This window comes from Ananas comosus, linkage group 12 (genome assembly GCF_001540865.1).
Source record: "Ananas comosus cultivar F153 linkage group 12, ASM154086v1, whole genome shotgun sequence".
Taxonomy (NCBI): domain Eukaryota; kingdom Viridiplantae; phylum Streptophyta; class Magnoliopsida; order Poales; family Bromeliaceae; genus Ananas; species Ananas comosus.
The window spans coordinates 10637838-10709926 of record NC_033632.1 but is presented as its reverse complement, the minus strand read 5'-3'; the positions used below and the strand labels follow the sequence as shown (position 1 = coordinate 10709926).

At 35.2% G+C, this 72089-nt stretch overlaps 4 protein-coding genes across 18 annotated transcripts in view; 3 read left to right on the top strand and 1 right to left on the bottom strand.

Annotated features, from left to right (window-relative positions):
* LOC109718253 (putative disease resistance RPP13-like protein 1) overlaps positions 1-5462 on the top strand; it is a 15707-nt gene extending 10245 nt beyond the window's left edge. For 4 of the 15 annotated variants that reach the window (XM_020244389.1, XM_020244388.1, XM_020244373.1 and 1 more), the window contains 4 exons: positions 3982-4048; positions 4146-4213; positions 4330-4413; positions 5406-5454. The gene's annotated coding sequence lies outside the window, so the exon portion shown is untranslated. Of the gene's footprint in view, positions 1-5; positions 252-3477; positions 3606-3978; positions 4049-4145; positions 4214-4329; positions 4609-5405 lie in introns of those variants that run through there. The other 11 variants (XM_020244387.1, XM_020244382.1, XM_020244376.1 and 8 more) reach the window with 10 other exon arrangements.
* On the top strand, positions 7844-12968 carry LOC109718252 (putative disease resistance protein RGA1). The gene is made up of 2 exons (XM_020244372.1): positions 7844-11230; positions 12483-12968. The coding sequence occupies exon 1, from the start codon at positions 7961-7963 to the stop codon at positions 11213-11215; it is 3255 nt and encodes a 1084-aa protein (XP_020099961.1). The 5' UTR covers positions 7844-7960; the 3' UTR covers positions 11216-11230; positions 12483-12968.
* LOC109718087 (serine/threonine-protein kinase HT1) lies at positions 14210-19102 on the bottom strand. The gene is made up of 3 exons (XM_020244105.1): positions 18011-19102; positions 17311-17766; positions 14210-14634 (listed from the first exon to the last, which is right to left on the bottom strand). The coding sequence occupies exons 1-3, from the start codon at positions 18476-18478 to the stop codon at positions 14386-14388; spliced, it is 1173 nt and encodes a 390-aa protein (XP_020099694.1). The 5' UTR covers positions 18479-19102; the 3' UTR covers positions 14210-14385.
* LOC109718696 (ubiquinol oxidase 4, chloroplastic/chromoplastic) lies at positions 42172-55166 on the top strand. Its single transcript, XM_020245063.1, is given in 10 exon segments — positions 42172-42530; positions 43533-43728; positions 44299-44392; positions 44922-45037; positions 51954-52062; positions 52486-52554; positions 54369-54440; positions 54546-54593; positions 54726-54855; positions 54857-55166. Coding segments are annotated over 10 exon segments (1113 nt in total). The 5' UTR covers positions 42172-42336; the 3' UTR covers positions 54942-55166.

Genomic DNA, 72089 nt, shown 5'->3' with positions numbered 1-72089 from the left:
TACAGAGCCTTCCACTCCGGGTGAGGCTAGGGACCGCGGCAAGGGTGTCGCTTTGACCTAGATAGCGAGGAGTCTTGCTTTAGGTGGATCACCTCTCTTTTTGTTTTACTTGGAGAGGTTGACAGTTTTGTACCTTATGTAGAGACCACCACTTTTGTATATCTAGCACTTGTATTTCGTTCTTGATGTATCTACCTTTACTTTTATGTTAGTTGTTTAGTTCCTATTTATCCACTTGCTATTAGAATCTAGTTGTACTCTTGCTCTGATATCTCTAGATACTCGTTTATTTTTGTTTTAATTATCGCTTTGTTGTAGACGCCTTATATGTTGTAGACATACGGCGGGTTTGGACATGCACCGGGTGGGCTTCCGCTGGGTCCCGGGGCGTGATACTCTGTGAATGGGTAGAGCCAAGAGGTTGCGTGTGAAGGTTGCAAAAAAATTGCGATAAACGAAAAAAAAAAAAAGCGGCAGATCTACACTATTAACGACGGGATGAACATCATCTAAAACGACGAAAATAATATTGGTCATTAAAGGTTCAGTTAATTTGCCACATTGCGCGGGAATACTGATTTGTGCATTTTTAACGACCAAAATTGACCTCTGTCATTAATATATGGTCGTTAATAATATTAATTCTTGTAGTGCAAGATAATATGTCTTTAAGTTGATTCCATTCGGCTTCTAAGTGCGCTTGTGCGGAATCGGCTGCTCGTTTTCTACGTTTCATCAAAGGATGAAGCTTATAAAGCTGGGATACTTGATCATGAAGCCTCACCCCTTCGTCCTTCTTGATTTTTAGTTGAGCTTGTACAAGCGTGCGTTGCTCAGATTTTTGGGCCAGGGCCGATTCGGCTGCAGCAAGTTCTTCTTTGAGATTAGAGATACACTGTCGAAGAGCCGATTCTTGGTTTTCTTAGAGAATTATCTTGTTGACTCAAATCAGCAATTGGAATTGCCACTTCGGGAATTTTCATCTTGAAATGATTAACTCGGTTGAAGTGGTGATCCAAAGATAAGAACTTGCCAGAAAGGGTTTGTTGCCGAGTCAAAAAGGAAGAGAGTTGAGAGGACAATGTTTCTGCAAAATATTTACCTGCAGAAGAAAGATCCGACTGGTCTACTAGGTCAAGCAGGACGGCCCCAAGCCGATCGAATTGTTCCGTATTCCGAGCCAAAAAAGGAAGACCACTACTATATAATTTTAGACACTCATTTAATCTTTGTTGAGTGTCAGCCGACATAACGGCAGAGAAATCTTCCTCTTCATTTGAATACGGGCTTGAAGCCAATAAGTCTTGAAGAGAAATAGTCAACGGGTCTGCTGGTTAAGACACTAGTAAAGGAGCTGATGTTGAAGCTTCAGCTGAAGGTTCGGAAGTAGGAACTGTATTCATTTCTTTTTCTTTACCATCCTCTTTTATCTGTTTCTCTTCACTCTCTTTCTCTTTTCCTTGTTCCTCTTTTTCTATTCTTCTTATTTCTTCTTATTTTCTACTTCTTTCTCCCTCACCTCTGTCTTCTTCTATTTCCTTCGGAATTGACATCTTTGCCATTTCATTCGTTTTTCTTGCCTTCTCCACATCTTTCTCAATTTTTGCCTGCTTTCGTTCCGCTTCTCGCTTCTTGTCAAGACGAGCTTCTTGGGGAGCTTGTCTTTCAGAATCAGACATTTTCTTCCCCAAGGACGAAGTGAAACAGATGTGAGAACTTCTTCCCTAAGGCGTCTGTTTTACCGAAGGAGAAAGTGGAGGTGATCCGTTTGAAACATTAGAAGAAGAGGAGTCAATCAAAATAGGCTGAGGATTTACCTCGACTGAGATTGGTTCATTTAGAGATGATTAAGGAAGATTTTTCTTCGACGTTGGTGGAACACAAGCTAAAGATTCATCTTCGACGACTGTAGGAGGTGAGGAATAGATCTTCTTCACAACTGATTTGCGCCGCTTTGGGGGCGGCGGAGGAGTAGATCGTTCGGCTTCAATCGGTCGTTTCTCCGAACAAGGGACCAATGAAGTAGCCAGAATGGATTGTATATAAGAATATATACATATGTGAGTCAAATGAATTACGTAAAGAAAAGATGGCAAAAATGAAAAAGCAAGGCTCACTACAAAGGGACGAGATAAATTATCAGAATCTCAATCAGAGTTTTTCCTTGATTCTTCTTGTGCAGGGGGATCGAGTGAGATGTCCTTGTTCGAAAAAGGGATTGCGCGCTACAAATAAATAAAATGAGCCGAAGAAGAAAATTAAACATGGGAATAGCTCAATTAATAAGCAACATACCTTCCGGATGAAGAGCCTTACGAAGTGCGTGTGACGGTATCGGAACAAAAATTCGCTCACAAATAGCGTCCCAAGACGCCGTAAAATGAAAACCCATTACTCCCGTGTGATTCGGCCTTAAGCGTACTAATTTGAAAGAGCGTCGAAGATGATTCCCCATGGCCGAAAGCCGATCAACTTTAGTTGTGCTCTTAGTGGGAGGATGGTTAACGGCAGTATTGGCCATAAAAAATTTGGCCAGTGCTGGGATTGCTTGGACAAATCCAAACTGGCGCGCAACATATTGAGGAGAATAAACTTAGTATTGGGCATCAATTTAGAACATGTTTTCAGCCCAACGTGCAGATCTCGCACAGCTAGTAAAACATCTGAATATTCACTGGCTCGAGAAGAAACCAATTCACCCTGGATGGCTTTATATTAAGTGAGAAGCCAAGATGGACTAGTGACGCGTTTTGCAAATAGGGACCACGAGATAAGGTGATGAGGATGCGATTCATAATAAACTTTGAAATAATTGCCGAATTCATATAGGTGGCCTGAGGATATAGACTTTGGACAGCCGGGAGTCGACCCATAAGTATCAAAATGAGGAGCCGAATCTATATCTAAAAGAGTTTGGCACCGAGAAGGAAAATAAATTCGCAAACACATTTGCAAAACCCAGAGAATACCGCAACCAGAACCAATTGCTAAACCCTCTCCGGATGACAATTGTTTGATTGAATAAAAAATTTCTCTATATACGAAGGCAAGAAAATATACACCTAAGGCTAATTTTTCGCCGTTAGCTAAACCTACGGTGATTGGAACAAATTTCGATTTATCTTCTGTGAACGAGTATAGAAGAGGTTATGACATAACCAGTAGAGAAGGAAAGCTGTGTGCTCCTTCTTAGTGACCAGAGCAGAGGATTGGCCTGCGAACTTGTAATACACTGGACTTTCGCAAATTGCAGAGTTCGAGTGTGTGGAATGGTGTGTGGATCACTCTTACATGTTCTAAAAGGTTAGAACAAGTTTTTGGATAAGTTAGAGATTGATTGGAATGCTAAAAGTGAGAAAACGCATTGAACTGGCGAAATCAGCCTTTTCTGCTTGCTGTACCGGTACACAGTGGCAATTCGTGGCAGCAAGGCTATTTTGGTAATTTCACCTTCTAATCCCTATCTATAACCCCCAGCACGACTCCAGGAGCTCTGTGGAAGGGTCTTGAGACCAGAGGAGGGTTCTCCACCATTTCTCTCTTTCTCTCTCTAGGGTTTTTCTCTCTTACATCGAATTCGCCGATTTCGCTCGTTTTCGTCGCCGCGCGCGTTCTTCGCTGGTTGCGAGCGTCGCAGCACCTTTGTGCACGTGCAAGAGAGCATTTTGGAGGGATTTTTGCAGCCCTGGACCAGTAAGGAGCTGGTTGCAAGCTTGAGAAGGTATACGACTTGATTTTTCCGTTATCGGCGCTTTATTAGTCGATTTGAGTATCGATTTCAGGATTTTGCTTCCAACTGTTTTAACCTGAGTTTTCAGCATGTAGGAATGAGATAATTAGCTGTGAATTAACCTTCTTAGACCAGGGATAAGCTACTTTGAAGCTTAATTGGAATATTTAGCCATTAATAAAGCTAAATTGGAACTAATTGCACTTATTTGCGCGAATTGATGCAATTTCGGGATTATTTCTTCGCAGCAGGTCTTCGAGCCTCGTTGAGCTGAACTTGTACTCTTTGAAGCTGGTTTGGAAGGTATTCTAACCTGAGGTAAGCAGGGATTTCAGTTAGAAAACTGAATTCGCAAGATTTCGATTATATTTGCTATTATACGATGATTTTGATGTCGTGTTGGTGTTGATCGCAGCGGGACTTCAACCGACCTTTGGGTCATCCTTGGTTGGCTTTGGGAAGCCTTTAGAGACTTAATTGGAGGTACTAAAGTGAACCAAAACAGCGATTTATGTTGCTATGTGATACGAGATGTGATTTGAGCCGAAATCGGACATTTCGGCCGTAGATCTAATCCGATCTTGACGTTTGTTTTTCAGCAGCTTTGGGGCTTCGTTGAGCCGTTTGTGGGACTTCTTGTGGATAGTTGGAGCCTAGTACTAGGTGGGTCGGACCTAACCAGAGTAAGTGAAACTCCTCTATGTTCTATATGTATTATAGAAATGGTCTTATTGTGTGCTTATGTGTTTGATAAAGGGCTTGACATTCGTCATCATAATGTCGAACATATTCGGAATGAAGTCTCTATAAAGTAGAGAACACTTATACATGAAAGTATTTATATTTGTATTCAATTTAGTTGAATGACTTATGAACAAGTGTAGAATGCACTTATAAGGTAGAGAACAATGACATTCTCTTGACTCTGACGTAGAAAACTATGACATGTTCATGACTATGTTGATAGTGCCATACTAGTGGAAAGACTATAATGCCATGTGATTTAGCATTACCCTTACATGTTTACAATCTAGTGGATACTAGCTCTTGTTACTATTTATGTATTGAAATTCCGACCTGAGGATCGAGGGTAAGAACTTTGCAATGTAAATATGAAAATTGTGACATGTGGATAATGGATTTTGCTTGCTTGCCATCGTGCTCATTCGCACACGCTTGTGAGGGTAGCTCCCTACAAGCCGGCACTCCGGAGTTGGCCTACGCGACAGTTGCTCGCCCGTGCGGGATTGGGTGCCGAAGTGGATTGCCGTGGGGAGTGTATACTACCACGGGGCCATTAGGCGCGGCGCAAGCTGGACTACCTTGAGTAGATCCCTGTGAATGAAAGGAAAGTGCTAAAGGAAATTGGACAGTAATGAATGATTACCAGTTACAGTGTACAGTAGTTACTTACACATTTATGCTTATGTTCATGCTTATCATAGTTGCTATGCTTCTATTATTCAGTTGATTCATTACTGTTGAAGTCATGATTACATGTTGCTTACATGCTCATTACCTGTTAGCATTGCGTAATTCTATATCATGCAATTACTGCTTTCGCTTTCATTTAGTACATCATGAGCCTAGTGGTGTAATTCGCCGAGGCTGGCGGCTTACCCACTGGGAACTATTGTTAATAGTTCTCACGCCCTTTTGGTGGTTGTTTTTACAGAGCCTGTTACAGGAGAGGCTAGGGATCGTGGCAAGGGAGTCGCGCCTAGCTAGGGACTACTAGGAGCGTGCTAGTCGATCACCTTGCTACTCGGGCTACGGCCGAGGGTGATGTCCATTGTATAGAGTGACTACCTGTGTACAGATGTTTTTGTGTACCCTGTGTTGTATATGAGTTGATGATCCAGTTGTTATAGTTCTTCTTCTTCTCCTTTTGCTGGGATTTTGGATTGTATACTCCTTGTTTTTACTGATTGTATATATCGACTTGTACATTGCTCTGATATCAGGATAGGATTTTCTTTGTTTTACTTCCTATCGATTTGCTTTCTTCGTAGACGCCTTATATACTGCAGGTGTATGGCGGGTCTGTGCACGTGCCGGATATGCTTCCGCTGGTACCCGGGCGTGACAGAACTGGTGGATAAACTTGATATAAGCTAGATTAGCTAGATCAAGATGGGCCTCAAAATTGGTCACGCCATCAGGATTATAGACCATCGAAAGGGCAATGCCATAAGGGCGCAAACCAACCATCGCTACTACATCAAGGAGAGTAGGAGTAAAGGGTCCCGCTCTAAAAAAGAAGGTGATGGAAACAGGGGACCAGAAACAAAGAAGCGTAGACAAAAGAAGGTTATCGGCTATGGGAGGTGTTCGAGATAATTGAATGGTTTCATAAATCCCAATCTCTCGCCAGAGATCGACATACGATGCTTCTACCCGATCCAACCAAGTGAGATATGCTTTCGAAACACTCTGTCAAGTTCGAAGGCCTTTTCCCGTCGAAGTTGAAGCATACCAATAATGGAGATGAATGGCATCAGCCATTAAAAGAAGACCCTCACTTGAGAAAGAAAAATCCTCAGGGATAGGGTCATCTGTAAACGAGGGACCGAAAATAAATCGGGAAGGGTTCGACCCAACATATTGTCTAAGTAAAGTGTAATCGAGAGATGAAGAAGAAGGAAGAGAAGGAAGAGGAGCCATTAGAGAAGGCGAAAGAAGAAGTAGAAGACGAAGACAGGGCTTCTTAGGCGAAGAGGAAGAAGAAAGAAAAGCGAAGGAAGAAGAAAGAAAGGGGGAAGCGTAATGAAGAAGAAAACAAAAAAGACAAAAGAATAGGGCAGTCGGATGGAATTCCGAAAACGGCTTTAATGATGATGAGACGGCGGCAATAAATGACCTAATAAATACCGCGTAAGAGACAAAAGGAATGTGTGGGAGATCATGGCCGGCAAAGGAGAAAGGACGGCTGAGAGAAAGACGGTACAAGGCAATTCCAAATAATGGTTTCGAAATTCACGCCTTTGAAAGAGATTACGTAAGCTACCGAATCGTCTATTCGGGAGCTACCGAGGGGGCAATCGTGGAAAATTGACGCTCAGCTTGCCAAGGATTCTAAAACCTGACACGTGGTGTGCAGGGACCACTAAGTAAATCACAGCATAACCGCAATCAGTTTGAGCGGTTAGGATCTGCTTGTACTAGCCCGCGAAATTAGGGAAGTGGCCGATCGTGTACATAACCAAATCACAATATGCGGAGTATAAATAGGAGAATAACGCCTGGAAGAGGGGTCTTTTTCCAGGGAACAGAAGACCACTTTCTATTTCCACGCATTTTCCTTGTTTTCCTAGGAGTAGTCTATCTGTAATCTTTCTTTTTCTGCATTTAGTGCCTTTTCTAGGAGTAGTATTTAAATTAGATTTCTAGAGTCTGTATGCTTTACAAGCACACTCTCTTTTGTACAAGTTTCCGACTTTAAGTTTCAATATATAAAAGCCATTCGGCTCATCAGCCAACCTAAAACACTGTATAATATCCTATTCTGCTCACTCAACCGAATCGATTCTGTAGTATAAAGTTTTGAACTCGGCTGATCCGATCTCTCATCAGCTGAATCGTTTGATCAGTCGAAGAGCGCAGACTTTGAGAGTCATTACGTGAAGCCGTATCAATTCCTTGCACGCACCCCAAAGGAGAACTTTGACCGGGTCAACAGTTGGAGAATTCGGCTCATAACAGTAAAAAATTAATTTTAGGTTTCAATATGTTAATTAACAATCTTGATATATATTTAGTTTTATTGACTGATTAGAATTTTTATTCTAAATCGAAAAAAAAAAAAAAAAACAGGGGCTTTATAGTATGTTTACTTTTTCTTTTCTTTTTTCTTTTTTTTTGTTGAGGGCTTAGCCGTAAATTGAAAATAAAGTGGAATCCGAATATCCGACTCCGTATTCGAATCCTTATTAACCAAAAAAAAGAAAAAAAGAAAAAAAAAAAAAACCAAATTTGCATTCAGAATTCCAAAAATTCTTTATAATTATTACTAAACTTAAATCTGAATTCGAATAGCCAATTTTAGCATCGGAATTCTGCTCTGCCGGAATTCGTTTCTGAATTCAATCCGATATATAATATTCTAATAAACAGTTTTCAGCCCTACATCAGCACTTTCCCTTCCAAGGTAGAGCGATCGTCCTTTAGCTGCTTCTCTCTCTCTCTCTCTCTGACAAAGCGTCGGGGCGAACGAACATCGAGAGGGCCCTTATGGAGGCGGCCATTCTGCGGCGTGCGCTCGAGAAGCTTTCGTCTCATGAGGTCACGAGAGTCATCACACGCGCTGAATCAACTGAACGCGATGGGCTGATTGGTCAGCTGACCAATATTTATTTGGCGGTTTGGACTGTAGGATGGCCGTATTGGGCATCGCCGAAAAGGCGCGAACTTGAAGATGCGTGTTCCTTAACTGATCGTTTAGTTGATTTGATCCATAACTTTCCGCACAGATCACACGCAGTAACACAGGTACGTGCACTTATTCCTGGCCCCAACTTTAGCCACAAGCTTCGGCGGATGAAAGAGATTATTTTTTATTTTTGGAGAGATCAGATGATAGAGATTTTATACTGCAAATCCGCCGACTTGCTCGATGCCAAGTACCAAGGCGACATTGATTCCAACTTAAAGAAGTTGAATTATATGTTCGATCAAATTTTCGGTGCACTTTTCAGTAGACCAGTTGCGTTGGATTGTCCTAGAGAATGGAATGCTCCGGTAATTCCCCGGCGGAGTGGCACATTGAGATCGGCATCTGTGGAATCGGAAATTTTAGGAAGAGATGAAGACAAAGAAAAGATCTTGCAGATCATCTTTTCTGGACCGTCCGACGGCCTCCGTTTTGTTCACATTTCCGGTCGTGACGGATCGGGAAAGACAGCCCTTGCTCGGCTGGTTTACAATGACCCGCGTGTGAAGAAATACTTCGACTGCCGAATGTGGGTCACTACGCCTGAAGATTCTGATATCGAGCTGATTGTGATGAAAATTATAAACTGTGTAACCCAGTTAGCAAATCATACGCTAGATTTAGGATCACTCGATAAGCTGTGCGATTATCTTTGCCAAGTCCTGCGTGGGAGGAGATTTTTCCTTGTTCTGGACGACATCTGGGTGGAAAATGAAAGTGAGTGGGAAACATTTAAGCCGTTTTTGAGTGTTGGCGAGGGAGGGAGTACTGTCATCATGACCACACGAGGTAGAGATTCGGTGATAATTGAGTCTGCTGTCCCATATGAACTTGAACCATTACCAGAAGATGTATGCTTTGATCTGTTAGTGAAGAAAGCTTTCGGAACTGAAAACGAGTTGGACTCTGGGATAGTTAAGAAGATAGTAGAATTGTGTCGTAGCTTGCCCATAGCAAATAACATGATAGGTGGGATTTTGCAGTGTCACCCAAAAAATGCAAGCCACGTACTGGAGTATCTGAATTCACATAGTAATGGAGATCTAAATATACATACTTTGATCAAATTCAGCTATTATACTTTGCCATGGCATCTCAAGCTTTGCATTTTGTACCTGACGATGTTCCCTAAAGATCATACTTTTGATAAGCAGGAAATAATTGATTTATGGAATGTTAATGGCTTCATTCCGTGCACACAACAAGATGGTATAATCAAAGATTATGGTCGTCATTGCTTCAATATATTGGTCTCTTATCACTTCCTTCAGGAGGTGCAATACCCAGAAGGCCAAGGAAATTTAAAATACTGTATTAATTCTCAAGTATATACTTTTTTGAACTATGCTGTTGGAAGTAAACACATGGCAACAAATGCCATTGACGGGATGATGTGTGTAAAAATGAGTGATGACCTACGTGCTTCCCCAGAACAGATTAGACATTTATCATTGTTATGTGATGAGAACACTAGGACATTTCTCAGTGCTTTATCACGTTGCCCAAATCTACAGACATTGCTTTTAGTTAAAAACAGCAAAATGGATGAGCTTAAGCAGAAAATCGGGATTACACAGATTAATGATGACTTTTTCTCCCGTTTAAAATATCTCCGTGTGTTGGATCTACATTCCTGTGCCATTTCAGAGCTACCTAAATCAATTAAGAGCTTATCATTCCTAAGGTACCTCAATCTTTCAGAAACTGATATAGAAACTATTCCGGAGTCTATAGGGAACCTCCAGGAACTACAGATTCTTAACCTCTCTTATTGCAAGAATTTTCATACAATTCCAGAGTTGATTGGGGGCCTCCAGAATATGCTGATTCTTAATCTCTCTCATTGCAAGGAACTTTGTACTCTTCATCCTTCCATCACCAAGCTTCGAAATTTAGAAACTTTAAACCTTGAAGGTTGTTGTAAGCTTGACAGTTTGCCTGAAAGCATGTATTCTTTAAGAGAGCTGAGACATCTTAATATCCTAGGGTGTTCCTCGTTAACTACCATTCCACATCAAATGGGGCGGTTATCCAACCTCCAGACACTATCAAGATTCATTGTGACTGCTGAGAGAGGGCGCAAAATCGAGGAGCTAGGGAGCTTAGATAATCTTAAAGGTGCATTACAGATCGAGAACCTTGAGAAGGCGTTGGACCCGGAAGATGCCAAAAGAGCACAGTTGAATTCTAAGAGAAATATTACGTCGTTGGCATTGTATTGGAGTTGGTTGAACTTCTATAATGATGATAGTGAAGCTTCTGATAGAACTGCGCAGCAAGTTCTTGAAGCCCTGCAACCGCCTCCAAGTTTAGAGATTCTAGACATATTTTCATACCCTGGAACAGGGGCACCTCAATGGATGACAAATGGGAAGTCAACTCTTGAATATATGGTAGAGATTAGACTAGTTAACCTTAAGAGATTGAAAAGTTTACCACCACTTGGACAATTTCCTTGTCTTAAGGTCATCGAGATAAGAGGAATGAATGCAGTGACCTGTGTTGATGATACATTTTCTGGAAATGATGGTACATTCCCAAAACTAGAAAAACTTACTTTCTTTCGATTGCCTAATCTGCAGAAATGGGTGATGGAAGATAATCAGAACAAATTCCCTCATCTTAGAGATTTGACAGTAGCTCATTGCCCTAAGCTGAAGGTGCTGCACTTTAGTTGCTCTTCTCTTGTAAACTTGAATCTGCTGTTTAATCAAGAAATGCTGTGTAGCACACCTGGAGCTCTGAAATCTTTCAGTAGATCTCTTCGAAAGCTCACAATTGGATTATGCTGTGAGCTGGTTGCAACTTCAACATGTGAGGCACTGCATGACCTTACTGCTTTGGAGAAGTTGGAAGTATCTGAGTGCGATGAGCTGATTAGTTTGCCACAGGGCATGCGCCATCTTACGTCCCTCCGTTACCTGACCGTAACGAACTGTAGAAATTTGGAGACTTTGCCAGATTGGCTATGGAACTCTGCATCCCGGCCTGAATTGTTCATATCTGGTTGCCCAAAGCTTCGTCAGCTAGAAGTACCGGTGCACTACTATGCTTGAATCATGGAGACTATGGTATGATAGCATTTTTTTTTTTTTTTGTTGAATATCAAACACAAATAAATGATTGAACTTTTTCTTTGTCCTTCTGTTTCATACTCTTCATTTATTCAAATATTTTCATGATTCTTGCCTTTTGATTACTCACCACTTCATTCCGTGTGCTTAGACATTATTTTTGCACTTTAAATTCCTGATGTTTGGGTCTCAACTTTATTGCAAAAGATGTATATGATAGCGACAAAAAACAGAAAATTTTTTCACAAAAACAGAAAGGTAATTGAAGAGATAGTAAGTGTGATTTCTGAGTTCTATGTTTTTTTGTTCTTATTTGTTTTTCCTTGAGCTATGTTTGTTTGCTTTTAGAAGCACGGTGGTCTCCGTGTTATCAAGTTGTTTTCGATGTTAGAATTTCCGAATCAATGATCGGCTCCGTTATACTTGATCTAGAATATTTAAAGTACCTAAAAAATAAATTTCACAATTTTTCGATACCATTTATCTAGTAATTGAAGGGGTCCTTGCTTTAAAATGAAAGTAACTTAAAGGAGAAACAAAAACATGAAAAAGTGATTGCTTTTGCAAAATGAAAATAATATGTGAAGGAGAGATAGGGCTCTCAGATATTGTAGAATTTCTTTTCATAACTAGAGGTCTCTAAGGGATTTTAGCTGGCTCTAATTCTATAGAAATACTCAAGATGCCTCATCTATAGATCATAAATTACACCGACTTTGCATAAAATACAAGCGAGGATCCTGAGTAGGATTCTGCTTTTCATTTTGATACCTGATTTGGACTAGGATTCTAGGGGCTATTGTAATTAGTTTCTTTCATATTTAATATGATCGGAACAAGGTTTTCCTGGCCAGTACAATTCTCTTGCTCCCTTCTTCCTCCTCTACTCTTTCTCCAAGCTTCCTCTACGGTAGGTGCTAAGCTCAATGTGCTAGCATGCATTTAGAACTACTTTTGTTCCTAGATTGTATCTATTTTGAGCAAATGAATTTTACAATATTTTAGAAGACAATAGAATGACAATATGCTTTGATGAAGGAACAAGTCCTTGCTGATTCTTTGACCAGGTATAGGAACAAAACTGAGGATACCTGATGGATTGCTTCGTACAAAATTAATGGATCCACTCACCTTCCGTCATTCACTAGTTTCGGGATTAAAACATATGTTGTTTTGCACAAATTGTTTGATAGGCTGATCGTGTCCTCCTCACTTATTTTATTTACTATTTTGTTTTCTTCCCTAACAGCTTTTCTTATACTGAAGAAACCAAAAATTTGTGAATTGCCGCAGTCAGAAAAATGAGGTTATTGAAGCCATGAAGTAGAAGTGTTGCGCATTTGACTGAACTTTACATTCACAGATTGTGTAGACTGGCGACTGCAGCAGCACGGTTATTGGGGAAAATTTTTATTTAGCTATGAGTATTTAGGGCAAAGAATTACAGTATTGCATTGGTTGTGGCTTACTACCTACTGTGGCAGAATGATTTCAATAACTTTGCATACTTTCTTTACATGTAATTGTTTGGGATCTCTTGTGGCCTATGTTGTGTAAGATAACATGTAATGGATTGTTACTATGATGTTGTATGTGTTGGTGTGGAGGAATGCTTGAAAATTGCTGTGCAATGATAGTTTGTACATATTCTTCAGGATTCTATTAAGAAAGATTGTGTGGACCTTACCTAAACTATTATGCCTTATGTTGTAACAAAGTACAGTGTCTTTAGAAACTTGTGATTTTACTACCAATCTTATAATATGTTTTATTTAAATATTTAGTAAGTATGTCTCAATCAGATCTCAATGGTATGCTTGACTTTTTTGGCAGGAGGTTTTGTAATTGCCATTTGATGAAATATTCAATCAGTATTTTTTTTTAATTACAAAGATTAAATTCTAGTAAAAATGGCATAATTTATGCTAAATTTTATAAATCAAACAATGTGAGGTTAGGTAGTAGAATCAAAACTTTAAAACTTCAAGTACCCATTCCAAAATTGTTGTGTTTTAAAGCTTCATAAAACTGTATGCAATACATAGGACCAAGATGATTGTGCAGTTAATAACTTTAATTGAGGAGAATGGCTTATTGAACTATTCGATAAAGCTTAAGGTTTATAATTGGCAAAATTGAAAATTCAGGTGCCTATTTGCTAAAGAGCTAAAGTTTAAGGGGTCTCTGTATATTTCGCCCTTGAAAATTCCTACAAAGAATCAGTAAATGATGCAGGTTGATATAACTTTAAAAATCTAATTCAATCATTTGAAATGATTTTAAAATTTTCACTAGTAGAAAACAAATAATATGCAACTCCTATAAAAGATAAATTATCAATTCATTATGTTACAGTGGAAAATTAGATACAGGCCCCATTGACTATCCACTCATCTGTCTCATGCTAAAAGACAAGATACTGCTCGGGCAAATGACTTCAGACCTATCAGTCTTATTTACGGACGGGGTTATGAGTACCATTATCTAACCAAAACAATCAACTTTTCTGAAGAGTTGAGTCATTTCAAATGCGTTTATGGCAGTGAGTGAGCTTGTGTCCTAGTGCAAGAAGACGTCTGTCGATGGAGTAGGAATAAAGATTGACTTTGAGAAAGCGTACGAGAAAGCAAGCTAGATGTTTCTCAAATGGAAAGTGGCAGGAATGGATAGCACAGTGCGCCTCCAATGCCAAAGTTGCGGTATTGGTAATCAGTATGCCTTCAAAATGGATCAAGCAGAGAAGGGGTCTAAAGCCTTCGCGAATTTGCAAGAATAAAAGAGTATTAAGGAATTTTTATGATTGTCGATTCAAATGTCCTGTCATAAAAAAATGACGTAGCAGCACAAAGGGCTCCGTGCTTCTAGAGATGAGTCAACTTTAACATTGCTGACCATCCAATGGTCCTGCTATTCCGATAATAAATCAAGTAAACAAGATGAATCAACTTTAACCTCCTCCTAAGCGTTCCATCATCATGAAGTACAAAAATATGCAATCATTCTTAAATTGGTATGACCGAATTTTTAACATCTTACACCATTTGGCACAATGCCTCTGTTCATTAAGACCGGAAAACTTCATCATAAACATACATAAAACTAGAACATTCAATTTCATGTACTTGCAAGAAACATTGTTCAACTGTTTTTTCTCAAGCGCGAACAGGTATCGATGAATGTTGCATGATGCATCCCTTAAAGAGGTCGACAAGCGAACTCCCGATTCCGAATTCTTGATGTACAAGGATAGGCAAGCCTTCTTTGAGGCAGTGATCAAACTTTTCCAACACAGAGACAATGTAGGTGAAATCAGGTCTTTTTGCAGGATTCGCAGACCAGCAACTCTTGATGAGATGATTGAGGACGGGAGAACAAGTAGTCGATAAGGGCGGTCGCAGATTCTGATCAATAACACAAGAGTAAGATCAAAGAAATGTTACAGTTAGGTTATAAATGAGTAAACAAAGGAAAAAAAAAAAAAAAAAAAAAATCTGTCTCCAAATGATGGACTTAATTTTTTTGTTTTATTGAAGAAATTGGCACCTGCATCTAAAAAAAATACATATGTATTACAAAGAGACATGAAGTTGTAGAATGTTTGGTTAAAATTCGAATTCTGCTTTTACATGCATGCTTTTGTTTTTGTTGTTATTTTTGTGTACTTTAGATCCACTTAAACATGATTATGTTCAATTTTCAGATTATGTTGGATTCCCCCCAGTAACACAGGTTGAAGTTCCAGTTATCTGAGGGATCAAATCAAATATATCATACTGCTGCAACTTACATAGGAAATGAAAGGAGTATATTTGCCATATGTAAAAGGCCAAATTACACTTTTGATTGTCAAACTATGAGGGGATCACTTGGTACAATTTATAGCTCCAACTTTCTATATTGTCGAAAACTTGTAATTATGTCTGGCAGTTCAATTTAGTTAACTAGATGCTAATGTGTTGTAAATGTGGTAGTGGCATGACATCTTAGTTGTTGTCATATCATCGATCAAAATATTGTTACATCACTGCCACATTAGTGACACATCACCATTCAATCAAATTAATTGGACTATGGAATTTTATTGCTATACTCTAAAAAGTTTGAATTAGAAATTGCAACAATTTAAAATTGAGGGCTAAAGTGTCACACGCTCAAACATGGGGACAAAAAGTGTAATTTAGCCTATGTAAAATAACAAACTTAAAATTAAGTGTGAATCGCCTTAATAAGTTTCTGATGAATAATTGACGTGTGAATTGTCTTAACTATCGGATCGTTGGCGCATATCATTAATTCCAATAACTCGAAACATTAATTTCAAAAGCTCGAGCTATTAGAAAAACACAGTCAATTTGCTTAAAGTGTGCAGTCATAGCATCCATGGGTCTTGATTAAACTAGTCTCCCGCCATTTCGAACATGATCTGGTCCAGCCAACCTCTCACCATTTCGAACGTGACCTGACCCAACTTGACCTCCCACCACAGGGCTAGGATGCTGACCCCTTGAACACAACAGCTCTGCCCAAGCCACATGGCCAGGATGATGGCCCCTACAACCTAACAATTGCTCTCAGCACCAGCATCTGCACCCTTTGAACCCAACAATTCTGCTGGTCCCTTGAACCCAATAATTCCCCCCAGCCACAGGACCTGGCCACTTGAATCCAACAATCCCCCCCAAACCCCTTGAACCTCACAATTGCCCCCAGCACCAGCACATGCACAAATCCACAGCATACGGTAATCGAATCCAAGATCTCTAGCTTTGATACCATTTGTCGGATTGTTGGTGCTAACTATTAATTCTAAAAACTTGAGCGCGCTAACCATTAATTCTAAAAACTTGAGCTAATAGAAGATGCAATCAATTGAACCCAACAATTTCTCCCAGCCGTAGAGCCAGGATGCTTGCCCCTTGAACCCAACAATTCCCTCCAACGCCAACACCTGCACAAATTCGCAGCATACGAGACTAGAATCTATAATCTCTGGCTCTGATACCACTTATGGATTGTTGGTGCCAAAAATTTGAACGCGTTAACCATTAATTCTAAAAACGTGAGCTATTAGAAAGATGGAAACAATTGAATTCAGCAATTCCCCGAGCCACAGAGCCAGGATGTTGGCCCCTTGAACCCAACAATTTCCCCCAACACCAACACAAATTCGCAGCTGATACCACTTGTTGAATCATTGGCGTTAATCATTAATTCTAAAAACTTGAGTTATTAAAAATACGTAATCAATTCACTTAAAGCGTATAGACACAGTGCCCACAGGTCTCGATTGTGACTCGGACCAACTAGCCTCCTAACTAACTTCGAATATGATTCAGCCCAATTCCACCTTCCGTCATTTCGAACGTGACTTGAACTCATAACCTCTTATATTGATGCTATGTTAAAAAGACTCGGGCCAGCCTAAAAGCTTAAACTGTTAGGTAAAGAAGCCCTCTACATTATATAGAGGCCAAGGTTCCATTTTGTTTTCCATCTAGAACTATCCACTTAACAGGGGTGTCATTTGCTAGAAGCGAAACATGATCATAAGTTAGAAATTAAGGTGAATGTTGAATAATGAATAGTTTGTCCATCAAATGGAAAGGAAGGAGCACAAGAGATTACTTGCTTGTACAAATAACAAACTCACTTTTCAAAATGCTTTCCTCTTAATTTTTGTTGGTTGTGGTAAATACAAAAGGAAAAAAGAATGAACCGCAACTAAATTATCTGATTTAATGCATGTTCAATAGTTTCTCCATGAATTGTGAAGGGGAAAAGTACAAGAAAAACATTATTTTAAGTATGCTCACAAAAAATAATTGCTCTCTGATGAAAAGCAAACTGTAATAGCTGATAATTTGTTCATGAAAATAGCTGATAATAATACATATATGATCAATAGTTTGTTCATGAATTGCAAAAGAAGAAACACAAAAAAGAAATTATTGTAAATATGCATGCTATCAGAAATAATTGTGCCTTTAATGAAACTCACTTTGTTTATGATTGATAGAATATGAGAAATGTGAATTATGCATGAAAACATTATTGCTATTCTTAACAGAAGCACCAACCTTCTCAGAAGCAGCGTACGCGGCCTGCACGGGCGTCATCCCCTGGAATGGAACGAGCGCGGTCGTCAATTCCCACAGCACGATTCCGAAACTATAGACGTCGACCTTCCGAGTGTACGGTTTCTCCTTGATCATTTCGGGCGCCATCCAACGGTAAGTTCCCATGTTACCTTTGGAGGCCCGACACTGCGTCTCGAGGCACGACGTGCCGAAATCAGCGACCTTAACTCGCATCTCGTCATTCAGGAGCAAGTTGTGAGATTTGAGGTCCCTGTGAATCACTCCTTGCGAGTGCAGGTACTGCATTCCTCGCGATATGTCGAGGGCTAACCTCAGAATCGTCTCGGTCGAGAGCGAATACGGCTCTTTCTTGTGAAGATACATCCTCAGCGTTCCTTGCGACATGTACTCCGTGATGATACAGTACACGGGCGGTTTCTTGCACGCCGCTATAAACTGCAAATTTACCATAACAGACGGAAATAAATGATCGAAACTAACAATTTTCTAGTCGTGAGCATGTTCACACACAATTCAAGAGTGTTGTAGTGGAAAATTCAAATTATTAGCACCTTTTAGTACTGATCCAACAATTAACACCACTAAATCAATAACTAACTACTGTAAGTTTTAGTATATAGTATGTTGCATGAGAATAAGGAAACGAATTCGAAGTACGTAAAATCGTGTAATCTGAAACCTGCACAATGTTAGGATGGTAAAGCCGGGAGAGGAAGGCGACTTCGGAGTTGAATTGCTCCTCGAGATCCCTCCGCTTCTCGTCGTCCTCCTGGTCGGGAATCCTCACCATCTTCACGGCCACCGCCCGCTGCTTGTAAATCCCTCGGTAGATCCGACTGTTCGACCCCGATGCGAACTTGTTCCCTAGGAACAGCTGCGACAGGTCCGCCATCCACTCCTCGCGGTTCCCCTCCGAACTGTCGCCGTTTCCGGGCTCCAGCAGCATCGACCACGAGTCCATACTGTCCCACCTCTTCTTTTCCATGATCTCCAGCTCCGAATGCAACGGATAGGGGTAAGAAGATGAGGAAGGGTAAGAGGAGGAGGAGGAACATGGTTGTGAGGGAGGGGGAGGGGGTGGCAAGGGCACTGAATTGCCCCCCTTGTTCTTCTTCCCCAGCCTCAGCGCCCGCAAACACGAAACCATTTCTCGACGACCCGATCGAGCCCGGCGAATTCGGCCCGGAGAAAGACTAGCTGAAAGAGAAGGTGTAGCTGAGGCAGTTCAAGAACTGCGACAATATGATCCCGATGGAGGAATAGGAAAGGATACAAAGAAGCACCAACAGAGAGTTTCGCAAAGACATTATGATAACTTAGTCACTAGTATTAGGAGCTAAGAAACTAGATGTTAAGAGACAATAATAGGTGTTTTACATGGGATTTGTGAGGAGTGTAATAAGAATATGCATATTAGGTGTTGGGGAATGCCTTGGACATGGGGGAGTATTGGAGATGATGAGTTGAGAAGGAAGGGATTTGGGGTTTCTCCAAAGAAGTAGGAAAACAAGGAAAGAGGACCAAGAATCTTCTTAGAGGGGGGGGGAGGAGGTGAAGCATATGAAGAGCTTTTTTGAAGAGAAATTGAGTTTTGGTGCAGATATGAGAGAAGGTGTGGGTTTCTAAGGATTTTTTTTTTATTTTGCCTTAAAATTTTGTTTTTGGAGTGGTGGTGGTGGTGGTTTCTGAGGCTTTTGAGAGAGGCTTGAAGGTGATGGGGGGGTTTAGCTGGTGTTGTGAAGCAGAAGGATCCTGAGCAACTTGCCATGGAGGGAAAGGAACACCATAAGTTCAAGTACTCTCTCTCTCTCTCTCTCTATCAGTTTATAGGTCAAATGCATACTTTACTTCTTTCTCTCTCTTTCTCTTTCCCTCCTAATAAATTAGTTTACGGGTCAAATGCATACATAACTTTACTATTCTCTATATATATATCTCTCTCTCTGTTACTAAATTAGTTTATAGGTCACATGTAGATACATTCTATAAAGTTTTGACAATATGGATTGTGGACAGTAAAAAGTTTAAATTCTCCAATATATCACTCCAAAATTTTAAAATATTTTCAAAATTTTCCTTTCAATTGATTACTATCATTTTTCACCAAAAATTGGGATTGAATATTTGCAATTTACATAGAGTGATATGAGAGATAGAATAGGTAGTGAAACTAAAATATCACAGTAAAGTTAACTGAAAGAGATAAATTTTGCAAACTATAGAACTTCGTCGCTGATATATTTTTTAATAATTAAAACTTTTAAGGAAATCTATAATTTTAGTATTTTGCAGGAGTATATATATATAGAGAGAGAGAGAGAGAGAGAGTTGAGCTAGAATGCTATCGGTAGCAAACGGGCTCCGTTGCCATCCATTTGTTTTCGATGATGGAGCCTCCAAATCGACGATCGGCACTGTTAAACATAATTTATATCACTTGAAGTATATAGAAATTAAATTTCAAATCTTTTCGACATCATTGACCTAATGATCAAAGGGTTTCAAAATTTGTAATTTTAATGGTCGATATGAAGCGTTTTCTCGTTTAATGGTGTAAAGCTATCCAAATCAACTGAATTTTTGTTAGAAAATTTTTTAAACTATTTAGAACAAGATCTATACTCTCGATCTTTATTACAAAATTCCTATCATCACGTTTTAGAGAATATTTATTTTCAGCCGTTTATTTTTACGCCTACTTGATGAACAAGAGAACAATATCGAAAAAGCATGAAATTTGATTTCTAAATACTTCAAGTAGTATAAATCACTTTCAACAATACTGATCGTCGATTTGGAGGCTCCATCATCGAAAACAAATGGGTGGCAACGGAGATTGTTTGCTACCGATAGTATTCCAGCTCAACTATATATATATATATATACGAGATAGAGAGAGAGGAGGAGAGGAGGAGAGAAGAGAGAGAGTTCAGCTAGAATACTATCGGTAGTAAACGAGCAGTTTACTACCGATTTGTTTTCGATGATAAAACTTCCAAATTGACGATCAGCTCCGTTGAACATGATCTATACCACTTGAAGTGTTTAGAAATCAAATTTCAAATCTTTTCGACATCATTTGCCTAATGATCAAAGGTTTCAAAATTTGTAATTTTAATGGTCGATAAGAAGCGTTTTCTCGTTTAACGGCGTAAAGATATCCAAATCAATTGAATTTTTGTTAGAAAATTCTTTAAACTATTTAAACAAGATCTATACTCTTGATCTTGATTACAAGACTCGTATCATCATTTTTTAAAAGAGTATTCATTTTCAGCCATTCATTTTTCTGTTCACTTGATGGATAAAAGAACCATATCGAAAGTGCGTGAAATTTGTTTCTAGCTAGTTTAAATGATTTAGATCATATTTAACGGGCCGATCGTCAATTTGGAAGCTCTATCATCAAAAAACAAATCGGTACTAAAACGGCTCGTTTACTACGATAGTATTCTAGCTCAACTCTATATATATATATATATAATTTTGAAAAAAAAAAATTAAATATTAGTTTACAGGGAGAAAAGAGTGGGATCAAGTGCATATGATTCATCAAGGAAATAGCAAAGATTGAGGGAAAAGTGCACATATAGAAGCCAAAAAAAAAAAAAAAAAAAAAAAAGAGAAAAAAAATCAACTCTTTTCTCCTTTTATTTATTTTATTGTATTGTATTTATTTATTTATTTTTTTGTCTCTTCCCTTCTCTCCACAATCACTTAAAATGGATTTTGGAATCTGCTGGAGATGGGATGAGAGAGAGGGATTTAAAGGGTGTCAAGGATTTCTTGTGACTTTGTAGCTGAAAAGATCACCCACTTTTTCAAGAAGCACTTTTTTTTTCACTCTTTTTCTCCTTTGCTCTATTGGAGTTCATGGGAAAGATACCAAGAGAAACACCCAATCTAATGTGAATGAACACCACCTATTCTAACGGACTACTTCCTAGCACGAGAGAAATTATTGCCTGCGCCAGGTGCACCTGAGAATTCTGTGCACTCTCTTCTATTTGTCCTCCATACATGGGGATGTCAACAGACATGAATCCGCAACCGTTTATTCGAACCTGAATCCGACTAAGATGGTTTCGATCAAAAATAAGGGATTGTTTGGTTGCATATAGTTGCGACTGCACTACAATTGCAATCGTATGCATATCCAAATTTGGTGTTTAGTTTGATGCATTTGAATTTAAATGCTGTAGTTGTAATTGTAGGAGGAGGTTTAACTACGGTAGCTGAAACTACACCTAATTTGGCCACAGTTCCAACTGTAGTAGTTGGAGAGAGTAATTATAAATAAATGTTAGACTTACCTCTCTAAGTAGTTTTAGATAGAAATTTTTTTTTATATTGGTGATATAAAAGTGATCAACTTTTAGAAATGCCCCTCTCAACTATATACAATTAGATAAATCATTTAGGCTAAATTATAGAAAACCTTCCGGTCAATACCTGCTTTTTTACTTTCCCCCTCTATCATTCAAAAAACTACCCTTTGCCCTCTTAAAAAATAAAAAATGTTCACTTCGGCCCCCGCCGTCAGTGTACTGTTAGGGTTCCGTTTATATCTTATTTTTTATACCCAAAATACCTCTGAATCGTCATCCGTGCTCACACACATGCCTCGGCCGCCGCTTCGTCCCCACCCACCCTTCTGTCCATGCCCACACACATGTCCTCGCCCTCCTCCGTTGCCTCACCCTCAACTCGCCCATCTCTTTGTCCATGCCTATCCCGATCTTTCTCCTTACAGTCGCTGAAATGAAGGGACGAGAGTGCTGGAGGAGCCGGGGAGCAGGTGGAGGGAAACGGAGTTGGAGCTGAGGTCGAGGGAGGCGCGAAGAGAGAATGAGAGACTGCGGCTGCGGAAGAGAAGCTTCGTATGGGAGAGGAGACGAAAAGTATGAGAGGCAATTTGATCATTTTGTCATAGCGTACCCTCCTGTGAATATTTTTTATTTTTTAAGAGGACAAATTGTAGGTTTTTGAATGATAAGGGGGAAAGTGAAAAGGTGGGTATTGATAGGGGGGTTTTCTATAATTTAACCAATTATATATTTATAGTCACAGCACTTTTTAATCTAAAATAAGGGACTGTTTAGTTGCGACTGCACTGCAACCATATGCATATCCAAATTTAGTGTTTGGTTTGATGCATCTGAATTCAAATTCTGTAGTTGGAACTGCAAGGGGAGCCTAACTACAGCAGTTGAAACTACACCCAATTTGACCGTAGTTCCAACTGTAGTAGTTGGAGAGAGTAATTTTAAATAAATGTTAGACTTACCACCCTAATCAGTTTTAGGCAGAAATTTTTTTTTATACGTTGGTTATATAAAAGTGATCAACTTTTGGAAATGCGCTTCTCAACTATATGCAGTTAATTAAATTATTTATAATTACAACATTTTCTAAATCAAACATCATTCATGTCGCTATAATTATTACATTTTCAACTATATGCACATCCAACAACACTATAGTTCTAATTACATCCAACCAAATAGTCCCTAATTGGAGATGATCTCGATAATGGCGATAAAATCTTGGAACCCGACATTCGATCCATACGGTTAAGTAGAATTATTTTAGTTTGATTTTTTTATTTTCTATTCAGGTTCGGTTTCGGATTTTTCGAAGACCACTCCAAAACCAAACCATTGACATCCCTATATATCCATACTGTTAGTTCTACCACATTGTATCTTAGTATTCTTTTCATTTGTGACATTATTGAACCCTAATTTTCTTTAGAAGCTTCTAGCAATTTATTTTAAATATTTTTGTAGATAATTCTGTGCTATATTTTCTTTTCTTGTCAAAAAAGGTTTTGTAAATTTTCTCTATTACTTTCAACTAGTGCTTTTTAAAATTTCAGGATTATCGTTTGTACAAGTAAAATTAACGAAAAAAAAGATAGTTTAATGATGTCCTTGCAAAGTGTAGAAAATGGAAAAGCCCTAAAGTACAGTGATTAATGCAATTAAGCCTATTGTTTAACTTGTGCATATATAGGGTCTTTTTGTAAAAAAAATGTCAAAAATATGTTGGCTTAAATGGACCAGCATCCTGCTCTGTGGCAGGAGGCCATGTACGTCGAGTCATATTCGAAATGGCGTGGGGCTGGATTGAACCGAGTCATATTCGAAGTGGCGTGAGGCTAATTGAGCCGATTCACAATCGAGATTCGTGGGCGCTATATCTGTACGCTTTAAGTGAATTGGTTACGTATTTCTAACCGCTCGAGCTTTTGGGATTAATGGTTGCGCCAACGATCCGACAAAATATAGGTTTTTTTTTTGTATTTATTTTCCGAGAATCAGAAGCTTAGCACTTTCTGAAGCTATTTGCATAATGCTATTTGAACTTTTAAGACTTGCATCTCAATATCTAGAAATAAACTTGCTAAAATTTCCATGTCAGTATCAATCCATCTCATGTTTCTAATCAAACAATTCAAATTTTACATGCAGAAAGTTTTGCAATCAGGTGGGCGATAGAGAGAGACATGAGATAAAATGCAGAGCAATTTGCAGAGTGGTGTGTGGATGTGCAGAGGAGTGTATGGCCAATTGCTGAAATGGTGATGTCAATAAAGCTAAAAACTTTTGAAGGCATGCACCAATTTGATCCATGGTTAAGATAATCTCCATACATCCTAACATATACTTTAATCTACAGCGTAGGGCTGTCAACGAGCCGAACACGCGCAAGCTGGCTCGTTAAAATATCAAGCTGAAAAATTCAGAATAAACAAGCTGAATATGAGCTGGCTCGCGAACAGCAAGCTAGATTGTTAGCGCTACAGCTGGGTGAAATGTTGGAAGAAAATTAAACAGTTAGAATTTTAATCTAATAATTGAAATTCACAAAATATAACTATCTTTAAATTGGATTGGCCTAAAATCCGAATATTAGTATGGATATCGAGCTGAACACGAGAGGGCTGGCTCCAGCTCGTGTTCGGCTCATTAAAATTTCGAGCTAAAAAGTTCAGCTCTTATTCGGCTCGTTTATTAAACGACGATTGATCACGAACTCATTTCGTGCCGAACATGATGTGACTTGCGAACAACAAGCTAGAATGATGAAGCCAATGTGTTTTGTATTTCACAGCTTGACTTGTCTTTCTAACTCACCCGGAGATGGCAATTTTCTGACCCAGCACAGAGTACTCAGCAGAATCTAATATGCGTCGTGTTCGGATCGAATTTGAATCAATATTCGCTAACATAAAAGGTAAAAAGTTATTCGGGTCGGATTTAGGTCGAACTTATGACTCGATACTTGTCAGAATATTTTTCTTTTCTGTTGGGTCAAGTTGGAGTGAGTGAGGTTGGAACAAATTAATGAATATGTTAAACTGCAAGCCTGTAAATATACCTTCTTGTATTAAATTTTATGAAATAATTATTATTCTTCAACAGCATAAACTCATAAAAAGTGGTGCTTCTATATTTTTATATTTAACGATGCCCCTCATATCTTGACTCGAAACTTTTTAGTAGCCCATGATGTGGACTTGAATTAAATGAGAAAAAATTAATTATGCTAAGAGTTACTTAAAACTCCAAAAGAACCTAGTGCTTCCAATACTATATTAAATTAATAAAACAACCGTATATCTTCAATACCATATTAAATTATATAAAGCAACCTCTTTTTTCTAAAAGTTTGGGCCAGTAGAGAATGGTATTTTTTATATTTTTATATTTACTTGTGCCAAAAAACTTCTGTAGAAAATTAATTATGGTCAATCAGAGTTCGTTACTATAAATCCTATTTTGTGGAGTTATTTCACTTCTCGGAATTTTTCAATTGTAGAGTTGGGTGGTTTTTTGGATAACCCTTTGGGAGATCCATTGAGTTACTGCAAAATTGAGAAACGAGGTCATTTAGGATCAAATGGGTTTAAGAGTTGATTTAGGATCAAATGGGTTTAAGAGTTGTCTTGTAATTTCAGATAATCCATCAATCCAAAAATTTTTCAGATCTATACTGTCAGCATCTGGACACATTGGGCTCCTGGAGCAACTGTTCATGGTCATTATGGAAAAATTCTTTACGAAGGAGATACATTAGACAATCTTCCTTCCAGCATCGGGACACATTTGTCTCTGATACTACTTGTCGGATAGTTGGTGCTAGCCATTAATATTAAATATTCGAGCTGTTAGAAATATGCAACCAATTCACTTAAAGCGTACAGATACAGCGCCCACGGGTCTCGATTGTGACTCGACTCACTCAGTCTCACGCCACTTCGAACATGATTCGGCCCATCCAGCCTCACACTATTTCGATCATGACTCGGCCCAACATGCCTCCCGTCACAGAGCAGAATGCTGGCCCATTTAGGCCAACATATACAGCATATCTCCGATTATGAAAATATGATCTTTGAACTACGCAGTAGCATAATAGCGCAACCTTTTACCCTGATCTCTGTTAATTTCTGGATACAGCTTCGAGCAGTGGCTTTGTACTTCGCTCTATCATTCTTATACATGCTTACAACAAAATTATGGAAACCTGAATACGATTAAGTAATCTAACTGAATTCTTATGATAAAATAGTAAATTAAATTCATGGACAAGCTCTGGAGAATCAGAAAATAATGAGCTCGGATTCAAAAATTTTGTCTTCAGAATGTGTGAGCATGTATAAGAATGACTCTTCAAAATTTTATCCAAGTTCATCATCTTCTGATTCTGAAGAAATTTTACCTTCGAAATTTTATCTTCAGATCTTCTGGTGGAGCAGGTCGGTAATTCCAACTTACGTATATACAATAGTGTGTATATATACTTTTGAATGTCAATAATTTTTTCTTTTTTAATACATTATCATATTTGAAATTATTATATTGTATTTGATTAGATAATTTTATCATCTGACAGGAATTCTTGTTTGGTACCCAGAATAACCAAATGTTATAAAGCCAAAAAGAATATGTTGAACCAGTGGCATGTGTAAAAATGCATGCACTTCTTTGGTTTCCACTTTATTGTCTGTATCACTTATGAAAATAAAACAAAATATTTGGTAAAAATATACAAAGATTATCTTAACTATAAATCATTTTGAATCGGCTATCAAACTTTTCAAAATTTTGATTTTACTAACCAATCTTTCAATTTGTTTGATTTGAGTTAGTCAGCAACATTTTGACTCAAAATTTGAATGAGATGTTTAATTTTACAGGTTTAGTTAGTATACTTTATCCAATTCTCACAACTATAAATTCAAGAAAGTAACTAATTAGCTTAAATTTTAAAAGTCAAAGTATTATTAACCGTCTCAAATCAAATATCAAATCAAACAAATTGAAAGATTGGCTAATAAAATCAAAATTTTGAAAAATTAAATAGCCAATTCAATATGGTCCATTGTTTAGATAAATTTTATTTATTTTTACTTACGTTCCTTCACAATTCTAAATAAATTTTTAATATGGAAAAAAAAACACATGTTGTAGGATGTGATTTAGGGATTGTTTGCATAGATTCTGAAAAGTGATTAGTCAAAAGTATTCTTCAATGAAGTGTTTATTAACCTCTTTTTCAAGATTTGATTCTGATTCTCCGAATAGTTTTCTGATTTTAGAGGCCCAAATTTAGAAACAGCTAAAATTGGCTTCTTAAAATTTTATTCTGATTTTGAACTGTAAATTTAAATTTAAAATTTAGAATTAGGTTTTAAATTTTAAATTTTAAAGTTGCAAATTCAAATTTTAAATTTCAAATTTTCAAATTTAAATTTCAAATTGTAAGTGTTAAATTTTAAATTTTAAATTTTAAGTTATAAATTTTTAATTTTTAACTTTAAATTTAAATATTAAATATGAAATTTTAAAATTTTAAATTTCAAATTTTCAATTTCAAATTTCAAATTTTAAATTTTAACCTCAAATTTAAATTTAAATTTTCAAAAATTTTAAATATAAAACTTAAAACTTAAAATTTTAGGTTTAATTTTCAAATGTTTAATTTCAAATTTTAAATTTTAAAATTTAAATTCTAAAATCTAAATTTTAAGTTTTAAATTCTAAATTCTAAATTCTAAATTCTAAATTCTAAATTCTAAATTTTAAAATTTAATTTTTTTATTTAAATTTAATTGCCAATTTTTAAATTTTGATTCATATTTATATTTAAAATTTATAATTTTTAGAGGAAAATTTAAATTTTGAATTCATATTTTGAAATAAACTTTAGCAAAAAGTATTATTTGCAAACAGTAAAGAGTTTTGCCAAACTAATTTACAAATTCACTTAAAAAAATTACTCTTTTATTAGACTCCACCAAGCATTATACAATTTTTAATCAAAATCAATTCTCCAAGTCAAAACTAATTTTGTAAAAATTATTTTTTCAGAATCTTGGCCAAGTCCCTTATATCATACATATTACAGCGGGAGGAAGTCTACTGTATAACACTTATACCATATTTTTTTCCCGGCCAATCATATATTTCTTTTGGAAAGAAAAGTAAAATAAAATATTTTTTAAAAAATAATGATTGGACCCGCGATTTTAGAATTTTTTTTTGATTAGTTAGAGATACCATACCAACAATACAAATATTACACTAGGGACCTCGGGTAGCAATCACTAAATCTTTTACCACTTGAGATTCGAACTTGAGATCTCGGATACCAATTATCAAACTCTCTGACGGAATTTCTATTTTGAAAGATTCGCAAATTCAAGAGAGACGGCATCAAGAGAGCTGATGAGGCATGCAAAGAAGAAAGGATTTCTATTCTAAAAATGTGCAGATCCTAGGGAGATTCGCAAATTCAAGAGAGGCAGCATCAAGAGAGCTGATGAGGCATGCAAAGAAGAAAGGAAGCGAGTGAATGATTCTGAAAATTTGAAGCCAAATTGTGTACAAGATAGTACCGGCGAAAAGAGAAAGTGCGAAGATGCCGTCGGCCAATTTGAAACACCGAGTAGATATAACTAGCATTAAACATAATAAGTATCATTTATGATAACTTGAGTTATATGATAACATTTTTGACGTAAAAATTAATTATTAATTTTAGCTAGCTTAATTAGAGTATTTTACATTATTTATGTAATTGAATTCTCATTAAGACAAACGTTGCATCTAAATATTATAATAGAATAGCTATCCAATAAGTCGAGTCAAATTAGCCGAGGTACCATAATAAAATTATAATTTTTAAAAATCAAGTTAGTAAACTTAACTTTTAAATATGAGTTAGTGAGATCAAAATTAAGTATAATTAAAATAGGTTTTATATAATGCATTAAAATTCTATATAAACATTTTTACCATGTGGGATTGTAAGATGGCATTTAAAATACACCGGACATAAATAATGCTGCGTTTGTAAGAAAATACACCCGACTCAAAAACTTCAAAAAAGAAGTGATGTGATTATAGAAGCCCTCTTTTCAAATTTATACAATGAAAGTATAGAATTAGTATGCATGAGTTTTGCATTGGTACTATGGTGACCAATTTAAATTCAAAAGAAAAAGTGATGTAATAATAGAAGCTCTCATATTTATATAATGACAATAAGTACTGTGTTAGTATGCATGAGGTTTGCGTTAGTACTATAGTGAATTAATTAATGAAGATATTTTTTTATCTTTTTAATATACAAATTCAATGTGAAAGTATATGAAAGTAAATGATGAATTTGGTTGTACTTACTAATTTTTAAAGACTTGTTTTTTTGTAAGAAACAGAAACTTGAGCAAAAAATTCAGTTTGCTTTTTCATTTTTCAAAAAGAGTTATCATTATACACATGATTTAAATGTATCGTAAGTTAGCCAATCATGACAAAAATAAAAAATTTTATCGACAGAAATTTCTAATTGCGTGAAAGTTGTTTTTGAAAAAGACAAAAAAAGAGAAATGATATATTGTACAAGCCTAAACCATACTTGGAAGGCAAATAAGTTGATGCTCTTTATAAGAAAAAAAAAATGTATAGAAAAATTATGAGTATAGTTCCCTTTATACTCATAAATTTTTGCCGTTAGATCTACTCCTTTGATCATTTTCATCCGTTAGATCATACTATTTAACCAACCATCTACTCAACCCAAAAGGATCACTATTAACCTAACTAGGGACCACTACCATTCTAACCGCATATCTCTTCATCCAATGGTTGGAAACTTATAAGTACAAAGGGGGCTATACTCATAAAGTACAGTAGCCCTAGCCGTATAGTACTAATATTTATATAATTTATAAGTGTATCTATCTCACATCTTCTAAAAAGTTTGTCCTGTCACATATGACATAGGTGCATTGCAAGCTTATTAATAGTAACAAGAATAAGTAACTTTATTCATCAAAATATCCAATCATATAAAAATTATATTCAAAAAAATAAAGAAAGAAAAATGATACAGTCAAATAAAAACACATAGTTTTACTCTATATGTTAGGAATTTGAAGGCAATAATTTATTATCACTTTTGAAAAAGAAAATTATAAAACTTAGCTTTTCCATGGCAAAAACACCTTCAAATTTGGGGGAAAAAAGTCTAATTTGGATTACAAACAAGAAAATGTGAGAGAAAACAATTTTATATGGATTAAATTTGAAATTGAACAAGTTTATCCCTCAAGCTTTCAACCCAAGACAATGGCTCTCCAAACGATGAGATGTCAAACGGGCCAAGTGGCCCATGGACTGACCTGGCCCAACACAGTCATGGGTCGTGCTAGAAAGCACCAACCTGGCCCACCGTCCGCACTGCTCGGACATAATGACATAAGTAGAGATGTCAATGAATCGGATTCGCGACAGATTTCTCAAAACTTTGAATATGAATCCAAACCCAATGGATTTTGAATATTCATATCCAAATTCGAACCCGACCAGAAACCCGAAATCCGAACCCAAACCCGAAAATCGAAATCCGAAATAATTATTTCTCTTTACCATACTTTAAAACATATTATGTTAAAAATCTAAAATTTTTAGAATATAAATTCAAATATAACATCAAACATTTATATATAATATATATTGTAAAATCAATTTGGATTCAAGTCGGGCAGGGATAAAATTCATACCCAAATTCATATCCGTCGAATTTTCTTTTTTTATACTTGTATTCGAAACTATATCCATTTAGCGTCGAGTAAATCCACCATGTCCGGATTCGTATTCAAATAAAATTTTGGATATCTGTATCCATTAACATCCAACACATTTAAGGTAACTTCAGCTGGGCCATGTAATGGCCAACCCGCGGTCCGGCACGGTACGGCACGGCATAGTCTATGTGGGCCATGTCAATTAGGCCCCATCCTTATGGCCGTTGGGCCTTGGGAACGGTTACTGTTTTCGAGAAGTTTCACCTAAAATCCAATTTTTTCTAGATTTACATCGAACAAATTTTAAAATTCTAGTTATTAAAAATGTAGTAGTCCAAAATTGAACCAAATGGGCAACAACTGAATTAAAAGGCTTCCAACTCTCCTCAATGCTTAAAGGTAACTTTTTTTCACTGCATTAAGGATTCCTTTGATCTAATTATATTTCATAGTGCATAGGCGCATTTGAGAGAGATTGAAAGTAGTCTTTTGAATTTTTAGAAGAAGAGAGAGGAATAAGAGAATAAAGAGGGTTCGGACTAAAACTATAAAACATTCAATAAGTTGAGTCAGGTTTTAATCTTCTTTTGTTTAGTGAATTTTGTTTCACCTGTATTTTCTATTTGATTTTTCTCTTTTTAATGATTGTATTATTTTTGCTATGGAAACAGATTTATGATAAAAACTTGGTTAGACGTTTCCGTTATAGAATCCTAACAATCAATACTGAAGCAAGTCCCGGATTTACATTAATTAGTATGTACGGATTCTCCATAATGTGAACACTTTATAATTTTGTTCTAATTATTATCCCATTATCTAATTTTTTTAGTTTGCTCCTAAACCTTTTTATATTATAAAAGGTAGCAAACTTAAGCTTAGTTTGGTATTGAGGTCTATCTAACAATATTAAATGAAATGGAGTTGAGAAAAAAGTATATAGGAATATACTTCTGCGTTCTCCGGTGGTACCGAAGAAAATATATCGTAATCGACTTAGCGGAACGTAATATTATGTACAGAAACAAACATGATATTTTTCCAACGTACTTTCTCACCGCACATAATGTAATCTCCCCGCAATCCCAAACGAAGCCTTAAAAAAAATTTAATTACTACTGCCTTATCAAATTTATTTTGATGAAGCAAATCTTTGAAAGAGACAATTGAGATGATTGGGATGTTTACTGCCTGAAGCTGATTGCAAAGATATTGTTGATTATGTTAAGAAATCTCAAACTTCTCGTAGATAAGATCTAAAGTGCAAAAAATACTAAAATATAAATCTATTATTACGGTAAGGTAAATATAGTGCGTAAAAGTGCTTGTTTTCTATTTTTTGCTTTTTTGTTAGCCAATAAATCAAATGTTAAAATCAACAAAAATAATGTCTTATTTGGAGAATTATTTTATTTCATCCAATAGGTGAGTCTCTTCACTTATTACGTGATGTGACTAATAAAATAATCTCATCCCTTAAATAAATAGGTATATTTCATATATCCGAAAAATAAGTGTATGGATAGTTTTTTTCTTGTATTTAAGGATAAATTACACATATGGTCCTCAAACTATGAGCTGCATGGCATTTTGGTATTTAAACTTTAATTTATTTGCAATACAACAATTTTAAAAATTAAATTATATTATAATAATTATGTGATGCCGCAACTTTCCAGAGGAGAGTTGGAAGTTAAATTAAAAATTAAATTATAATAATTTATTTGCAATACACATATGGTCCTCAAATTAACTTGTAATTTATCATATCTATCTATCAATATATATAAATTCTTATGGTTAAAATGTCACGTGGCTTTATTCCCTTAATTTATGGGGAGAAAAGGAGTCCACTATGCTTTTTTTTTTTTTTTTCTCATTTCTGTCGTCTCTTTGCATCTGATTATTATTATTTTTTTTTTTTCATTCTGGCTCTTTGTATTCTATCATCCTTATACCTTCTTAATGAGATTCAAAGCTATCATCTATAGCACTCTCTTACCCTCTCCTTCACCACTTTCTGTTTTTTTATTTTCCGACATTTCGATAACCTAAATCTCATACTTTATTTCTAAAAGCCCTTTCTCAATAGATTTTTCTATTTTGGGGTCAATTTCTTTTGTAATCCAGAAATAACACATGGTAGCGGTCATGACGGCGACGACAAATTTTTAATTGACTATTACAATTTGATACTCTTTTGACATGGTATGATTGCAATATCATTTTTATTTGATGATTTTATTGTGAAAGCTTAAAAAGAAAAGTTTTTCATAATATGCAAATTTTTTTAACCCGGTTGAATACTTTTGAATTATTAATTTTTAATCGTAATTTAGTCTTTTTTATTTAAGATTTTTTATTTATACTATGCTCTTTGTACGCTATCTTTTTATTTTATTGATATTTTATTCTTCGTAATTTTTTCAGCAAAATTTATCTGCCATATTGCGTGGGTGACTACACTAGCATTTAATAATAACTGATAGTGAGAATGAGTTGTTTCTACTATACTATGAATTGAGCTTCACAAATGTTTTATTCTACGTAAAATACTATTATTATTCTATTATTCTATGTAAAATACTAAGGATTAGCTTTTTTTTGTGAAAAAATGCGATTTTATGTATTTTTTGGAGACCTGTTTCGCCTTTTTATTTCTTTTTACGAAAATAAAAATTGAAAAACAGAAACACCTCTCTCTCTCTCCCTTATCATTTTCTTTTTCGAAACCAACCTACTATGCATGCAATGGCATTTTTGGCTTCTAAATTAATTTTTTTGAATAAAAAAATTAGCTTACAAGTAAAATATGTTAGCCTACAGGCTATGAATACCAAAATTTTTTAAGAAGTAAGATAATCAAACTCTTCATTAGATATCTTATTGCAATATTCAAATAGGGCCTGAGATAATTCTTTTTATTTCTTAAATAGTTTACTATTCTGAAATACTGAGAAATAAAAGTAAAATTGTATTTAATTTCTAATACTGTTATTTTTAGAAATAATCAAAATTACCTTTGGTTAGTTTTGTAGAATAGCAGATGAGAATGAAAAAAACAATGACAGTTGAATTTGATATAAAATATGATTAATATTTAATTATAAATTAGGCCTCTCAACTCGTCGAGTCAGTGACTGAGCTGCAGGATAATACGAAGGAGGCGGTCCATCACTTGAAGGAGCAGACCGTCGAATTGTTTGCACATGTCGGATTGCTGACAAGGGCCATGGGCAACGCTCCTCCCGCCACGCGGGGCGTGTTCGAGTGCCGGAACCGCGGAGCTTTCGTGGAGCTCGTGATGCGAAAGAGCTCGAGAACTTTCTATTCGACATGGAACAGTACTTCCGTGTCGTCCAACCCGACAATGAGGAGTCGAAGGTCACGTTTGCGAAGATGTACCTCGACGGAGATGCCAAACTGTGGTGGAGGACCCAATACGAGGACATTCAGGAAGGTCGTTGTACCATCGACACATGGGAGGATCTAAAAAAGGAGTTAAAGGTTCAGTTTCTTCCTGAAAATGTCGAGTTTATTGCGCGGCGGAATTTGCGACGGCTCCAGCAGACGGGGTCCATTCGAGAGTATGTCAAGCAGTTCTCCGCGTTGATGCTAGATATCCGAGATATGTCCGAGAAAGACAAACTCTTTCATTTTCTCGAAGGACTGAAACCTTGGGCGCAGGCGGAACTGCGTGGCCAGAACATCAAGGACTTAGCTGCGGCCCAGGGAGCGGCTGAGCGGCTGACCGACTACTCGCCGCAGGAGCATCTCAAGAAGAAACCCGTGAGTAACAACCCCAAAACCCACAACCAGAAGGCGAAGGGTAAGGGACCGACACCCACGGAGCGAAAAGGGGTAGGGTCAAAGAGTCCGAAGAATTTGAAGAGCCCTGAAGAGGGTTGCTTTCTTTATGGGGGTCCATACTTTGTCAGAACGTGCCCTCAGAGGAAGTCCCTCAATGCGGTGCAGACGAAGGAACCCGAATCCGACGAAGAGGAAGAGGCAGCTGAGACAGGAAGCATCCGGATGGGGGCACTCCGGTTGCTCAATGCACTCAAGGGTCAAGTAGGGGAGAAGGAGAAGACCCCGCTACCGAAGAAGAGTAAACATAGTGAGCTGATGTACGTGGACATCAAGCTCAATGGAAAGACAACAAAGGCAATGGTGGATACAGGTGCTACCCACAACTTCATTGCGACTGGTGAAGCTGAACGTCTCGGACTTACACTGAGCAAGGATGGGAGTCGCATGAAAGCAGTAAATTCGAAGGCCCAACCTATTGCGGGTCTTGCGAAGGAGGTACCTGTCAGCATCGGCTCGTGGACAGGTAAAGCTAATTTCATGTCAGTGCCGCTGGATGATTTCCAAGTCATACTCGGGATGGAGTTTCTTCAGACGGCTAAAGGAGTACCCATGCCATTCTTGGATGCCCTTTGCATGATGGGTGATGAATCTCCATGTGTCGTTCCGGTAGTGCGGAAGACAACGGATGCCCGGCAGATTTTAGCACTCCAGCTCAAGAAGGGCGTGAAGAGGGGCGAGTTGACTTATGCGACGGCTTTGAAGTTGGAGACTGGGAGTGGGGACGAGACTCCGACGCCACCTGTAGTGGCGAAACTCTTGAAGGAGTTCAAGGATGTCATGCCCCCAGAACTACCAAAATCTTTACCTCCCCGACGAGCAGTAGACCACCGGATCGAGCTCGAGCCTGGCACGAGGGCCCCGGCTCACTCTTCCTATCGTATGTCTCCTCCGGAGTTGGCAGAACTTCGGAAGCAACTAGATGAGCTGCTTAAAGGTGGTCTTCGCAGCTCGAAAGCACCATTCGGAGCCCCTGTACTTTTCCAGAAGAAGTATGATGGCAGTCTGCGGCTATGCGTGGATTATCGGGCTCTGAACAAGGCAACCATCAAGAACAAGTACCCAATCCAACTCATTGCGGACTTGTTTGATCAATTGGGGAAGGCACGGTACTTCTCCAAACTGGACTTGCGATCGGGTTACTGGTAGGTCCGGATTGCGGAAGGTGACGAGGCGAAGACAACATGTGTCACAAGGTATAGGGCATTCGAATTCTTAGTGATGCCGTTTGGGCTTACGAATGCCCCAGCTATGTTCTGTACCCTGATGAACAACCTGTTTCACGACTATCTAGACAAATTTGTGGTGATCTATCTGGATGACATTGTCGTGTACAGCAAGACCTTAGAGGAGCATGTTGAACACCTTCGCATCGTCTTTTGGACGTTAAAGGAGCACTCCCTCTATGTAAAGAATGAGAAATGTTACTTTGCTCAGAAGGAGATCATGTTCTTGGGCCATCGAGTGGGTGGTGGCCTAATCGGAATGGGTGAGGAGAAAATTCGCGCCATAAAGGAATGGAGAGCGCGCCAACAAGTGTGACAGAGTTACGTTCATTCCTTGGACTTGTCAACTACTACCGGCGATTCATCGGCAGCTACTCGCGGAGGGCTAGGACCTTGACGAACTTGCTACGAAAGGATCGAACATGGAGGTGGTCCGACGAGTGCCAGAAAGCCTTTGATGACTTGAAGGCTGCGGTGATGGAGGAGCCAGTACTACGTCTGCCTGATCACTCACCCCCGTTCGAAGTCCATACGGATGCCTCGGATTATGCTATTGGGGGGGTACTCGTACAAGATGGCCACCCTGTAGCCTTCGAGAGCCGAAAGCTGAATGACACCGAGCGGCGGTACGCGACCCATGAGAAGGAGATGACAGCAGTGGTGCATTGTCTCCGGGTATGGAGGCACTATCTCCTGGGATCCCGATTTGTGGTCAAGACAGACAACGTCGCTCTTGAGTTATTTTCAGACTCAGAAGATGCTCACTCCGAAGCAGGCGAGATGGCAAGACTTCCTAGCAGAGTTCGACATGGTCTTGGAGTACAAGCCAGGTCGATGTAACCAAGTTGCTAACGCTCTCAGCAGAAAGGCCGAACTTGCCGCTCTTAAAACTCTGTCGAATGAGAGGGCAAGTCAAGTACAAACGACTTTGCAAAAGAGGATTCGTGAAGGGTTGGAGAAAGATCCCATGACAGTGACTCTCAAGCAACAGATCGACGAAGGCAAGGCGCGAAGATTCTGGATCCAGGATGGCCTCATCAAAACAAAGGGGGATCGAGTGTACGTGCCGCGGGCGGGGAACTTGAGGAGAGAACTGCTCCAGGAGTGTCATGACACTTTGTGGGCAGGCCACCCGGGCGTACATCGAACCCTGGCCCTTATAGAGATGGCCTATTATTGGCCGAAAATGGAGGAAGACATCGAAGAATATGTATGCATCTGTCTCACATGCCAGCAAGACAAGGTAGAGCGAGAGAAGTCGTGTAGGCTGCTGGAGCCCTTACCAGTACCGGAGCGGCCATGGGAGAGCGTCTCCCTGGACTTCATCTCCAGTCTGCCAAAGGTGCGGGAGTTCGGTTCGATTCTCGTCATAGTGGACCGATTTTCGAAGTATGCCACTTTCATCCCCGCACCCATAAGTTGTACTGCTGAGGAGACGGCGCGGCTATTTTTGAAGCATGTAGTGAAGTATTAGGGAGTCCCACAGAACATCATCAGTGATAGGGATTCCCACTTCCTCTGGCGGTTATGGACGGAGCTCTTCAAGCTTTTGGGTTCCAAGCTATACTTCTCTACCAGCCTGCACCCCCAGACTGATGGCCAGACTGAAAGAATAAATTCGCTGCTCGAGCAGTATCTTCGACACTTCGTAAGTGCCAACCAACGAGACTGGGTGAAGCTACTTGATGTAGCCCAGTTCTCGTACAACCTGCAGCGGAGCTCTGCAACCAACAAAAGCCCCTTCGAGATCATCACTGGCCAGCAACCTTCTATGCCGCATACTTTGGTCATCGGGTATACCGGCAGCAGCCCCTCAGCTTACTACATTGCCAAGGAGTGGCATCGTAATGCTGAGATCGCTCGAGCCTACTTGGAGAAGGCGGCTAGAACGATGAAGAAGTGGGCCGATAAGAATAGGCGGCCTCGAGACTACAGCAAAGGTGACCTCGTGCTGGTCAAGCTCTAACCAGCATCCCTAAGAGTGTTCTGAAAGGTGTACAAGGGTTTGGTCCGGAAGTATGAAGGTCCATTTCCTATCGTGGGCAAGGTGGGAAAGGTCTCCTACAGTGTGCAGCTCCCGGCGTGGCTTAAAATTCACCCCGTATCCCATACGAGCTGCCTGAAGCCCTAACATGCCGACCTCGAAGATCCCTCAAGGAACAGCTCGACTCGCCCCACCCTCACCATTTCCTCAGTCGAGAGGCGAGTTGACAAAATTCTGGCGAACAGATTGCGAAAGCTACCTAGTGGAGCAGCTGAAAGGGAGTTCCTCGTCTAGTGGAAGAATCTACCAAAGGCTGAAGCCAGTTGGGAGCGTGAAGACGCACTTCGGCATGAAGAAGACAGGATCAGGGAGTACTAGCAGAAGTCCTCAATGGATACGTTGGGATGAACAAAGCACGCAAGGAGGTACAAGCTGAAGACCTCGACGAGGGCGTCGAGAAATCAAGTGGGGGAGTCTGTCAGGGCCCTTTTTAGTTGTCAACGGCCCTAACCTTGTCAATAACATTGAGTTTGTACAGAGCCTGTAAATGTTGTGTCCGGCAAGACGTCGACATAGGATTTTTCTTATTTAGGATGGGCATTGCTTGTAAATTGGCATCTGGTTGGCTACCTGCGGGTTCACTTGTGCTACTCATCCAAGGGGACATAGGTTTCGCTAACGATGGCCGCTTATGCGACGGATTGAGCCGGACGCGTGTCGGACATGGGTTGGCAGCCTATTTTTTCATGGGTGTGCGGAGTAGGAAAACGTACCCCTCGATAAGCACTTTTGTATTCCTGGGGTGCAAAATGGGTGGATGCCAATATGGGGTAGTACGGGAAGGTTGGGTGAGACGTATTAAGTGAGTCCGCTTCGCTAAATGCGTAGTGTCTTGGTGATCATTTTGCCCTCACCGGCCATGCCCGACCAAGTCGAGTCTTGTGCCTTTCGCTTGTAGTCCAACTTTTCGTTATCAATAAAATACTCGTTGTTTGTGCCAATTTGCAGGATCCCTTTACCTGCTTTCTCTCAATTCTCGGTCGTTGCCAATTTGCGAAGTTGTGCCTCGGGACGCTTTGGCTTGGCTGGCTCGTTTTGTGCAGGTGACTGACGAGCGCCGCGCGGGCTTTTCGACAAAAAGTCATTAGACCCGTGACAAGTGGTATCAAAGAATATTTAAAATGTAACACTTTTTTTTTTCAAATTCTACTTAAGCTTAAATTTAATAAAAATAATTTATTATAATACTTAAATATAATATTTTATAATAATATGTATTAATATAGTACAATTAATAATTTTTATAATAAAATAATCCACTATAATAATATATAATATATTATGTTTATATAATTTATTTTAACTTAATTTATAATCTTAATAAAGTTTATTTAGAATTAAATCTTATGAATGATAGCATTATTCCATCAAGATGGATAGCTTATCCGAAACTATTCTAAAATAATTGAAAAAAATATATAATATTTGGTAGAATAGCGGGAATAACTTTTATTGTTCATATTTTTATTTTTCAAACCAAATGGGGACTTAAGATTCAAATTAAATATACTATCCACCAACTGTTTAATTTATAATCTGTTCCTTGAGATCAACCTCACAATAATAAATATAAAAAATTAGCTGAGAATGTGAAGTAGTTTGATTTTGAACGTAAAATTTTAGATACCAACTATACTAGGACAGTCCATATTTTCCTACAAACTCTACATACAAATATAAAAGATATCCTATAATTAGTACTGCTGATGACATGATAATATTATTAGGGCGTGTTTGGTTCGCTTTTTTTGCACCCTGGAATCGGAATGGAAATGGTGGATCCGTTTGTGGGTGTTTGGTACGCGGGGGTTCCATTTCGATTCCGATTCCCGAGTAGAATGGGAATCTCCCAATCACCTCTTTTTCTAATCCGGCCTCCTAGGCCGGATTGGAAGTTGAATCTGGACGGAATGGATATTTATTTGAATTAATTTTATTTTTTCAACTTTTTTTTAATTAAAATATGAGTTTAAATTTAGAAATTAAATTTATAATTTTACATTTTAATTTGAATTTTGAATTAAAAATTAAAATTTAATCAAGTATTTTGAATCTAACTTATAAATTTGAATTCAAATTAAATTTTAATTTATATAAAATTTTATTCAAATTTTATTTAAAACTTAAATTAAATTTATTTATTTAAATTAAAATTTAAATTGTAATTTTAAGTTTGAATTTGAATAAATCAAAATTTAGTTTTATATTTTGAATTATCCACTCAACTTCAAAGTTTATTTTTTTAAAAAAAAGATAGATTTAAAATTTTGACATTATTTCAAAATTTTGATCTAAATTTTTAATTTGAATTTAAATTAATATATTATAAAGATAAAGTTAGTATATTAATTTGATTACGCTTTTTATATCTACATGAACCAAACACCGACAATAGAAATGATTTATTCCGATTCCGATTCATGTAACAAACCAAACAGAATTAGGTAATGAGTCATTCTGATTCCGATTCCAGCTTATTTATATTTCGATTCTGATTCTGATTCCGATTCCAACTTCGAATCAAACGCGCCCTTAGTATATTCTAAATAGAGTCCGGTTGGAATACTATCGATAGCACTAAGGGCTTGGTGCTATCGAGTTTTCTACGAGTAGATTTAATCCTTTGATTATTTTTACCCGTTAGATTATACTATTCAAGACCAACCACCAACTCAACCCTAGGGGGTCCACATCATCATAACCGCACATTTCTCAATCTAAGCGCTAAAAAACTGATAGCATCAATAGCTTGGTGCTATTGATAGTATTCCAGTCTAGTTCATTCTAAAGAGTCTGGCTGGGATACTATTGATAGGCGATAGCACCAAGAGCTTGGTACTAATTACTAAACTCCAAATGCTATTATTAATTTTTTGTATTAATTGCATACAGCTCCCTGTAAACTTATCGGATAGCAAATATATTCCTACAAAGTTCAACTTTTTATATTTATCTCTATAAAAGTTCTAAAGTTTTCCGATATACCTTCGTTGTTAGAATCCATTAAAAAAATATAGTTTATAAGTAAAATACTTAATCCTAATTAGTGAATGAGATAAATTGACTTTTTTACCCCTCTTATATTATTTGTTATGGTAAAAAAGAAGAAGATGACCGTTGAAAATTTTGGGAGGACATTTTTACATAATTATAACAGTTGGGACTTTTGGAGGGACATATTTGTGATGGTAAAAATATCACTTCATTTATCTTCTATTAAAAAACAAGTAGTGTTCTAAAAATAACAAATCATGTAGAAAAATATGAATATCATTGGACTTTTGTAGGGATAAATATAAAAAGTTGAACTTTATAGAATTATATTTGTTATTCGGCATGTTTACAGAAAGCTGTATAAAATTAACTTTTTTCTAAGTTCTATTATTATATGCTAAATCCTAAATCCCAATATATTTGTTCTCCAATTATTGTTGTTGTGGACTTCAGGAGTCGTTTGGTTAGATGTGATTACAAATGCAGTATAGTTGGAGATGTATATAATTGGAAATGCAGCAGTTGCAACTACACATGCATCTTGTTTGGTTTGATGTAGTAAAAAGTGCTATAACTATATAATTTGTTTGGTTACATGCAGATGAGAAATAATTTTTAAAAGTTTATCATTTTATATATATGATGGTGAGATTACCTCCAATATTAAAAAAAAAATATTTTTTTTATTTAAAAAATATTTAAGGAGGTAAGTATATATTTTGTTTAAAGTTATTCTCTTCAAGTGTTGCAGTTGGGGTTTCTCTTGCAGTTTCTATTATAATAATAATTAAAGTTAAATATATCAAATCAAATAATAAATTTGTATTTAATATAGTTATAATTGTAGTTTAATTGTAACTATATGCAATCGGACGGTCCTTAATATTGGATGGTCATGTGGAGTGAGCATCTTGCGTGGACAAGTAAATGTTTGGTTACCACAAAAAACTGTAAAGCTAACAATTTTCCGAGCATCAAGTACCCATTATCCTTTTCCCACGTGCCCTCTCTCCACGTGGCATCAAATTTGTGTTTCTAAATCGAGGTGTGGATTTTGACGCACACTAACAGCCATCCTTCGCCACGTGTAATCACGAGTACAAATGCGGCGCTGTTGATTGGCTCACAAATTGATTTTTTCATATAATAAATTTCGGCGCGCCGACTCCAAACTCGGGCGAGTTAACTCGACGCGGCCAAATTTCAAGCCGACTCGACTCCATGTGAAAACCCGACTCGGCCGAATTACTTCAAACCCGGACTGAACTTAAATTTTTTAATATTATCGCTTAATAGATAGATATATTATTGTAGAATTAAGCTCCAATATTTTTAAAAATACCAAATTATTAATACTTATATATTTTAGACTATTAGATTAAAAAAATATATGATTAGAATAATATAAAATTTCTAAAACTCAGTAGATGATTGATTGAATAATATATTCTAACAGATAAAAATAATTAAAAAAATAAATTTAATAATAAAAAATTTATAAATATGAAGTGCTTGGTGCTTTATTAAAAGTATTATAGCGGGACTCCATATATGTACAGAAAATTATAAAATAGTATTTATAGGCTCATCTGTTTGAAGGGTATAAATTGAGTTTTTTACTTACAACTCAAGGGGCATTTCAAAGGCCCTTGAGCTCCCGTTCTCCGACCGTCTCTTCGTCCCCAAAACTCTCTCCTCCTCACTTTGCACACTACGAGAGAGAGAGAGAGAGTGTGTAGAGAGAGAGAGAGAGAGAGTAGAGACGAGAGAGATAGATGGTGATAATGGTGGCGACAACGATCTCCTCGTTCGCTTTGACCCCTCCGTCGTCTCCGACGATCTCCAATTCCAATTCACGAACCCTCACAACCCCCTCCCTTTCGAGCTCCGCCCACCGCTTCCTCTACAACCCTCTCGCCGTTCTCCGATCGCCGCTGCCGTTTCGCCCTTTCCGCGGCTTCGCTTCTAGGTATATTTGTTAAAAAAAAAAGAAAAAAAGTAAAAAAATGCATTTGTTTGGTTATTTCTTGGTATTAGAATTGATCTTCTATCAATTGGATGAACTAAATTGCAGTTTACTATGTTGTGGTTTGAAGTACAGCACTTTGCCCTACTGTAGTTTATGACCGTAAACCCTAAAACCTTAGCCCTAACACTATTTTTTGGGAATCCTCTAAATCGTAGATGTGTACGCAACCACTAATCACAATCCATTATGTCGTTTATTCAGAAACGTTAGTAATTGTGATTTGAATCGATTTAAATGATTTGGGATGATTTCCGTAGGTGCGAGTAGATATAAGGGTTTGAACTCAACTCTATCATGATTTGGTACCAAACAGAGTGTAACTGCTTATTGAGTAGTATTATCAGGATGTTGTGTTGTAGAATATTGTGCAACTTGATGAAGTGCTGGTTGAGTAGTATTATCAGGAGAAGAATAATATTGAAATATCTCCAGTAGATTCCTCCTCCCCCCCCCCCCATACAGATTCAGTAGTGATTAGAGCTTCTGCTTTTGAGGCCAATAAATTAAGTTCTGCTTTATCCTACAGGAAAAGCTCTAGATTTTCTCTTGACAAACGTTCTACTTAGGCAGCCGCTAAATTTAGAAGCATAAGCGGGGCCAAATAGCTTCTGTCACAATTACTATCATTAACCACAAAGTGGTAAAACATAGCGCTTCTTTATGCTGTGATTTGCACTTTATCACCAGTCCTTTATAAAATTTAGCCCTTCACCGTCCTCTTTGTATAGAATCTAAACAGAAACTACATGAAGGCAAAATGCCATATGTTAAACAATAGGGTACTATACAATAATGGAGCCATTTTGAAGTTTTAACAATTTTTTTCTTTTTTATTTTCACCGTAATGCTATGAATTGATAGTTGTAGTCTTCTAATTTTGATGACTTGTTGAACCAGTTTTAAGAATTAGTCTAATCTTCACTTTTATTGTTGATCCTGAAGGAAATCATGTCGAGTAAGGGCCGCAACAGTGCGGGAGAAAGATGAAAAGGTGACTGTGGAAGAATCATTTAGTGTTAAGACATTCCCCGATGATGCAGGAAGATTGGCAGGTGCTGATGATGTGACGACGAGCACACCAGGAATGCTGGAGAGATGGGTTATCAAGTGTGAGCAGTCTGTGAATATTCTCCTCACGGTATGCATGTTTCTTTTGTTTCAGTGATATTTGCATGGCTTATAAGCATGTCATGTGATAACTTATATTCATAATGAACTTGTTATTGAGCATGTTCATGCCCTTCTGCATGTTGTCATGCATTATGTCATGTGGAGAATTATCTGTTTGATGTGATTCCGAATGAAAGAAAGGCTAAAATTGAAAATTCTGCTGCAGTTTTCAGAATATCTGTCCAACCATCCAGAAACTGATCATGACTAAATCTTTATTGAACTCGTGCCAACTACTACATCACTTGGATTGTATTCCTTTAGTTTTTGGTCCATTATTGAAGAAAAATTTTAGGAACTGTTGGTGGTATCATTCTTATACTGTCAGTATATTCACCGGCTTAATATACATCAAAATTTAGCTTTTGCTTTTCCAATTGACTAATGAGAAGATTCTGTTTTCATATTGTGGTGTTTCTTGTTCTTATTTGACTTCATTATCGCTGCCAGTTTTTTTTTCCTTTTTTTGAATAATGTTTGGCATGTGCCTTTTTGTTTAAAATTAGTTGTTCATTGGCATTACATGTCATATTTGTAGGAGTCAGTGATCCAGGTAATTGATGCACTATACCATGACCGTCACTATGCTAGATTTTATGTGCTGGAAACGATTGCCAGGGTGCCATATTTTGGTAAATATCACCTCTTTTCTTTTAGGGTAAATTACACTTTTGGTCCTCAAACTATGAGTGTGACACTCTGGTCCTTAAACTTTAATTTGTTGTGATTTATGATTCGAACTTTTTGAATTATTGCAACCAAGTCCCACAACCCAATTTAGTTGACAAAATATTTACATATTGTTGATGTGGAAGTGATGTGAAAGTATTGTGATTGATGATGTGACAATAATTAAGATGCTATATCACTTCTAAATCAATAATTTGTTAATATGTAGCCAACTAATTTGGGTTGTTGGACTTTATTGTAACAATTCAGAAAGTTTGAGCAAGAAATTAAAGTTTGAGGATGAAAGTGTGGTGCACCTTATAGTTTCAGTACCAAAAGTGTAATTTACCCTTTCTTTTATGTCCATTCACATTCTTAAGATATAATACTACTATCAATACAATTTAGCTGTGTAGCCCTCAAGTCTCCATGCTTTTTAGGACAGATTCAGAAATATCTTTTCTTACTGTAGCTCATCTTATTTTTGGGCAGCCTTTATATCTGTTCTTCATCTGTATGAGAGCTTTGGTTGGTGGAGAAGAGCTGACTATTTGAAGGTGCATTTTGCTGAGAGCTGGAATGAGTTGCACCATCTGCTAATCATGGAAGTATTCTCTCTCTCTCTCTCTCTCTCTCTCTCTCTCTCTCTCTCTCTCTGTGATACAGACACACATGAAAAGAAAGAAGAACAAAGGAAGAAAAACAAAATATGAAATACAATATTCCAAAAAGCGATATGCGGTATCCATGCAGTTACCTACTGCATAGCGCATATGGGGTATGCAGATGCATATGCAGACTATTTTTTAAAATATTAATAAAATATTTATAGGTACTATCATATTTATATATAAATGCTTCTTAACAAAGTTGAATAACTAAAGTAACAATTCGGAATTCACAAATTAAAATAATTAATTTTAAGGGACCTCATCTGAACTCATGTATCACTAAACTAACAATTAGTAATTTAGTCTTAATTATTAAATAGAGAAATAAATAAAATTTCAATGTAAAAGCATAAAAATGGCAAACAAAAATCAATGTTCTAAAAAGCGGTATGCTGAACTTTTATAAAGAATAATAATATTTCAATCAGTTGTCATTCACATCATTTAAGAGACCAACATTGAAAAAAAATCTAGTATAATAACAACTAGCAACTACAAAATTAGTCATCAATATCTATAAATACACTTATTATAGATTAGGAATAATACCTACTAACGACAATAAGAAGAGAGATAGTTAAATTATATTTATATATAATTATAATTGCATTTATATGCAATATTATTAATTAAACTTGTTTGAAAATAGTCATATGCATATGTATAAATATTAATCAATCTCATTCAACATTGTATTTCAATCCCACCTTAAAAAACCTTTTTTTTTAAAAAATTATCGCATATGCGGCCTGCTTGGTGCATACTGCACCACATATGTACCGGTTTATGGTCTGAACCACATATGCGACCGCATAGACCGCTATTCGGAACATTGATGAGATATACATGTAAGAAAAAACTGCACTCTACTCTCTATTCATCGGACCACATCACTTGCCTTTTAAGTAATTCTTTGTTCATATGTAATAAGCCTTGTCCCGTTAATTTGATGCTATGCGGTGTTGATGCTTTCTTAGCCTTGCTTTTATGAAGCAAGAAGGTTGGCATTTCCACCTTTATGACTTCAAAAAATGCATGTCAGAGCAAATTAGCAGAACCAGAGATAATTGTTATGTATAAGAATGCATATCCTGTGATAATGCTAAAACTGATTGCTTTATATACTCCTTGTTGCTACATTTAGATTGTCTAAACCATAGTTATACAGCAGACTATGTGAGAACATTTTTTGTCATTAATAATTGTACAAATACATGGTCATCTAATCCACTTGTAATAAAATCTACCAATTTCTGCGGTTCCAATATTTTCTGTTGGAAAGGTCTATAACTAATCTGCCATCTCTTTATAGCAAACTAGCTAAGGGCCTGCTCGATGCTGTGGGAAGATATTATTACAGTTATTTTTTAAAATCAATATTATATTTTATATGTAATTATATAGAAAAATAAAATATAATCTTTAGATTTTGTTCGAATAACAGTTTTTTAATAGATAAACATTACTGGAAAAATAGAAAAGTAAATATTAAGTTCTGACACAACAAATAATACCAAATCATTTAGTAACATAAGAGGGTTTTAAAGTGAGGAGTAAACATTTAGAATCATTAAATTACCAGCAAGTTATAAGACATAACATAAATAATGAGACTATCTTAACACTAACTTCTTCCACTCAACAATCCCCAGGTGCAAGAATATCTTTAAATAGCACCATCTAGTATGAAAGGTATAAGATCTAATGAAGAAGTAGAAGATACCGCAACTGTAGACCATAGTTAGTTAATTCGGATTCAGCAAAAATTCGGTACGGGTATAATTCGGATAAAATTCGTCTTTTAATTTTTAAATTCGTTGAAAAATACGGCTAAAAAACGGATTCGGCAATTATTCGGATACGTAATTTATACGGATATTATACGTTCACCAATTAAAAATTCGGGATAAAAAATTCGGCTATATAATAAATATATAATAATTAATATACTATATATATTATAGTATATTAATTATTATAAATAATTCAAGCTGTATACGAGCTAGCTCGGGCTGGTAAACTAATCGCGCTAATAAGCCAAAAACAAGTTAGCGCGTTAAACTACGATCTGGTCACGAGGTACATTTCTCCAGCTCGTCACGAGCTCAGGGCCAATACGAGACAACCGCCAATAATTTCCAGCCGACCTCGGGTTGGCACCAATTCGCTCATGTTCAACTCGTTGACCGTTTTTAATATAAAATTTATATACCATATATGATTGTGCAGATAGTATTATTGACACAAAATGAACGGAAAAAACAAAAATGGAGCTTTTATTGGCGTCTTGAAGAATTAGGCTGCGTTTGGTTCAGGTATAAATAAGAACTGCTAGTTTCATGGATAGATACAAGTTCAGGTATAAGCAGAAAAACTAAACCAATTTTGCGTTTGGATGAAAATTGAGTTGTTCCTAAAAATAAGGTAAATAGTGTTTGGATGGTTAGATTGGAACTAGAGGAATAAGAGTTATAATTTGAAATTAAAATTATATTATCTAATTAGTTAACATCAAAATNCATGGTTTCCGTGGACGGCCTCGGGCAAGACGGGATCTGCCGCCGCGGCCCTCTTGCTCCCGGCGCCGGCCAGGGCGGCGGAGGAGGAGGACGACGACGACACGGACGAGTTCGGCGACGACGCGACCCGCGGCCGCGAGTCTGTGACCACGAGCGCCCTTTTTTTTGGGCGAATCATTCGCGAATCGCGAATAATTTTTGAATAATTATTTTTGACGAAAAAACGCGTTTTTTTTCGAATTTTTCGGAAAAATGGGGAAACGGCTGTTTAATTCGTTTCTTCAAAAATTCGCGAATAATTCGCGAATTAACTAACTTAGCTGTAGACATTAGTTCAATATTTAACAAAGTGTCCAATGCTTGGTCCCATATTTCCTTTTGGTCCCATATTTCTGTTGACCCAATGAAGAAGCATAAGATCCATTTATTTGGTGGTTAGATCCTAAATTCGTTTGTCCTTACTAATTGAATAGAATTGTTGCAATATACATATTTGTACATTTGAGCTCCTATATTGGAGCTTTCAATTGATACCTTGGAGCTTCTGTGGGTATCCTCCACAATGGAGCTTTCAAATATTACATCAATTTGGAGCATTCAAAGAAGTGTAAATAGAAGATACATCAATTCAGAAGCTCTTGGATTATATCAATTCAACATCCAATAAAAAGTATCCAGTTTTTCTTGGTATGAAGTCACATATGATCCAATGCAGTATAAATAGTAGATATATCAAATGCAATATCAATATATCAATTTCAGTACTCAGTTGGTCAGTCGATTTCAGTTGGGCAAAAATGCTTTTAATTTGTTGTCATAGCAATAATTTCTGAAAATAAGAAAAATCAATTTCCATATAATGGTTACAATAACATGATGAAAAATAAAAAATTGAAAGAAAAGAATTTAGAAACAGAATTTATATAGAGAAATGAAAAGGAAGTCTAATTGGCATTTTCTCAAACAAATTGAGGGTGCGATAATCTCATAAAATATGCAGGATCTAAGTTTCCGTAATTCATTGGTAAAAAAAACTACAAAACCCAAAAGGACCATATAGAAAGTAAAAGTTATCATGGAGTTTGAGAACATTAAAAGAAAAGAGTTGAATTGGCACTTTGTTGAACAAATAGAGGAAAACATCCAAACCCTCCTTTCTTACATTGCTCTTGCCACATAGCAGAAGAGAGAAAACCTATAAGAGGAAGGAAAAGATGGGTGACAGACCGAGGATAGAGGCAAAATGGGCTTGTCTCTACCCTCAATACAAAAATTAATTGTCGAAGCAGTCATAGTTCAGTTTAAGTAATAGCAAAACACTACACTCATAGATATGCCGGGACAAATAGAGGCCAGTAGAGAAAATAAAGCAGGGGAATTAATAATTAGCTATTTATGAAAGCAAACCATCATAATTGAATAAAGGGCAACTTCAATTTGTAAAATGTCACCACCTTATAAGAATAATAATAGACTCAAAGATGCACCATAGTTAATAATATTTCACAATAGACAACGTTAAGGAGTCGCAAATTATTAGTAACAAATGATAAACACGTATAGCAATTGGAATAAAATTGATTGTCCTAGTATGCCTTTTTTTATAAGCTACTCAACATTTGTGACAAACATTCATAGAATAAAAAAAAATTAATTAGCGGAAGCCTCCGGGCCATCCATCGTTGCCTTATCTTGGAGAGCATATCTGGCCAATAAAACAACTTTTTTTTCTTCAAGTTCAGACAAACAAACACGTCCATCCTGTTGTTGTTTTGCGAAAGATAATGCCAATAGGTTTGTTATCATAAATCATAATCGGTGGTAGGAAAAAGACATATAGTAATTAAACATCTAAATGTGCTATTAAAACCTAACGATTAAGATTACCAAGTGAATGCACATAATCCTAACCATAAAGGAAAAAATAGCATAAATGACAACAGTAGTTAAAAAAAAATGGTAGAAAAAAATAGATATAGCAAAAATTAATAGTACTGTATTATGTAAAAGCACTAAAACAATCAAATAGTCTTCAATAGAGAAAAGAAAGAAGAACAGTCTAATAGGGGCATATAAATACATAGCTTTGTGGCTGATTAATAGTGCAAGTATAAAAAGCAAGTGAGCTCAGATAGCAAAGATAGTAAGGATTTTGTCAGCTTTCTGGAACATACTTGTTTGGTAGTTTTTTAACCATTAATAGGTGCAAGAGTTGCCCTAAGGCCATCAAACTTGTCCTATTTTTTAATTTTCTATCATCATTGCTCATCTTCACGGATGCCCTATTTTTTTAATTTTCTATCACCATCGCTTGTCTTTATGGATGAATCGTGAACCATAAACTCACTCTGGGCTCTCCCCACAAAATTCCATGCAAAAAAGGCAACTAAGCTTGACTATTAAGGCCTTCATTAGTTTTTTTTGCATGGAATAGAAAAAACTTTTTTCTTGTTGCTGATCGATAGTTTTTCTGCTATCAATAGCTGCAAGAGTTTCCCCAAGACCGCCAAACTTGCATTAATCATTTTTAGCTCGCTTACAGCTTTTCGGCACAAACTGAAACAATAAAAAGAGAAAGTAGAAAGTTGTGATAGGCAATAACTGCAGGGAAAGCGTAAGCAGAAAAAAGAGGGGAAAAAGTAAGGGCGAAAAATATAAACCTAAAGAAGAGAGTTCCCGCTATAAAGAAGCAATATGATCAAATCAGAACAAAGAGAAATATATCTAGGAACATTGACTAATATCCGAGCAAAATTAATGCAACAACTCTTTTATTACTTGAGTCACCTAGTGTTTGCAGCACAATCCTGCAAACATTAATGCATACAACATGAGAGCATTAATGTGCATTTTGAATATAAGAACAGAAAAAGGCTTCATATTTGAGCATTGCGATGCAGATCACTAATACATGTGTCTAATTTTTTTTTCTAAAATTTGGGATTTCCAGAGCTCACCGATGGAACCAGAGGCATCAGAGAGGCAATCGTTAAGAGGACAATAAAGTTGTATAATAGACAGATAGATTAATAACACAAATTAAAGCATAGAATAGAAAACTGAATAGAAAAATAAGGGAAATAAAAAGGAAGAAAATATAATCTTATAGGAAGAAAATACAGGAGCAAATTGATATGATCAGTCAATCTCGTAGTCCATGTCGTGAACTCATAAGAGGGCATCTCAAGCAAGTATATGTTACAATAATGGTGTATATGACAATAGTAATATTTTTTTTTGCATAATCTGGGGCAATAGTTCCTAACAATTAAGATCATTTATTTTCTATAAAAAAATATATATAAATATTATATGGTGTAATTCATCAGAAAAGAAAAGCTATTTCACAATCATTGCTTAAAATCAAGCAAATTAGAGGGAGAGAAGAAATTTTCAATAGAAAAATCAATAATCTGGCAACAAAATTGAGCGAATAATATGAAAATTAACTAAGTAGTCAAAAAAATTAAAAGATTAAAAATAAACTAAATAGCAGATAAAAATTAGGTAAAGAAATTTTCAATAGTGAAATCAACATAAAAATAATAGCAGATAAAAGCTAAAAAAAAGGGAAAAAGAAAATGTGCTCCCTCAGGGGTTCGGCATCGGTCAGGCCGGAGGCCATGTCAGGCGAAGGAGAAGCAAGGAGCAGGTGGAGGATAGAGAGGAGGAGGTCATGGGGGAGATTGGTTAGGGTCGGTTAGGGTTCTGGAAAGTGATTAAGAAGAAGATGAAGAAGAAGAAGAAGAAGAAGAAGAAGAAGAAGAGGTAGGGTCTCTAGGGTCACCTCTTGCCCCATAGTGCCTCACATGGAGGCGGTCCCCAGAAGAGGTACGCCACGAGGGGTTCCACAGGGGTGAGGTGGCGGAGGCCGGCTAGGTAGGGCATAGAGAGCGAGAAAGGAGGCGGCAGGGAGGAGAAATATGGAGAGGAGGGATTTCGTCATAAATGTGGGAGCAATAGAGAAAAGACAGAAAATGAAAAAAAAGGGATTGGGGGGGGATGGGAAGGTTGTATGGAGGTTTGGTGAGAGTGGCAGATGAGAGGGTGTGAGAGAAGGTGGAGAGACTGTACGGAGGTATGGCGAAAAGGAAGCGTAATAGCTCCATAAATTTTGTCGATGTGGCCTCATGAGTGCGCGGCGTACATATTTTAGGGTTCTCAATTCTTGTATTGTTAAGATGCTAACATCTAAACAAGGATTCATTGTGGGTGTTATGCTGTGCAAGATGCTTGTTGAATCTCTTTCCCTTTGTATCTGCTAGTTTTTTGCTCATGTATGATCACTGCTATATCTGTTAGCTGTACCTTTTTCTTTCTCGTCTTTTCTTCAGGAACTAGGAGGAAATTCTTTCTGGTTTGATCGCTTTCTCGCACAGACCGCAGCATTCTTGTATTACTTTATGACAGTTGGAATGTATATGTTAAGCCCACGAATGGCATGTAAGTACTTTTCTTATTTATTTTTTTTCCTCATAGATGTTAACATTCTTCAGTATAATAATATTTCTGGATACACTTGATAGTTAATGCTAGGATTTGAAATGAGGAACATTCCAGCTGGAAAGAAATACATGCAAATAGGTCAAAGTAATAATGTTATGAGATGGTAAAGAGATTAATGAGCATGAAAAGGATTGACGTGGGAACAAGTTACTATTAAAGGAACCTTGTAACTACTGGAGTCTAGAGGCTTGTAGGAGTTATTGAAACTTAAATAATTTGCGTTATGTTTAGTGTACTTGATTGACAAATAATGGGCCTCAGTATTTTAGAATTAGATATTATTTGTGGGTTTCTTATGCACTTGGATATCTGTAAAGAGAAGGATGCTAATTCATCTGCTATGCCTATGCTTATTTGCAGATCATTTTTCTGAATGTGTTGAGAAGCACGCATATTCAACTTATGACAAGTTCTTAAAGCTCCAAGGAGGTATTAATATATGGGGCAATTCGTGTTTCTATGATTCTTGTGAAGATTTTATTTTAATGATTAATTCTAGACAGAGAAAAAAAAGTATTATATTTAGTTTAGACTTAAACAATTTATTTTTCCTCTTTTACTGATGATCCAACTCAGTTTTGGACTATTAAAAATTAAATTCCTGTTTTCTGATCATGATCTAATTTGGAATATTGATGACTCGAGGTCCCAACCATTCGTTGTACTACTAGGAAATGGAATAAGCACATGGGCCAAGTTTTAGAAATAGAGAGTACTCAATTAACAATAACATGCCTCCGTATCTTGACTAAAGCTTTTTATCTAGCAATGAATTTTACATCATTTCAGTCTTCAATGCAATCTTTCTTATCTTTTAGAGTTGTGGGACTTGACTAGTGGGAAAAAGACTTGGTGATGCTTTTGTGAGAATGATTTTTAAAAATTATCTTCTTGTTCTATTTACACCTTTTTTTTGGCTTTAGCATAATTAAATGACTTTGAACTGAGTATTTTTCGGTTTAAAGCGTATTTCCTTTATTTAATTTCTAAAAACCTTGATATTCAATTTGTATGGTCTATACTTTCTCTTAGAAAGAGGGGGAAAAAAGAGTCTGTATTTGCTTTTTAATTGTTCTGCACTGTTGACTCCAACATCAATCTGGGTCTTGATGGCATTGTATTTCATTGTTTACTGTATATATGTACACACTAGCAGGTACACGCTTAAAGAACCAAGACCTATTGTCCTTGTACGTCTTTGGCCCTTATGTCGCTCTAGAGATCCGTAGCAGCAATAGATCGGATTGATACTAACTAGTAGAAAACACCATAGTTGTTAATCTATTTGATGTTCATATACCAAGTGGGTAACATTCTTCAAAAAAAGGCTTTGGAGATCTGGAGGAGAATATCAAGCGAAAGAAGTCGAGTAATTTGCACAAAATAAGAGGGAAAACAAGAATTTTAGATTTGTAAACAAATTACCGAAGTTGTTATTGGGAAACACTATCAGAAGCTAGTGGGTCTTTTATGAAACTCATTGAGAACTTTTAGGCCTTCATTGAATACCTCCATGTTTCAGCAATGTTCGAGTTCTATAGCCATTTCATGAAGTTATCTACCAAAGAGGGTGTTTTAATCTTCCTCTCATGTTGTTTCATGGCAGCCATTAGAACAATTTTGACCACCACTTAAATACTTGCTGCTTGCCCACATTAAGCCCCTGTTCAGATGCATGAATATCTTGTTTTGCCACATCTTCTTTCTTCACTCAATGACGATGCATTAATTGATAGATAGAGTTGATTTTGTTTGGTGCTTGCCCACACTGTGCTTGTTAGGATGCATGAACATCTTGTTCTGCACATCTTTACTCAATGACAATGCATTAATTGATAGATAGAGAGTTGATTTCGTTTGGTGCTTGCCCACACACTCTGCTTGTTAGGATGCATGAACATCTTGTTCTGGACATCTCTTTTCTTTATTCAATAACAATGCTGTAGTTAGTAGATAGTTAATTTCTTTTGCCTATCTTGTTCAGCAAATATATCTGTTGTTTACTTACCGGCAATGCAGTAATTGGTAGATAGGGAGAGTTTGTTTCTTTTGTCTATCTCATTCTATGCAGTAATTGGTAGATAGGGAGAGTTTATTTCTTTTGTCTTATCTCATTCTTTCGTTTAAGTAATTCCTACGCAGCGAGATTCATGAAAACTTAACTTTTACATGTCAGATATAACAACTTCAAATTTGCTTCACAATTGCGTAGTTTTCGTAATGTGTCTTGTTTTGTGTTGCAGAAGAGTTGAAAAATTTACCTGCTCCAAAGGCAGCTATAGAGTATTACATGAACAACGACCTATATTTGTTTGGTAATCGACTTGAAATTCATATCCCTTCTGTAGCTACTTGAGTGTTTTTTTTTTTTTTTAACCCTTGTACCATAAATTTTGATTAACTTGCTTGCATCTCTCCAGACGAATTTCAGACAGCTAGAGTTCCTTGCTCTAGGAGGCCCCAAATAGGTAAAGCTATGAGCACCTTTATTTTTCTGTTCTCAACTTTTATCTGTTGTTTTTCACTTTGCGCCGTGACTTTTTAGAAAAGTTTAACCACCTATAGGAAGAAATATTTAGCTTTCCAAATTTGTTTTGCAGAGAATTTGTATGACGTGTTTGTAAACATCCGAGACGACGAAGGGGAGCACTGTAAGACAATGAAGGCATGTCAAACCCCCGGAAGCCTCCGCTCTCCACACTCGATTCCCAAACCTTTGGAAGAAGACGATTGATGATTCAGGATGTTTACTTCCTGAAGCTGATTGTGAAGGCATTGTCGATTGTGTTAAAAAATCCGTAGCTTCTCATAGATAAGATCCAAAGTGCAAAAATTCTAATATATAAATGTATTATAGTAAGATAATTATAGTGCGCGGAAGTGTTTGTTTTCCATTTGTTGCTTTTGTTAACCAAACCAAGAAACAAGATCTTAGATTCAAGATAATAATGTCTACAATACTGTATAGGCTCGGCATATTTTCAGGAATTGTCATGTTTAATACTAATCTATAGTGATGAATTGAGTTGTTTTCTACTGTACTATGGATTAGCTGGAATTTAGGGATAAGTACAAATTCAGATATAAGCAGAAACTAGATTAATTTTGCGTTTAGAAGATAACACGATTTGATGTACAAACTGATTTACAAAAATGATGGACTAACTCTCTTCGCTTGAATTTAAAAAATTGTTGATGCTAGTGTCTTCTTCTTATGTATTCCCCTTTTTTTTTCTTTTTTTTTTTTTCCGTTTGAGAGATAGGTAGCATGCTATTCGCTTCGTTTATTTCATTTAGAAATAAACTTAACTGAAAATATGAATAAGTAGGATTTGAACTTAGGACCTCGGGTATCAACTACTAAGTCTTTTACCACTTGCTCTAGGAACGGTCGGTATGTATTTCGAATTATTAACTTTTAGATTTTAACTGCTTCTATCATGTAAAAGTCGAACTAAAAAGTCTAAAGCAATACATTTCACCGTCTTATCCTCACGCACACATTTGTATTTACAAATGCACTCGATCGTATCAATCTAGTCGATAAAGTTCTTCACTCGTAGGCTTCAAGAATATTCAGAAAGGTCTATCTTAATGCTAAAATCCCTCCATCGGTCGATCCGATCCGCTTGATGCATCTACGCTAATGGTTCCCTTAACACAACACAGTCATGGAAATGATTGTCAAAGCTAAATAACCTAAAACCACGGTCATTGTTAACATGGCTCTGATTTGATGCTCGGTCAATATCTCAATTTGTGTTCTTAATTCTTTGAACTTGATACCATTAAGATCAGGTGGTCTAGGTGGTCTATGAGGGAGATTATTGTTGTTATGGTTTTAAGGGATATGAACGCCTGCATTTTGATTCTGATTTGGCGTTCTGATTTCGTCCTCCACCGCTAGTCATGATACATGACCAAGAAACACTCTCAAAGGTTTGATTTAGATCTGATACCATCTGACATAAGCTTATACTGGCTAATGTGAAGAAGCATAAGGAGGAGAGAGGGATAGACAATCTCAGCGGAGAGAGAATAAAAATAATAATAAACTCCAAAAGTCTTATTCTACAATAAATTTTGGTTCTACGTACTATAATAAATTTACAAAATCCAAATTTTACTCTAAATCAAAACTCAAAATTTGACAATTTTTTGAATATGAATATATTTAATCCTAACTTAAAACTTTCAAAACTATATCGCTAATTATTAGCGATTTATTCCTTACAGAAAAATTCTAAAAATCTAAAAAAAGCTAAAACAAAATTATCAAAAATAAAAATTCTGAAATTTTTTTTAAAAAACTTAATCTTAATTATTTTTTTGACTGCATCAAGAACTATTGATGAGGCAGGATTTCTTTTTCAAATGTTAAATTTGTTTTGTATATTTGTTGATTTTCTGCATTGAATTGTTGGTACCAAATAAGATGACAAAAGAATTATTAGCTAAATTCCAGAAACAATTTCAATAATTTGATCCACCCTCTAGTTTTCACATTCATTAGAAATAATTATTTTAGTTAGTTGAAATATTTTCTTGACCGTAGTATTAGGATCAATAGCATTGAGAAACAAAACTACAAATTTTCTATAGATTATTTTTACCATGTATGTGAGCAATAACTCTTAGCTTGTTTGTAAACTATTCTCCAAGTCATCGTAAAACCACTTTAATAATTCTTTAAAAACATTAATCACTTAATATTGATCAATATTTAGTTGAATAAATACAAATTCGGTCTATATAATTTGCAAAATAGATCAATCACTTCTATTGAACATAAGGCTAGAGCAAAAAAAAATCTATTACAGCAGTTTACTTGGAACAAACTAAAAATCGAATCTAAATTATCTAGAGACACCATTTGAGTTATTTAAACAAGCAAAAATAAACTTTTCTAAGTCAAAAAAGAACAAACATGATATAATCTGATAGGCAATGAAATTATTATTATCAAAATAAAGCTACAGTGAGCACTTTTTTTTGTACATCATTAGCCAGCCCTTTTGTCAATTATTAGATAGAAAACAAAGAAATCTCATTTCTACCAAATTGTTAAAGCAAAAAGGAAAAAAAAAATATTGCGTAGAATAAAAATTTTTTAAAGAAAATACCATAGAACTATATTAATTCGCCTAAATTTCTCAATTAAGCCATTTAGTAGCTCACTTATTTATTCTCTTCAGTTAAACACTTCAACTATATTTCTTTAATTATGCCTAACCGGCGTGCAAGAGTTATCAATAAAAAATACCAATGTTATACATATTTTTTTGAATGTATTTTCTTTCTTACATAAATTTTATTGCCTCCAAATCTATCATAATTAGTTACCTTGTGATGCATGTGATATGACAAACTTTTAGACGGTGGGATAATATTTATAATATTTAAGTTTGATTTAATATTTGATAATGAATTTTTTTTTTCTTTTACACTAGATTTTGTATTTGGGGCCTCAAATTGGAGAAGAAAAAGAAGCCTCTTAGCTACTATAATTGGATTTGGTATTAAAAATAGTATAAAATACTATCTAATAAAAAATTCTTAGAATAGTAACTGGAGAACCGATGACTATGCAAAGATAAGCAAATCTTTTGAGTTGCATATCTATGGCAATAGGTGCATATATAGTTGAAGATAATCAAATTTTTTTTAAATATATAAATTTTAATATATTATTTATTTTATGTAAAAGTTGTTAAAAAATATATAAATTATCTTTCATATAAAGATATATTGATTTTTTAACAAGTTTTATGTAAAATAAATAATATACTAAAATTTATATATTTTTAGAAAGTAATTATTTTTAACTATGTATAGTACCTATTGCTATAAACATGTGACTGAAAAGATTGCGCTTTACTTTTGCTTAGCCATAGGTGCCCAGCTACTATTCCAAGAATTTTGTATTAGATAGTATTTTACACTGTATTTAATACCGAATCTAATAATAGTAACCAATTGGATTTCTTTTCTTTTATTCTCGAATTTGAGGCCTCACATACAAAACATAGCATGAAAAAAAAATAAAAATTATTACCAAATGTTAAATATCAAAATTTAAATATTATAAATAATAACATCTCAACGCAAAAATGCAAAATAATTAAACACTTATACAAGCAATATCATCAAAATCTCTTTAGTTTCCATTTTTCTATGGATTGTCTCCAAACTTATTTAGAAATCTTCAATCTTTAATCTGTTCAACAAAAAAAAGAATTTAAATTCTAAAAATAAAATTAACAAATATACTAATAGTAAATAAATTTTAGAACCTAATTGAACTTAGGTTTTTATTCATTTGACAAGCTATCTTTGTCAAACATATAGATTATCACCATTGTGTGTCATGCTAATATAGTTCAAATATTAGTTATGAGTCCACCGTAATTAAGCATCCAACACTATTTATACTTTATTTACTAAAAAGAAAATATATTTTATGATAGTAATTCACCACTTTCATTATTCCACTAATTGGTTATATCGATTGCATTTTCCGCTTCTATTAAGGTGGTGGACGAAATCGTATAGCATTATTTTTTAAATCATTTATTAAATAAAAAATAGCCAATAAAGTAATAATTATTATATTAATTTTTAATAAATATTCTACAAAATATATTTTTATGATAACTTTGTTGATTTCTAACCTTGGAATTATCTCATTTTGCTGTAAATCAAATAATTTTTATGATGCTTATAGTAAATAATTAAACATATAAGAATTACAATAAACAAACACATACTTTTGTCTATATAATAAGCATTAAAAATAATAAGTCTCATGTATGATAACTCTTTTGACATAAAAATTAGTTATTAATTCTAGCTAGCTTAATTAGAGTATTTCACATTATTTACGTAATTGCATTCTCATTAAGACAAACGTTGCATCTAAATATTATAATAGAATAACTATCAAATTAATAAGTCGAGTCAAATTAACTGAGAGGTAATATAATAGAATTATAATTTTTAAAAATCAAGTTAGTAAACTTAGTTAGTGAGATAAAAAACAAGCATAATCAAAATAAGTTTTATATAATGCATTATAAAAAATTCTATATAAAAGTTATTACCATGTGGGATTGTGAGGTGACATTTAAAATACACCGGACATTGATGATGTTGCCTTGTAAGAAAAAACACCCGACTCAAAAAATTCAAAAATAAAGTGATGTGATTATAGAAGCCCTCTTTTCATATTTATATGATGAAAATAAGTATAGTATTAGTATTCATGAGTTTTGCATTGGTACTATTCTAACCAATTTGAACTCAAAGAAAAAGTGATGTAATTATAGAATCTCTCCTATCAAAATATTTATATAATGACAATAAGTACAGTGTTAGTATGCATGGAGTTTGCGTTTGTACTATAGTGAATTAATTAATGAAGATATTTTTTTATATTTTTAATATAGAAATTCAATGTGAAAGTATATGAGAGTAAATGATGAATTTGGTTGTAGTTATTATTTTATATAGACTTTTTTTTTTTGTAAGAAATAGAAACTTAGAACAAAAAATTTAGTTTACTTTTTTTATTTTTCAAAAAGAGTTGTTATCATACATATGATTTAAATGTATTGAAAGTTAGCCAATCATGACAAGAATAAAAAATTTATCCACAGAAATTTCTAATCACATGAAAGTTGTTTTTGAAAAAGACAAAAAAAGAGAAATGATATTGTTCAAGCCTAAACTACACTTGGGAGGCAATAAGTTGATGATCTTTATAAGAAAAAAAAAATGTATACATGTATAGTACTAATATTTATATTATTTGTATGTGTATCTAGCTCACACTTTCTAGAAAGTTTGTCATGTCACATATGACATAGGTGCATTGCAAGCTTATTAATAATAACAAGAATAGATAACTTTTTTCACCAAAATATCCAATCATATAAAAATTATATTCAAAAAAATAAATTATAATAAATGATACAGTCATAATAAAGACAAAGATAGTTTTAGGAATTTGAAGGTAATAATTTATTATCACTTCTGAAAAAGAAAAATATAAAACTTAGCTTTTCCATGGTAAAAACACCTTCAAATTTGGGGAAAAAAAAGTCTAATTTGGGTTTTTAAATAAGAAAATGTGAGAGAAAAATTCTCTTAAGAGATTTGAGAAAAAGTTTTTATATTGATTAAATTTGAAATTGAGCAAGTTTAGCCCTCAAGCTTTCAGCCCAAGACAATGGCTCTCCAAACGATAAGATGTCAAACGGGCCAGGTGGCCCATGGACTGACCTGGCCCAACAACGTCGTGGGTCATGTTAGGAAGCACCAACCTGGCCCACCGTCGGCACTGCGCGCACACGTAACGACATAAGTAGGGATGTCAACTGATCGGATTCGGGACAGATTTTTCAAAACCTGAACATGAATCCAAACACGACGGATTTTGAATATTCATATCCAAATTCAAATCCGACCAAAAACCCCGAAATCCGAACCCAAACTCAAAAATCGAAACTCGAAACAATTATTTCTCTTTATCATATTTCAAAATATATTATGTTAAAAATACTAAATTTTTAGAATGCAAATTCAAATATAACATCAAACATTTATACATAATATGTATTGAAAAATCAATTTGGGTTCAAGTTGGGCAGGGACAAAATTCATATCCAAATTCATCTCTGTCGAAATTTTATTTTTTATACTTGTATTCGAAACCATATCTGTTTAAAATCGAACAAATCCATCCTGTTCGGATTCGTATTTAAATAAAATTTTGGACATATGTACACATCCCCACATTTAAAGTAACTCATGTTGGGCCATGTAATGGCCAACTGGCTGTCCGGCACGATACAGCACGGCATAGCCTTTTTTCGGCCATGTCAATTAGGCTCCACCTGTATTTTCTATTTGATTTTTTTCTTGTTAGTAATTGTATTAGGTTTTGTTGTGAAAACGAATTTATGATTAAAACTTGATTAGACGTTTCGTTATAGAATCCTAGCAATCTATACCGTTGCATGTCCCGGATTTACATCAATTAATATCTACGGATTCTCCATAATGTGAACACTTTATAATTTTGTTCTAATTATTATCTCATTATCTGATTTTTCCAGTTTGCTCCTAAACCTTTTTATATTAAAAAAAATAGCAAACTTAGAAAAAAATTTTAATTACTACTGCTTTATCAAATTTATTTTGATGAAGCAAATCTTTGAAGAAGACAATTGTGATGATGATTCGGGATGTATACTGCCTGAAGCTGATTGCAAATCTTTGAAGAAGACAATTGCGCAAAAGTGCTCCTTTTTCCATCTATTGCTTTCTAGTTAGCCAAGAAACCAAATGTTAAAATCAACAAAAATAAACCCTTACAAAGAAAGGTGGAATTATTAATTGGAGGATTTGAGCCGGTTTAGGGTTGCACTCATACTCAACAACCGGTTCGATTCAAGCAAAGAAAAAGAAACCGGAAATTATACCATCCAGCAAAGGTCTTATTGGAGTGCTCCGACGTGCATGGACATTCATAGCACCTTTTGAAGTCCGTGAGGCGAAGAATGGGATTTTCCTATTGAGTTTTAAATCCAAGGGAGACCTACAAGCAGTATGGGATGCATCACCTTGGTGTTATAATGGCACACTAATCATACTTGAAAGATTCAGAAGATGTACTCCGGTGGATTGCTATAATTTCACTTTCACTCCATTGTGGGTCCAATTCCACGACCTTCCTCCCGACATGATGGCACCAAGCGTTGCAACCAAGCTGGCGTCTAGGGTGGGCGAGGTCATTCCTACAGCTGCAAATCGTATGATGCGAGCGTCATTTGTACGGGTTCGAATTCTTGCCGATCTAAGACTCCCCCTAAAGAAGACTCTTATAATTCGACTGGACAATGAGAAAGAATTGGAGATTCGCTTGGCATACGAGAGGTTGCCGCGATTCTGTCTCTTCTGTGGGCTCCTCGGTCATGACATTGAACATTGTAAAACTAGAAATTCAATGCTAGACAAGATTCCGCCGGACATCCCACAGACAGACAGAACGTCTCTGGAGGAATTCCTGCAACCTCGTTATCCTTTGTCCCTGTCAGCCACACCTTGGACCTCAAGCTGGGCGGACGCCCGAGCAACTCCGAACTCGCCAATGAAGACGAGGGGTAATTCTGGAATTCCACTCCTTGGAAAATCTGCCAGCTTGGAGGGTCCAACAAATTTCTCAAAGAGAATGTGCCATGTGGCAAGATTTTTGAGAAATAATAAATAGGAATAGATTTTAGAAATTATTATATTCTATCCAATAGGTGGAGTATCTTCACTTATCACATGATGTGACTAGTAAAATAAATCCATCCATTAGATGGGCATGTGTGTATCATACACATTAAAATTGAGTGTGTAGTCCTAAAATTACAAGCTGTGTAATATTTTGGTGCTCAAACTTTAGTTTATTTATAAATTCCTCAAACTTCTGAATTATTACAATCAAAACAAACGATCTAATTTAGTAAACTAAATATTAAAGTATCATTGATATAGAGTTGAGCTGGAATGCTATCGGTAGCAAACGGGCTCCGTTGCTAGCCATTTGTTTTCGGTAATAAAGCTTTCAAATCGACGATCGACACTATTGAAAATGAACTATACCATTTGAAGTATTTAGAAATTAAATTTTATGCTTTTTCAATATTATTTTTTTGTCCATCAAGTGGGCGTAAAAATAAACGGCTGAAAATGAATATTCTCTAAAAAGTGATGATAGAAATTTTGTAATCAAGATCGAGAGTATAAATCTTGTTCTAAATAGTTTAAAGAATTTTCTAACCAAAATTCAATTGACTTTGATAGCTTTACACCCATAAACGAGAAAACACTTCATATCTACCATTAAAATTGCAAATTTTGAAACCCTTTGATCATTCGGTCAATGATGTTGAAAAGATTTGAAATTTGGTTTCTAAATGCTTCAAGTGGTATAAATCATATTCAACGGCGCCAATCATCGATTTGAAGGCTCCAACATCGAAAACAAATGGGTGGCAATGGAGCCCGTTTGCTACCGATAGCATTCCAGCTCAACTTTATTGATATAAAAGTGGTGTGACATCTTAGCTGTAGACGTATTGTCAATCACAATATCATTACAATTTTTTTATATTAAAGATATATTAATATTTAGCCAAATAAACTAGATTATTTAGAATTTAATAACAATAATTCTAAAAATTTAAGTAAATAATTATAATAAATTAAAATTCGGAAACTAAAATATCATCCGCCTTATAGTTTGAGAACCAAAATTTTTTAAGTAAAATAATCAAACTCTTTATTAGATATCTTATTGCAATATTCAAATAGGGTATGAGATAATTCTTTTTATTTCTGAAATAGTTTACTATTCCAAAATAGCGAGAAATAAAAGTAAAATTGTGTTTGATTTGTAATGTTGTTATTTTCAGGAATAACCACGATTGGTTAATTTTATAGAATCGTATATGATAATAAAAAATAACAGTTGAATTTGGTATAAAATATGATTAATATTTAATTATAAATTAGACATTAGATATATTAGATAAAAGAATGTTTAAAATATAATACTATTTTTTTAAAAAAATTTCTTAAACTTTAAATTTATATAATTTATTGTAATATTTATAATATTTTATAATAATATGTGATAATATAGTACAATTAATAATTTTTATAATAAAATAATTTACTATATAATATATAATATATTATGTTTTTATAATCTATTTTAATTTAATTTATAATCTTAATAATTTTTAGAACTATACCTTATGATAGCATAATTCCATCAAGGCGGATAGCTTATCTCAAACTATTCCGAAATAACTAAAAACTGCTGCTACATATACCCTAGAAAGATATCTTAAAAAGTTAAAATATTGATGACATGACAATATTATTAGTATATTTTTTATACTAATTACTAAACTCCAAATACTATTATTAAATTTTAGAATTAATTGCGTACAGTTTCCTGTAAACTTATCGAATAGCAAATATATTCCTTCAAAGTTCAACTTTTCATATTTATCAGCCCCCCTTGCTAGGATTCATAAGAAAAATGTAGTTAAAATCATAAGTAAAATACTTAGGTTTTGTTTGGTATTGAGGCCTATCTGACGCTATTAGATAAAATAGAGTTGGAATAAAAGTATATAGGGATATACTTCTATGTTCTCCGGTAGGACCATAGAAAATATATATCGTAACCGACTCATTGTGATATGCAGAACACAATTTACGTAGAGAAACAAACATGGTGTTTTTCCATCATACATTCTCATCGCATGTTACGCAATCTTCCCGCAATTTCAAACGAAGCCTTAATTCTACCCTTCTATTATTTGTGATGGTAGAATGGAAGAAGATGGCTATTGAAAATTTTTGGAGGAACATTTCTGTATAGTTCTAACAGTTGAAAATTTTGAATTAACATATTTGTAATGTTCAAAATATTATTTTACTTATCTTCTGTTAAAAAATAAATAGTGCTCTAATGATAATAAAAGAGCAAATATAAGTATCACTGGACTTCTACAAAAATAAATATAAAATATTGAAATTTATATAAATATATTTATTATTCGATATGTTTATAGAAAACTGTATAAAATTAACTTTTTTTTAGGTAGTGTGATAATATGCTAAATCCTAAATCCCAATATATTGGTTCTCCAATTATTGTTGTTGTGGACTTTAATGTTGGATGGTTAAGTGGAGTAAGCATCCGGTGTCTACAAGTAATTGTTTGGTTACCACAAAAAACTGAAAAGCTAATATTTTTCCCGAGCATCAAGTAACCATTATTCATTGGCCACGTGTCCTCTCTACGTGGCATTGTATTTGTGTTTCCTAAACGTCGCGTGGATTTTAATACACGCTAAAAGTAATCATTCGTCGCGTGTAATCACGAGTTACTTAGGCCGCCAAATGAGCGAACACGTTGAACATGATGTATACCACTTGAAGTATCTAAAAATTAAATTTCATGCTTTTTTGATATTATTCTCTTGTCTATCAAGTGACGTAAAAATGAACGGCTGAAAATGAATATTCTCTAAAAAGTGATGATATGAATTTTGTAATCAAGATCGAGAGTATAGATATTGTTCTAAATAGTTTAAAGAATTTTCTGACCAAAATTCAATTGATTTGGATGGCTTTACACTGTTAAATAAGAAAACGTTTCATATCTACCGTTAAAATTATAAATTTTGAAATCTTTTGATTATTAGGTTAATGATGTCGAAAAGATTTGAATTTTGGTTTCTAGATACTTCAAGTGGTATAGATCATGTTCAACGATGCCGATCGTCAATTTGAAGGCTCCATCATTGAAAATAAATAGGTGGCAATGGAGTCCATTTGCTACCGATAGCATTCCAGCTAAGAAATAGGCTAGAATACTATCAATAGCACTAAGCTATTGGTGTAATTAGTTTTTTGGCCTTTAGATTCATAAATGTGCGGTTAGGATGATGTGGGCCCCTCAGGGTTGAGTAGTATAATCTAACGGATAAAAATAATCAAAGGGCTAAATCTAACGATGAAAAACTCGATAGCACCAAACCCTTTGATTTTGAATACTAGCCGTTTGATTTTAAAAGTGTAAGATGTACCGTCCAAATTAGAAGAGATTCTATTATATATCAGTCACATCACATCATTTATTAACAGCTAATCATATTTCTTCTTCTAAGTAAAAAGTATAACAAAAATATTTTTCTATCAACCACGATAGAACGAATAAACCTAAGGATAACAATCTGATTGGTTGGTGATGCCACATTGGCAATATAACTGATGTATTTTAAATTTCTTTCCCAAATTAGAGTGTACGGATAGCAGTAGAGCTGGCAAATGAGTGAGCCGGCTCGCGTTCGGCTCAATATTCAGCTCACTTGAGCTCAACTTGAAATTAAATAAACCGAGCTTGAATAGAGAATAAAACTTGAAATATATTTCAAGCCGAACTTGAGTATTATTGACTGTGAAAAACTTATAAGTACTAAGTGCTTGGTACTTTTAAAAACAGCATAGTCAGACTCAATATAGAATTAAGCTCTTATACTTTTAAAAGTATAAAGTTGTTGGTGCCTGTAGGTTTTTGGTTCTTGATTTAAGGGATGTGCGGTTAGGATGATAGTGGTCCTCTAGGGTTGAGTGGGTGGTTAATTGAATAATATGATCTAATGGGTGAAAATGGTCAAAGAAGTAAATCGAACGACGAAAAATTTACAAGTACCGAGTGCTTGGTGCTTTCAAAAGCACCATAGTTGGACTCTATATATATATATATAATAAATATTTTAATTATATATAATGATATATTATATATATATATTAAATATATGTGTATAGAGTTTAGATTATTGGGCATATTTGTTGGTCCATAAAACCAAAACATCAAAACCCTACTCTAATTACGCTCTCTCTCTCTCTCTCCCTTTCTCATATCTTTTCCCCTAAATTACTGTTTTTTAATATCATAATACCATCTTTCATATATTAATTTTGTTTGTTGAATTATTAGATATATTTTTATATCAATTTTTAGATAATATTTATAAAAATTAAGCTACAAATTACATGATGTAAGAATTTCAAGCAGTTCATTTAGGATTCGAGCTCCCTCGACTCGAAATTAAGCTCGCCCAAACTCGACTCGAATTACTTTTAAACTTGAGCCTAAATTTAGACTCGAAATTAATTTCAAGTCAAGTTTGAGCTGAGATAAGCTACCTCAAAATCTGCTCGTTTCCACCCCTAGATAGCGCAGCTCTATTATACACAAATCATTTGGGCGGCGGAGAGTGTCAAATTGGATTTTAAATTTGAGACATGAAGCGATACATGATGCCGCGTAAGAGGCGTGACAACGCATAGACAACAAATTTTTTTTTTTTTTTTTTGCATACAATAGACCATGGGCCCCATGGGGCATTGCGTGACAGGTCGATCGTTGCGTGATGGGAACAGAACCAACTTGCTTTTTTCTTTTTTTTCTTTTATGAATTGACCGAAATGCCCTTTTACTATTTCGCCATCAAACTAAGGCATTCTTTGATTCTTTCACATTCCAGCCCATGGATGGTTACTGATGGGATTTGTGGTCCCCAAAATATCGTTCAATTGGGTATAATTATAAATGCATACAGGTCCCTGCAAACATAGTCAATTGCGAAAATATCCCTGCAAAACGAAAACTCCATAAGCTGTCCCTGTAAAAGTCCTAATTTATGCAGATATGTTCCTCTGATTAACATCTGTTAGAGAACTGTTTATTTTTTAACAGTTTTATGTGAAATGACCATTTTGCCCTCACAAATATATCCCTCCAAAAGCATCTTCCCCCTCTCTTTCTCTTCCTCTTCCTCTTCGGGACGCCGGAGCGGATGGCGGCGACGGCGCGGGTCGAGCTCACCGGCGACAAAGAAGAGGGAAGAGAAAGAATGAGAGGAAGAAAAAAAGGGAAGAGGAAGAAGGAGATCGAGGAAGAGGGAAGAGAAAGATGAAGAGGAAAAGAGTTCGTCGCCGCGCGCCGCCGCCGCATCTCCACCCTCGCCGGCGACGAAGAAGAGGGAAGAGGCAGAGGAAGAGGAAAAGAAAGAGGGAGAGGAAGAAGAAGAGGGAGAGGGAGAGGGTTCGCCGCCGCCGTCGCATCTTCTCCCTCGCCGGCGATGAAGAAGAGGGAAGAGGAAGAGGGAGAGGAAGAAGAAGGGAAAAAAGGGAAGAGGGAGAGGAAGGAGGAGGAAAAGAAAGAGAGAGGGTTCGCCGTCGCCGTCGCCGTCGCCGCCGTCGCTGCCGCCGCCGCCCTCGCCGGTGACGAAGAAGAGGGAAGAAGAAGATGAGGAAGAAGAAGAAGGGTAGGATCGTAAATTTACCTTATAATTAACCATGGTTAAGTACTTTAACCGTGGTTAATGAAAATTTTCTAACAGTCCTTAACGGCAGGGACATATCTGCATAACTTTAGACTTTTGCAGGGATAACTTATGGAGTTTCTGTTTTGCAGGGATATTTCTGCAATTGACTATGTTTGCAGGGACCTGTATGCATTTAACCCTAATTATAAATACAATGCATTCATTATATTTAATTTTTGGGCTAATTTTATACAGTTCTCTATAAATATAATGAATGATAAATATATTTCTGTAAAATTCAACTGTCTTTACAAAAGTCTTGATGTTTTTAAATAGATCCCTGCGGTTAGAATCCGTTAGAAAAATTAAATTAATCATAGGTTAAATACTTAATCCTAGTTAGTTTTTGATAATTTTATTTCTCTTATATTATACTGTTATAAATTTTGAAGGGACATATTTGTGATGACAAAATTGAAAATATGAATAGTTCTCTAACGGTTTTCTAACGGTAATAAACCAGAGGGACGTATTTGAAAATATCAGGACTTTTACAGAAACAACATATAAAAATTAAATTTTGTAGGAATATATTTGTCATTTACTATATTTGCAGGGATTGTATGAAATTAACCCTTGATTTTTATACAGCTGCGAGAGTTTGGTAGTTTAAAGAAAAGAAATTAAATAGCACGACTGTGCAACTACCATAGTAGTCGCAGCAGCAGCAACAACAGCAGAAACTACAACATTTTAACTCAAATGCATGATTTGAATATTGTATTTGACTTTGTATGTAATTAAAATTATAATGATATGGTAACTATGTGCAATCAAATAGTTTCTAAAATCGAGAGGTTCAATTCCTACTCGTGTGGTTAGGAAATGTAGCTAAATAAAAGGATTAATGCAGGTGAGTCAAAATTAGGGCCAATGGACAAATCATATCGTAGTACTAGCAATAATAATAATATACATTTCGGATCCTGACTGTTAAGAAATTTTTTTAAAAAAATTTAAATGCTAATTTTTCTAGATATTTTCTGATATTAAGTTGCTTTTTTTTTACTTTTTTTTAGTTGAAAAGTCACTATAAATTATCTTTCCATACAATCAAAGAATATTATTTGAATTTTTTTTTCCTTCAGTATAATTTGCAAATTTTAATTTCTTTTATTTGTTCAATAATGAGATGTGAAAGTTAAAAATTAAAATATTGAAGTCAAAATATTGAGCACAGTAATAAAGTATGGATTTATTATAGTATAGTGAGCAATATTTATTATCCATGCATAAAATAAAATTTATTAATAAATCAATTTGATAAATTATCTTATCCTAAAGATATATCCATAGACTCGTAAAAAATTATAAAATATTCTAGATATCCCTTCAAAACTATTAATATTTTTTGCCACTATAATTTAATGAATTATATCAAAAATGTTCTCCAGCATATTGATTAAAAGTTTTACACTAATTTGCTTTTTAATTCTATATCATTAGGATCTCATGTTGATCTCAATTAAAAATTAATTAAAAATAAATGTATATTATACTCTTTGTGGATTTATTATTTTTTTTGGCCTAAATTAATATTAATAGTTTTNATATATTTATATATTTAATTATATTTATTATAAAGGTATTGATAATAGATGATGGGCAAAACAGAAATTATATTTAAATTTTAAATAGTTTGTTGTCAACATGGGTATTTATGATAGTATAAAATAGTATTTTTGATGTTGATATCTTTAGAGAGTTTTTGTGTAATTAAGAGTTGAAGGAAAGGTGCGTACAAAATTAACTTGGTAAACTATATATAAAATACTAAAAACAACTGATTTGATATACAAATAATGACTTACATTTTTGAATTTTTCTTTGTTTAAATAAATTTCTGATGTATGATTTTGAAAGTACTGTATTCTCATTGTTTTTCTTTTGGTTATAAAAAAGTATAAAGAAAATGCTTTGCTTATTATTTAGGGTTTGGATTTTATTTAGCGTCCTACATAAAAAATTTCTGTGCATGGATACATTGTGCCATTTCCTTCTATAAGTATTATTTTTATTGGCTTTTTATATATTGATCATATTATTTAATAAATCTTAGTTTGTATATATGAAGAAATCATGTCACAAATGATATTATTTTGAAGTACTTATATCACTGTCGAACCAAAAAAAAACCTATATATAAATAAAACAAAAAAACAAGCTTTCCCTAGAAGACTTTCAGAACATCCCATAATTAATTAGCACTAGCATATATTTATGTAGTAAAATAATATCTGAACACCCAAAATAATTGTAAATCTAACGCACTTTTATCGGAGGACCCATATATATTGAAGGAGCTGAATGAAAATTTACATTATATCAACGCATAGAACAAATTGTATTTAGACTAAGTTGCACTTTTGCTCCTCAAATTATAACACCAACACTAATTTTAATCCTCAAACGTAAATCTTTCTAGTTTCGGCTCGTAATGTTTTAGATTATTACAATCAAATCCAAACAATATAATTTAGATGACTACATGATGATATGTTGCTGATATTGATTGTCACGTTATCAACCACAATACTATTATATTACTGTCACATCAACAATACTTCATTATTCTCTCAATCATATTATATTGTCGGATTTAATAACAAATTTATACGATACTTTGAAATGAATATATGAACTATATTGTCGGATTTAATAACAAATTTGTACGATACTTTGAAATGAATATATGAAATAAACAAATACCTTTATAATATAAATACCAATTCATTAATAACTTATTGAACTAAACAAATACCTTTATAATATAAATACCAATTCATTAATAACTTATAGAAGTAAAACATTTTTCATAAGAGAATTGCTATACATCTTTCGAAACGTCCATTTCATAAAGAAAATTGATATCGTCAGATCTAGTATTTGATATTATCAGGTACATTGTGTTGTCATAATTTAACTTTTTTATTTTGGCAATATTAAAAATAAATCTGATAATATCAATATTTTTCTAAAAATTATAAATATATTGATGTATATATATAATTGTTTATGCACACAGCTTAAAAATATCATGTGCAACAGCAACATTTGACGAGAACAATATTGTCATAAGGCTTAGTTTGGTATTGAGATTAAACTAACGTTAGAGTTGGGATAAAGTATATAGAAATATACTTTTGCGTTCTCCGATGGAACTGAAAAAAATATATCGTAAAATATATCGTAACCGACTCACTGCGATATGCGAACCACTCAACGTACTTTCTTATCGTACATAACGCAATTTTTTCGTAATTCCAAATGAAACCTAACTCCTGTTATGAGCCAGAGATCCAAAAGGTATTTTAGTAAAATCGCTCACATTTGTGTTTACATGGGACCTCTTGCATTATGCATCTACGGCCACTGCTTTCGCTAATCACTATCCGTCTTTCGGTGCCATTTATTATTATCTTATCGCTTATATACGATTGTGATGAAATTATTGCATGCACCCGGTCTATACACCGCCTCCAACTAAGACTCAAACTTATTTTTCTCAAAAATGATTTTTTATCCAACACCGTTATTTTTTAAAAAAATTTTGGTGCCTAAATGGTAAATGTCTAAAAGTTGAGATTTCTCACCCATAAGCTGTTTAGAGAATACGGCATAAAAAAATATTTAATATAAGTTTCTTAAAATGATATGCTCGTATATATTGTGAAAGAATTCGATTAATTTTTATATATATACACCATCTAAAAGTGATATTTTTTACAATATTATTTTTATATATTTTTAATATTTAATATGCTGGCATACCTAATGAAACTATGATTAATTTCATACGAGTCTTTGCAAATATAATGAATGACAAATATATCCTACAAAGTTCAACTTTCATATGTTGTCTCTATAAAATTCATGATATTTTCAAATATATTCCTGTCGTTAGAATTCATCAAAAAAACTTAATTAACTATATGTTAAATACTTAACTTTGGTTAGTTTTTTACATTTTTATCTTTCTTATAGTTTTTGGAGGAACATATT

Excerpts from the sequence above, each read along its gene's own strand:
- LOC109718087 (XM_020244105.1), bottom strand. The coding sequence starts at position 18,478 with ATGGTTTCGTGTTTGCGGGCGCTGAGGCTGGGGAAGAAGAACAAGGGG. Across the intron at positions 17,767-18,010 it reads ACCATCCTAACATTGTGCAG|TTTATAGCGGCGTGCAAGAA; the intron begins GTTTCAGATTAC and ends GTAAATTTGCAG. Across the intron at positions 14,635-17,310 it reads CGTACGCTGCTTCTGAGAAG|AATCTGCGACCGCCCTTATC; the intron begins GTTGGTGCTTCT and ends GTTATTGATCAG.
- LOC109718252 (XM_020244372.1), top strand. The coding sequence starts at position 7,961 with ATGGAGGCGGCCATTCTGCGGCGTGCGCTCGAGAAGCTTTCGTCTCAT.